This window comes from Ambystoma mexicanum, chromosome 12, assembly GCF_040938575.1.
Source record: "Ambystoma mexicanum isolate Mex_15411 chromosome 12, UKY_AmexF1_1, whole genome shotgun sequence".
In the NCBI taxonomy this organism is placed as follows: Eukaryota; Metazoa; Chordata; class Amphibia; order Caudata; family Ambystomatidae; genus Ambystoma; species Ambystoma mexicanum.
Genome location: NC_090936.1, coordinates 640,807,449 through 640,879,537, shown reverse-complemented (window position 1 = coordinate 640,879,537; position 72,089 = coordinate 640,807,449). Strand labels below are relative to the sequence as shown.

At 44.7% G+C, this 72,089-nt stretch overlaps 1 pseudogene; it reads right to left on the bottom strand.

The window, feature by feature from the left end:
- Nucleotides 1–14,720: 14,720 nt before the first annotated feature.
- Nucleotides 14,721–43,173, bottom strand: LOC138514647 (hyaluronidase PH-20-like; annotated as a pseudogene).
- Nucleotides 43,174–72,089: the final 28,916 nt, after the last annotated feature.

The following is a 72,089-nucleotide window of genomic DNA, read 5'->3' as shown; positions in this document are numbered from 1 at the left end:
GGGGAGAAGGACGATGAAAGCAGGGTAGCGACCCTCATGTATGTGGCTGGTCGTGCGGTTCATCAGATCTATAAGTCGCTGAAACCAGTCGATGATTCATGTGCTGTGACAAAATATTTACTAAGCGAACATTGAATGCCCCTTGCGAACATGGATTATGAGATATTCGTAATGTGTTATGCAAAGCAGAAGAACGATGAGCCGCTTGACAAGTTCTATGACCGCTCCGGCGTCTCTCAGCCACATGTGCATGGGACAATGAGGAAGTTATGATACAGAACCAATTGATCCAAGGGTGCACACCTGGCAAATTACGTTGGCAGGTACTGAGGGTGCCTGGCCTGACATTGGTTTGGATTCTTGAACTAGGTAGGTCATATTAGGTGGTGGAGACACAAGCTTCCAAGATGGACGTGGCGATACGCATGCTGAAAATATGAGGTATGTGCAGAGAGGGGCACGGAGGACCATGGCACAGAGACAAGGGAGGGGTGTAAAGTCACTTACTTTGTACCTCCATGGCGGTTATGACCTCCCACATTCATCGGAGTGTCCTGTGATGGGCAAGGTGTGGCAACTTTGACCACTGCGCACGGATGTGTCGCGCACCACTCCCAGTGATCGTTCAGAGGGATCCTGTCAGGGTAGGATCCTTCAGACAACAGCACCCCCAGAGTGTGGCCCTCGCGGACCAGGAAGAGGAGGTGGTGGAACTAGAGGTTGAAGAGGAAGAGGATGAAGAGAACATGTTCTTCATATCCAGCATGAGTGTGTTAAAGGCGAAGACAAGGAGACAGCCAAAGTGTACGGTGCAGGTTGACAGCTCAGCAATTCCGGTATTGGTGGACACAGGGGCCTCCATCAATGTCATGGCAAAAGTACACTATGAAGCAATGCAGGATCCTCTGGTGCTGAAACAACCAAGAGCATGCATATTTAAGTTCAGAGGTGATCAACCACTTTCCCCTTATGGGTACTTTTGTCTCACAAGTGGAACACGGATCCATATCAATCAAAGCCAGGTTCTTTGTCACGGATATTATTGGCAACACCCTGTTGAGTTGTGCTGTAGCTGAGGCACTTTTCACGTACAGTGTGTATGCCGAGGATGTACAGGCAGTGCTCGAGAGATTTGCTGGCATATTTGCTAGAATTGCACAGCTGTTGGAGAATCGATAAAACTGCATATAGATGAATCCATTCACCCAGTCGCCCTGGAACACCAGAGGGTGCCGTTTTACCTACGGGGGCTCGTGGACAAGGAGCTACAAAATTGAACCAAACTAGAAACCCAGTCACCCATTGTCATAGCAAGGAAGCCTAAACAACCTGGGTCAGTCACAATCTGTGTGGACATGAGGCTGCCGAACAAGGCGATAGAGGGAGAGGCATTTTACACTCACTATTGATGACATTATCACCAAATTACAAGGTGCCAGATTTTTCTCAAAGGTTGATCTGGGGGCCGGGTACCATCAGGTTGTATTACACCCCGAGTCCAGATATATAACCACCTTCACGACTCACCAAGGACTGTACCGGTATAAGCTTTGGTGTGCCCTCGGCTGCAGAAGTCTTCCAGAATATACTATGGGGTGCCCTAGCTGGCCTGCAGGCAGTGCTTTAAGTGGGCCGGGGCCTGCCGGGGCCGGGCCCCGGCAGTCTCCAAAAAGTGGGGCTGAGCCAGGGCCCTGCCGGGGCCCCCCGACCTCATCACGCCATGGCAGGACGCATTATCCCGCCGCGGCCGCAGCCGCGACGGGAGATGCGCCCACCACTTTAACGTCAGGCAAGCTGACAGAAAGCCCAGCCAGGCACACCGTTGCTGTGCCTGGCTGGCACTTCCGTCAGTCACTGTAACTTTCTCTGATGACCCCTCATCTGAGGGGCCATCAGAGGAAGCTAGAGTCCTTTAGTTTTCCCTCGCCAGGTCACTGACCCCAGCGAACCCGCGGGCTCCATGATCAAATATGCAGATTAGATCACGGAGCCCGCGGGTTCGCAGAGGGTGAAAGACGCCTCAGGGTCTGTGATCTCTGCTCAGAGCAGAGATCACTGAGCTCGAGGCGCCTTTCTCCTTTGGCAAGGCTTTATAAAAGATGCCTTCAACTGTGTACGTTTAAGCCATCTTTTATAAACGTAGAAATATGTCTATGTTTATAACAGACTGCTTGAATCGTACACAATTCAAGGCATCTTTTATAAAGCTTTGTCGACGGACAAAGCCACCTTGGGTTTTGTCCGTCCTCAACGCTTTATAAAAGATGCCTACTTTTCAAGCCGTCTTTTATAAACATAGACATATGTTACAAATGTCTGTTTATAAAAGGCAGCTTGAAAAGTACACAGACCATAGTAAGGTAAGCACACAAGTGTGCGTAATTTACTATGCTTTGTGCACTTACAAGCCACCTTTTATAAACATAGAAATATGTAACATTGCTATGTATATAAAAGAAGGCTTGAAAAGTCACAAACCATAGTAGGACGCAAACAAAGATATAAATGCTCAAATACATTTATATATTTGTTTGCGCACCTTACTATGATTTGTGCACTTTTAGGCCACTCCCACAATGGAAGCCACGCCCCCAAACGAGGGCCCCCCCTCAATTTCTTACCCCACTTAAAGCACTGCCTGCAGGGCGTCATAAACATTAGCATTGACATTCTGGTGTTTGCAGGGTCAGAGGTCCAGCACATGGTGAGACTGGTCATGACACTCGAATGGACACAGTCGCTGTGTCTCACCCTGCATGAGGAGAAATGTGAATTTCTCAAGACGAGCTTCAAGTTTTTTGGGTTAATCTTCAAGGAAGGTGAGTGTCATCAGACCCAAGGAAGGTGAAGGACATTATGGATACCAGGCCCCTGGAGACTTTAACAGAGGTGTGCTGTTTCTTGGGGATGGTGATGTACTCCAGGAGATTAATTAGGAATCTGGCCACGCTGTCGGAGCCGCTAAGGAGCCTGATGAGGAAAGACAACTTCTGGTAGTGGGGCCCACTGGAACAAGCAGCATTTGATGAAGTGAAAATGGCCCTGACGATGGATGACACTATGGTGTTCTTTGATTCATCCCTTCCATCTGAAATAGTAGTGGATGCAAGCCCATTTGGCCTTCGGCAGTATTGACGCAGCTTGATGCCAAGGGCGAGGTGGGAACGATAGCGTTTGCCAGCCATGCCCTTTCTGAAATGGTACAAAGGTATTTGCAGATTGAGCGAGAGGCTTTGGCGGTGTAGTGGGGGTGTCGGAATTTTCACCTGTACATGCTGGGAAGACCCGTAACAGTGGTGACGGACCACAAGCCCCTGCTGCTTATCATGGCGGGATCGTCCTCCAAGCCCCCGGCCATGATGGAGAGGTGGATGTTGGCCTTTCTAGAGTACAGAGTCTCTGTTGTACTGAACCGGCACCAATGCTGCGACGTACTACCTGTCAAGGCACTCGCAGAAGAAAGGGTGATGGGAAGGACATGGCCGAAGAAGCGGAGGAACGGGTACAGGTGGTGATCGAGTCCTCCGCTCTGAACTCCATGCCCGTTCAGGAATTAGCAAAGGCTTCGGAGGAAGATGTTTTGGCTTCATTCGAGGTGCACTGCAGAAAGGGGAAAGGAATACCATTCCGGGTGGCCTCAGCAAAAGAGCCAGGGAGGCCCGTGTTACCCTGGAACAACTGTGGAGGTTGAGGGACGAGCTGGCTTTTGCTGAGTCGGGCCTACTGCTGAGAGGGGACAGAATGGTTGTCCCGGCAAGCAAAAACCAACAAGTGATCTCATTGGCCCGCCAGGGACATCGGGGAATGGCAAAAACTAAGGCCTGTCTGAGGTTTAAGGTCTGGTTTCCGGACCTGGAAAAGAAGGTGGATGAGTTTGTAGAAGGATGCATTTGGTGTCAGGCGGCTTCCCCGGCACAAAGAGAGCCATCTATTGAGTCCATGCCCTGAAGTACACAACCGTGGGGCATGGTACATGTGGATTTTGGCTCAACGGGAAGAGACACAAACTTTCTGGTGGTTGTTGGCCAATGGACAAGATACCCCAAAGTGGATTTCTTGGAGTCTGTGGCGTTTGACGACATGGCAGTGGCTTTGGAAAAGGTGTTTGCCACTCATGGATTGGCCCATGTGGTGTGTTCCGACAATGGGGCGCTGTTTCTTGGAAAGAGCTTCAGCCAGCACATGATTGATTAAGGGATCCACCATCACAAGAGAACTCCTCTATGGCCGTGGGTGAACGGCGATGCAGAGCGTTTCATGAGGACCCTAAATAAGGTGTTCTGCATTGCTAATGGCCAAGGCACTGTCTCAAAGGGCCCTCTACCAATTCCTAAGAGAGTATCAGGTGACCCTACCCCCACTGTTCAACAGGGGTTGCACCGACAGAGGCCATGTTCAAAAGGTGCCTGAGGGGGCTACTGCCAGACACGGTGGACCGAGACCCGTCAGAGATGGACGATGACAGGGTGGCCCCGGCAAGGAGAATCAGGAATGAAGGGGAGAACATCCGAAGAGGACTCGCACCACATCAACTGGTGCCGGGAGATGAGGTGATGTTGAGATATAAGCAGACGCAAGGGAAGTTGTTGCTTCTGTATGAACTCAACCAAATGGACGTAGTGGCAGTGAAAGGATCAATGGTGGCCACGTCTGACGGAAACGCCAGTCACGGGGAATGCCAGTTTCTACAGGAGGATCGGGGAGAGCAGCGTGCCAAATGGGTCACCTGGAGAAGATGTGCAGAAGAGTCTGACAAAGGTGGAGGGGCGACCGCACTCCTATCTACCTGGACCAGGGGGACGCAGGTGAGGAGAGGCTGAGCTGGGAAGAGGGAGCTGGGGGTATACACAATGTAGTGGGTGGGGGGAGACCTGCTCACCTAAAATACTATGCGCTGGACACAGTTAACACTGAACGTTGCTCAGGATTAATAAGGAGTTTGTCATGTTATTGCCAGGGTTGTATTGTTGGAGAGTTGTACACGGTTTGTTATGAAAAGGGAGGAGTGTGGTGTGTTGCTTTAAGAACACATGTGACAGAGTGACGCAACTCTATTGCGTGCACTAAACAGGGCGGTCCTGGGATGCAGACAGTGCATGTGCGGTGCCCTGACAGTGAGCAGTGTGTCCTGTTTTGTCTGTGGGACCAGAGGGAGGGGAGGGTTTGGGGGAGAGAGTTATCTTGCTGCATGCTAGGCCCTGTGGTGTGCGTACTATAATGATGGTCAGTGGTATTTTGGACAGGCCTGCCTGCTCTTAAACGCCTGGGGGGGTTCTGCTGGAAGGGGCAGCATCGGCTTGCTTCCTCCTTCTGTCCCTCTGGCTCACTGCTTTACTTGGACCAGCGTTCTCCCTTATGACAAGGCGGTGTATGATCAATGAATCTGGCTGTATACACTAATTACATGAGTTTCCTAAGTTTGGTGTATCCCGAATACAGTGGAAATTGGAGGGGTGCTGCTATAGAAAGATTCTCCTTTATCTACAAGACGGCATATTTTTTAAAAAGCACATTTATTTATTTTATTTATTATCATACAATGACACAATATTGTGTCATTGTATGATATTTCCCAACGCAATATGGCCATTCGGCAGCTAAAGGCGCTTAGCACTGATTGTTGTGCTAAATATTACTTGTATTGTTTTTAGAATCCATAGTATTTATTCCAATGTAATTTGTCATGAAGGTGGTTTTTTTTAGCCCTAACAAGCCACTGTATCCTAGGTGTATGCGTTCAGGACAATGAACATTCTGGAACTGTTGCACACTCACCTTGCTCAATATCTCCACTGGGAACATTGCAGGTTCCATATTTCATGCAACTAATTCACTTTAATCTATTATCTGTGCACTGTCGCTTTCCAAAGATACAGTTTAGTTAGATGAGTTTATTAATTACAATGTCCAGCATATTTGAACGAATAGTTATGTGAACAATTAATCTGATTGCGATTCCTGATCCAGTTACATTATAAAGATGCCAACCTACAAACCATAAATACATTAAATAATACAGTTTAATTACACAATAAAATAAATAGTGACTCATTGAAACTAGCAGCTGATCAAGGGCATTACATTGAGGCTCTTGAATACCCTTTGTTACCCCCGCCCATCCCATACTATTAATTTCCTGTATTGTAGGAAACAGCCTGTTCCAAAGTTTAACCCATCTTGTCCTCAGACTTCTGTCGCCAAATCTGAGCCACAGAAAGTTGGAATAGAAAGGCCGGCCTTAAACAGTGAATTTCCATGTGTCCAATTTAAAATCCGGGAAGCACTTCCAAGTAGGTGCAAATGTTTTTTGGTGCCCTATAATTCAGTCCATAGGCGTTGTGTATAAGAGTCCGTTTTTTTTGTCCAGAAAAAAACCATAGATGGAGTGTTGGTCTGTGGGGAATTCGACCATCCACACGGTGGGTGTGCGCTCACCTGGGCGTTTTTGAAATTTTATATGAAATTGAATGCTGGTAGATCAACCTCTGGAAAATGTGGTGGGATGTGCCAGAGAGTCTTTGAACCAAACCAAGGACAATGCCGGTGCCTGCAATACTCTCCTCAGATTTGGGCCGTCGGCCTCAAAGGACGACACAAGCCCAGTGTAGAAGCTAGGAGTGTATCGACAACCATTAACCAGCATCCTCCTTGTCACGCTGCAGTCACTGACATCGTCCAAGATGCCTCGACCAGCGCTTCCGACCCACCAACCAGCACGGAGACAGTTATTCCTGACCCTGAGCCGTCGTGTAGGCCATCCTGAAGCCGTCCGTTCAGCCTCTCCTGCCTCCTGATACCCACAGCTGTCTCCCATCTTGGACTCTGTTGCAGGAACTGCAAAGCGCCCTGAAACCAAATCAGCCCTGTCGAGCACCAAGAACTTATACAAGCACAAGGTGCATTGTGGTTCTGTCCCCCTGGTCCTTCTCTGAAGGCCCCTGGTGACATTTTAGGACCCATTGCTCCCTTTGTGTTGAAACCAAGTATCCTTGAACTATTGTGATTAATTACTTTACCAACTAGCCTCCTGTCAGTATCCAGAATGCATCCCTTTTCCTTCTTGAAACTGTCCTGTGCATTTGTTTACTTGGTGGGTTGTATTTTGGAGAGTGCTATAACTGTCTGTTGTGATAATAATAAAGTAGATATTTGTATACAACCTTGACTAGATGGTCCCCTTTATCAATGGGTAATAATTGTATTTTCGCTGTGTTGCAAATCACCAACGATCCACAACCTTGCAGAGATGAGCCTGCCGTCCGTCCACATTACCAAAATTGGACAAGGAGGTTTATAATTTGATTGTTTCCAATCTGTTCGGATCCCTTTTGGTGTAGTAGGGGTGTGGGGTTGATTGATGGTTTATAAACAGATAGTCATCCCTGGACCACTGGTTCCCCAGAAGTTGATTCGTCACATGGTCTCTGTTTTTCCATCCTGTTAACTGAAAATGTACACTGCATCATGGCTGTAAAATTCCACGTGGAAGGGAAGCAAGGCATCCACTGTTGAATCCGCTTAGGAAATTGATACTTTACCTAGTAAAGAAAAAACAAGTTATGCATTTATTGGAAGGTGTATTATTGCAGATTTTTACAATCATTTTAGCAGTTTCACATTCAAAAGTTTTTTTTGCATGTACTTTAAAATTCAGAACATTTTGTAAATCTGGTTTAACAGAAGAATTTGCACTGATAATAACTATGAAAGGGGAAGTTCTCTCAAATTGTATGGTTTAAAAATATTAGCCATAATTGAACATTATGTAACTTATTTTTAAAAGAAATCCTATGAAAAATAACATGCATATGTGCCTCCAAGTCCTTCTTTTAAGGACTTGATGGCATCCATTTTGTATGCAGAAACAGTATCTGAAAAAGGACACTGACAAAGTGTTTCTTTGCTGTATTGGGATTGGCAATCATATGACTGCCTGTCCTGTGACCCCGTGCTTACATTCTCTCTGCTCTCGGGCAGTAACAAGCACGAGCTCCCAGTAAGTGGGGGGGAGAGATCCTGCTTGATTACTGCCACAAGAGCGTGGAATTAAAGAAACCAATTATACTGTTTCTGCATACAAAATAGACGCCTCCAATTCCTGACTTGGAGGCATATTTCCAGCTTATTGTCTAAAAACCTTTTTTGAAAATATATTTAATTATGACCAATATTTTTAAACCCTAACGTTTTTGAGAGATCTTCCCCTTTGGGAGGAATAAGAGAAACACTCAACCCATAAATCAGAACTAAAAAATGTGCAGCCTAATGTAATGAATGCAAATCAAGTGTAGAAATATCATTCAATATCCTTTTTAAAAATCAAAGGTATTCTGTTGCATTGGATGCAAGGTTTCTATCAGAAAATGCAATGCTTATCACTCAAAGGCTACTCTGAATGCTCATCACCCAGTCTAATGTTTGTAGACCATTGGAACAACATCTCCTGACTCTGTAAGGTCCAGGGAGACCGAGGATTGACATAACAAAATCATCAATAACAATATTCCGTGGTAACCTATTCTTCCTGGCTTTTTTGTTGACTTTAGTTTGGTATAGAAAGTTGGAAACCTCGTTCTATCCCTGCTGGGGAGCCATCTGCTACATCACGCCCACTTAGTGACCCTGGCTGACTTGTACATATCTTGAACCTCAATCGATTTGCTTTAGCATTGATTTGTTGTGTTTGGCTGCCATTGTAAATCCACTATAAACAGGTTTGTGATTATGCATCACTGTGATCTCACAGCTGTGAATAATCATTAGTTCCTGCCTCGCGCAGGTTTCCACCCCCGAGATGCGTTGGTACGGCTGTCTAAGCTCCCTCGTGCTGTCTGGGAGCACTGCCATTGGTCATAGGTCTCATGCTAAAGCTGTTTTCTGGCAGTGCATTTCTATTTTACAACCGAGTGCATGGACATTGAGCACCCCCACATTTACGGTACTCTCCATAGCCTTGGGTGCTGCCTGAAGTTGAGCTCTTTGTCACCACAATACAAAGAAATAGGGAAGAGTGCCAACATTCAATGAAGGTTGCGCAGTAATAAAAGGGTCGCAATTTTCAGGGTGAAATTTTAGTAGTGTTCCAGATTTAACAGCTATGTTTTCCTTTTCCCACTCTCATTGACTTTGTAAGTGGGTGGCATTTAGTCCGGGGCTGTAAAGAGGTCGAGTCTCTGCAGCCCGGACCTTTAAGCATCCCCCTAGGCCCGAGCCGATTCTGGCGAGCCCTGGGGTATGCCCTCTCCGCCTCCCTCTGGAGTGGTGAGGTGATTGCTCCCCGGTGGCAGAGGCCCCGCGGCTTGCTGGAGACAAGCCTGTCAAGTCTTTCACCTCCATTGGGCTGAGAGGCATGCCAGCTGCAAATCCCTTACAAGCCTGATAACTGGGCAAGACACATCTATGTTTGTTAGACATCTTTGAGAGGTAGCTGTCTTCGACTGGTAAAGCTACCTTTTAAAGAAAACCTGCTTTTAGGTTATACGAGTGTTTAAAGTTAGTTCTCTGAAACTTTTGTATATACTATATATACACAATGGGTTTTTCTAAGCGAACATTTTCATACCCCCATGTTGTGGATATTGTGGATTAAAGTGAATATTTTCAACTATTGAATGATCTGACAGTGGAACTGTAAAACGACCAAGCAAAAGGTGATACTTTTCTCACCCTTCGATAAATGAAATGGTGATTTTGAGAGCTAAGGAGTTTTCGGGAACTGTTGTAACCAGACTTGATTTCAGTTGTACGCCGGCATTATTGCACATATTGTAAACTAAATGATTTCTTGATGTTTGTAATAAGCACCAAGGATTTTTTTGGCTTGAAAAAAAGTGTTCCTGGAGATAATTTTAATTCCATCTCGGTTTGAAGCTTGTGCCATCCTTGACTGGTTTGAACGTACATCCTCCTGACCATACACTGATCTGTGCAGCAGGTGCATTACTTCACCGAGCTACGTTGCCAGCTTCATATGGTTGGCAATCACAGACTTTGCTGCCAGATTATTACGCCTAAAGGCCATTCAGAGGATGAGCTCTTTATAAGTGCCATTACACATGTTGCCTTTTAATGAGCGATGAGGAGTGGAGCAGCAATGATACACATACCAGGCAACCATGTGCAGCTTTCCAGCTTAAAACAATTACCACTGGTGCACTCCAGTGTAAAACCCTATTCAGAGCACTTAGCCAGTAGCTCAGTGCATTGAGTTTGTGCAGCAGAGATCAGTGCTTAACTTGCAGGTCACTTTGAGTCTCAGCAAGTCCAGCTCCGGCCATCACCCTTCCATATAGTACCATAGAGATGGTTAAAAAGAACACCTACCGTACTGCAGAAAGGGACAATTCAGTTTCTGTACGCTCGATAAATGGTCAATAAATAAAGATTTGTAGAGACTGTGGACTAGACCTCCCGAACGCATTTGTAGCGTACATGTCATTACAGTTAGTAATATTGTCTGTTTATGGACGATCAGAGACATAGATTATTTCTCTTGGCGCATTAATTATGGACTTTTTTTGCCAGGCTCTGTGATGATTATTTTGTGTAAACTCCCAAGGATAAATGTCCGGATTGGCCTTTATGACCTGCATGGTCATTGGTCTCTGCAAAGGGTGCTGTACTGTGGGTTCCAGGTGCACACACGCAGTGGCTTTGTGCTTGCGAACATAGATTTATTGAGAATTGCAAACAATGTCTTTCAGTCCATTAGGGCTAATTGTATCCATGGTGTAATTTTTTCCGTGCATGTCCTCACACACACACCCCTGTGTTTGTGTGTGTGTTGGGGGAGATCTGCTCAGTGTCGGTCTTGGACATGTTTCAGTGACTTTGTAGCAGGGCCCTGTGGGGCTGGAGGCGATATGGAGGTGATGGGCTGGAGTTAAGGGGTCTTTCAAGTGTCACAAGCAGAAAAGGTAACCCCTGGTATGATTTGAGATTAAAAGAGGGGGGAACTCCTTTGTCTGTGATGTTGTAATGCATCGACCTTGGAAGGTCTGGAACCGATGGAGGTACACCTAACATGGATGCTGGAAGGTTCGTGTGGCGGTCTATGCCTCATCCAAGATGGCCACCAGCACGTATTTACGCACAACGCACCAGTGCTCCGATGCATTGTATCAAAATACTTTTGTATCTTCCCAGCGCTACCTATTATTGCTTCCAGTTTATTATTCATCTCTCTTCTTCGACTTTCTTTACACCGCGGCTTACGTACCTTTTTCGGGTAGCTTTCCTTATAACGGTTGGATCCTTGTTAATCCCACTTTGAGGTAAGCTCTTTAACTCCTCAGTCTCTGTATCTATCCTTCCCTTCTACGTCTCTTGTTTACTTTCGCCTTGCCTTTCATTTCATACTGTTCCTACTTTTTTACTTGCTCTGTTTTCTTCCGCCTGGACTTTTTTCTCTTGTGGCAGTCTATCCTTTCTAGGCTGTTACTTACCGGGTTGTTGGTTCGCCCTCCTTGGCGCTCTTCGACCATCCGGCCATTATCCTGTGCTCCTGGTGTGCCTTATCTACAAATCCTTCACATCTGCAGTAGCGCACCTTCATTTCCTTCGGCACCACCTGCTACTTGGAACTGTCTTTTGGACAAGATCTCTCTGTTCTCTCTATGTACTCTTGCGGTCCCTACCATCTTACCCTTGCATTTGTGAGAGAACTACTGTATGGACATTCGATACCAGAGTGCATACTACACTGAAGAGAAGGCCGAATTTGCTTCTACTCTTCTATACAACCTGAAGAAGACCATTCACACAGGGTGTTTTCTGCTTACGGCTTTTCCCCTGGAATAGTGGGTTGACTCCAGGGAGGCTTCTGGGATTTGGTTTCTATCCGGTCACGGTGGCCTCTGGGGAGTCACGCCCGTATTTGCATCAAAAGAAGAGTAAAGATACCATAAAGACACGAAGGAAGAAGAAGACGGAACCCCAAGAAGACTCCGCCAGTGATTCAGGTGAGGAGGAGTTAGAAAGGAGGGGAACTAAGGATACAAGTTCTGACAGATGTTCAATGACATTTCAAGCGTGTGGGGGTAAGAACACTGAGAACATGCACAGAATGGATCCTCTGGCTGTAAGAACTATCCCGTGATTTCACCTGCTGTAATGTCCCTTCAGATTGCCTTGTTATTGCCCATTGCCTGCAACCCTATAATTTCCAACATTAGCTTCAGGTTTAATCATTCAATATTACCAGCATTGACAGCAAAACCTGGTGAGGAGACCCAGCTGTCTCCAGCTAGAGGCAGCCCCGAAACACAGAAAACTGTAATAAATAAATAAATAAATAAACCATGTAGCTTTTGTCCCTAAAGTTCATCATTGTGTAACTCTGGCCACTCTAGGTTCTGCCTCCATGACCCGCCCACCTGGGCCCCTCTGTCATTTTTGCTCACGGGGCTGTCACTGGCCAGAGCACAAATGTCCCTTTACACGGCTGGCCTTTTCAATGTTTTTAGCCTCAGTCAAACTCACGTCGAATAGTGTTTGGGCAGTAACATGTTTTGCTTGCATGCTGTTTGACGGCATTTATGCCCACTGCATACAATAGTGCATTTAGATTAAGTGCTGTGGAATCTACGCACTTGTGCCTAGTTTTACTGTGTTGGCTAAACCAACCACGGTCGCTCAATTTGCACAGGAGTGAACTGGCCACAAGTGTGTACACCGTCTCGAATCTCTACCATGCATGCACGTGCTGAGGGCATTGTTCATGAGGAGATGCGAGGAATTGCTGCTTGCATGCAGGAATAGATGGGCACAGTTCCAAAACATGACGGCTTACTACACACGAGATTACTCGCCAAAGTATCTTTGGGAACTGAAGTGTGCCTGGCGAGGTGCGGCAACACCCTAAGAATGAGGATGTTTTCATGCGCTTCAATTTTCCTACAACTGACAAATCAAAACGCCCACACATCACGTCCTTAAGAGGTAGTCAAACATGTGTCCACGTTGGCAAAAAAGCCAAATACTTCAATGTATAATCCCAAAGGTTTAGCAGCTCTACCGCAAAGCACAATCCCCTTGTTTTCTACTGTATGGATCCAATATCCCTGATCTCGGCATCGCAGACCTGCAAATAACTAGCCTGTGGGAGCTTGAAGTTGATGGGTGGTTCATATTAAAGTGATAGCAAAAGTGCAAGAAAGAAAACGAGGGAAAGAAACCAAAAGAAAGGGGCGCAAACAAGTTGTGAGCGGCGGAAAGGAAGCAGGAGAGAGAGAAGGAAAAGAGGAGATGAAGACAAACAGGAAGGAGGTGAAATAGCACCAAAAGAAGGAAGAAAGTAATATGTTATGTTATCGTATTTCGTATAGCGCTCATTTACCAGAAGGCACCTTGGCGCTAGGAGCACATAGAATGGCTGAGCCATACCTGGCCCAGAAGAGCAATGTCTTCAAAAGACGACTGAATTCCAGATGGTTCCAGGTACATCTGAAAGCGATGGGGAGTGCGTTCCAGAGCCTGCTATCCACAATAGAGCATGTTCGCCCCCCCCACCCTGGAAAGACGGAACCTAGGGACCAGGACCAAGTAAGCACAGCCAGAACGGAGAGCTCGACCTAGGAGGTAGGGGGAAAACTTATCGCAGATAAATCTGCCCCTTTCTGGTAGTAAGTCTGGTGTACTAGACAGAGAGCTTTCAACTCGACTCATCTGGACACTGGGAGCTAGAGGAGGGAAGGAAAAACAGGGGTAATTTGGGCGCCATAGAGTGAATTGGTAGGCACTCAGGCCGCCAGATTCTGCAGTACCTGCAGCCGATGGATGAGCCCCACTGGTTGAGCCAGGAACAGAGCATTGCAGTAATCTATGCGGCTCAAAACCAGTGAGGCCACTACCAAAGGTCGCAGGTGACTAGGTACAAATGGTAGACCCTTGTGCAATATCCTGAGATTGAAGTGGCCGGCCTTACAGACTGCACCAATCTGAGGGGACATTGAAAGTGTCAAAGACAGATCCTTAATGACGTCCCTGGGATAGGAAAGTCACCAAGTTCAGCAGGCCACAAAGATGGACTCCAAAGAGTAGGATTAAGCAGAGAGTCCACTACCAAGACCTCCATCTTGTCTCTATTCAACTTCAGCCAGTTGCTGTTCATTCAACCTCACATGGTAGTCGGGCACTGACACAAGCACAATGACATCTCCACCCGGTTGAGATCTAAACGAACCACGATTTGGGTGTCATCAGCATATGAGTAGCACGAAGGAGCGGATAAGTCCAACAAGAGGCTGAATGTAGATGTTAAAAAGCATGGGGGACAAGGCGTGTGCCTGTGAAACCCCACAAGACACAGGCTGGAGCAAAGAGGAAAATGGGGTGTGGGGGAAGTGATTGGCTCCTATCAGCCAGGAAGGAGTAATACCAGGCCTGACATGCCCAGAGAGACCTGCCAGGGACAGGCAGGTTAGGGTGGTTGACAGTGTCGAATGGCGCTGAAAGATCTAACAATATCAGGGCATCCACTCCTCAGCCGTCCACCAGCCTGGCCATGTCATCAACCACCGATACTAGGACACTCTCTGTGCCCCATCCCAGACACAAGCTTGACTGGAACGGGGTAAAGGACCCAGAGGTTTCAAAAAAAGAAGGGGAGACACCAGAGTTTCCAAATGTTTCATAAAGGGCAGAAGGGAAATGCAATGGAAATTAGCGAGAACCCAACGGTCCAGTGACAGATTCTTTAGAAAGGGATACCGATGGCCTGTTTAAGCTCTACTGGGATGCAGCTGGATTGGCATGAGGGATGGACTGCTTGGGAGACCCATGTAACAATGCCAGGCATGATGTCTGTCCTTGAGGATAGGTAATCGGAATGTATCAGAGGGAGCAGTCGATTTAAGCTCCATAACCGCTTCACCCACTGTGTCTTCGGAGAACGTGGGGAATTCTGACCACGCATGTTGGGAGCACACTCTAGCCTCAGTGAGGTCCATGCTGCCATCACCCTGGTGTGTCAGGTGGATGTCTGTGCATATATTGTCAATTTTGGTGAATATTGAGTCGCAAAGCAGCTGCGTCGGCGTAACCTGGGGCGTAGAGTTAGTAGTGGAGGACAGAGATTTGACCATGGAGAACAGCTCCTTGGGCTGGTTTAGAGCATTTTCAATTTGTTTCAGTAAAAAAAGCGTGCTTGGCTTCAAGAATGGCAGCATGATAATCTTTAATGAGTTGAGAGTAGACTGCCTCCTCGACCGCCCCATAGGTGCGACGCCGTTTGCGTTCGGCCTTTCTCGCCTTGAAGCAGGCTGCTTTGAGTTCAAAAGAGAACCATGGTTTCGAAGGGCTCCTGCAGAGTTGGGTGAGCTTTAAGGGCGTGACTACATTTGCCGCAGCTCTCAGCCTCTCGGTCAGTGAGGACAGGTTAACTATAGAGCTTGCTGATATTTTTTTTGGATGATGCACACTAGGGCTTTCTGCTCCTCAGAGCGCCAGTTCCACCGCGGTGCAGGGGGATTTTGGAGGAGGGAACAGGAAGCCTCAGCATAAAAAGGCACTAAGGTGGTGATCTGTCCAGACCACTGGTTCCACAGGGAGAACATGAATTCTATGCTTGCGTAAAACCTGGGTTGGATTCACATCTCTGCTTCTGCTGTTGAACCACCAGCTTGTTGGGATGTACTTGGGTAGATTTCACCCAGGACATACACATCACTGGTTGGTACTGGTGCAATGTCAGTTGTTTGGCATTTACAGCACACGTTGCCCCACCCCACCCTGCAAGAACAAAGGGTAGACTTGCACCATGATGTGGTTGTTTAAACGCACTACGTGCATTTACAGGCATAGGTTGTACCAAGATGTTGTGTGATTTTACGTGTTATGTTTTCTTGCAGCTACATGTCATAATCTGTTCCAGCCCACCTTTTGTGGATGTGGCATGTGCATGTGGGCAGTGTTGCACATCCTAACCTGAAAGTACCACCGTTGGACCATTTTAATACAAACCTTCTCTTCAATGACAGGAAAGACGGTCTCAATGTGCACTGTGGTGGTGCGATCGCAGGTTGTTGACGTCACATTATTATAACAAACCAACAATGAATAGATTCTTGTGACATCGCAGTAGCCAGCAGTTGTTTCGTACACTGGAAATTCCTCAGCATAACAGACTTACATCTGTTTGCATTAACATACTAGATGTCAACACCCCTGAAAGTGCTTGCGTTGTTACCTGGTCCTGCTTTCACACAGATGCCTGGCGATATGCAGATGTGGGCGTGGCTGGGTATGTGAATGCTGCCTCGGTGGTTGCAGTCCATATTGCCGGCATAACAGCTGCAATCAAATTTCTCTGCCAGCTGATGAAAGTCTTCCATGGTCGGGCGCCCAATGATTGAAATCTGCCCATGTCTTCCTGTCCTGATGGCGATGTTCTGCGGGTTCAGGTGCAGGTAATCGTTGGTATTCCAATGTTTCCGGGTGCAGGCCCCCTTACCCTGGCACAGGACTTCACTGCACATTTTTGCTGCCAATGTCACGTTCACCATGTACGGATTGAATACATGCCTCATGTATTCATCAAGGGTTCTACAACTTCTCTGTGAATATAAAAAGAAGAGAATCAAATGGGGAACCTCTTGTTAAAATTCAGTAAGCAAAGAGCTTGTGTTGCCAGAGTAACCCAGGATGACTATCAATGTGTATAGTCATTCCTAATTCTACAGTAAAACACAAGAGGTGGTGGCTGGAAGGTTTACAATGCATCTTAACATCTGCCATCACTATAGGCAACCCTCCAGACATCGTTCTGCACCTGCCAGGCCATTACAGAATGGGGAATACCATATGCAAATCAGGCTTGGTCCCTCCCCAAAAGGAGCCGTCTAGCCCGAAAGAAAGCAACAAAGAAAACAAGGACTGAGCAAACTATGACACATGGCAATTTAAGATGCCTGGCTCCTGTTCCTCTGGATATCAAGTTAGCATGTGCTCTAGAACGGTAATGGGGACCTATTCAATGCAAATTCTTAAACTTGAAAAAATAATTAGGCTACATCTGTAACGGTGCTCTGATGGAACAGTTCAGCTTCCAACTTGAACATGTGAGAGCTCTGCCAGTTGAGCACTGGCCTCTGGTGTCTGCTGGCGCAATCTGGAAACTCATCCCATCATCGCTTCAAACTTCAATTGAATATAATTACCTTGAGCACTAATTTACATTAGAAGAGCAGTACTTTGTCATTAAGTGCTAGACACAGTTATATTTTTAGGTAGCTAGGTCTGTGACATGTCAACTTTGTCATGTGTTTGGCGGTTTAGGAACCCTGTGTGCTCGGCTGCCAATGTACCATGAATTGAGGCACCACAGTTTAAGATAAAATGGGCTGGAAGTGGATATGAGGCCAGTACCTTAGCAAGTGGAGTGTGCTTAGCATACATTGGCATTTCGCCGGGCAGAGAAAGCTGTATCTTGCGTATGAGGTCTATCCCAGGCACGTGAGACTAGAACCCGCCGGCTGACTGCACATACTGATATGAGGATGTATTGGCATATAAAGGCAGTGGTCCTGGCTTTTGAAAGTTCTGCTGGGTATGCCCAGGGGATACCATTACTGCAACCCCTGGCATAACAAGGAACTAGCCTTGCTACTGTACGGCTGGTATTTAAAAGTTGTATTGTCTTTAAATATATTGTATTTTTATTGAATTGTTATTGCGCTTCACACCTAAGCACCTTCCAACACGAAGAATACGGTAGAAATTACGTTAAAACATAAAAATTCTAATGGATAGAAGAATGAGAATTAAGACTGGATTTAAAAAGAGGCAGAGAAGAAATAGAACAAAGATTGAAGGGAGGAGATTCCAGTGCTTAGGAGCAAGGAGTGAGTGAGTAAAAATGAGAGGATGCACAGGGAGGACGAGCAACAGACATAAGAAAAGTGAGAGCGAAGGGCACGAGGAGCAGAGTAAAATGAAATCAAAGATGGTGCTAAACCATGAAGACATTTAAAAACAAGACGATGAAAGTTGGAAATCAAGCGTGATTCAAAGGATAGTCAATGTGGGGAATGCAAGACAGCAGAAGTGGAACCGCGGGGTGGGGGTAAACCACAAATGCAAACCGAGGAATTATAGAGTGGAGAGGAGCAAGTTGGTAGGTGGGAGGCCAAGAAGAAGGAAAGAACAGACGAGACAAGAAAAGACTAAGAAATTAGATGTGTAGTAGCCTGGAAGGTGAGAAATGGACAAGCATTGCAGATATTAAAAAGATGCAAGTGACAGGAACGCGGTAGATGACATATGAGAGCAGAGTAAATAACGCTGAGATTACGCGCCAAAGAAGAAATGAAGATGACCGAGGGGGAAATGAAATCGATAAAGAACAATGGAGACATTGTAGAAGCAGGGAAGAAAAGGTCCTCGGTCTTAGAAGGATTGAAGTGAAAGCAATGTTTGGACATCCAACACTGGATGGAAAGCAACGGGTAGAACGAGAAGAATGAATAGTCAAACCAGGAAGAAAAGGAAAGCAGAATATGGGAATTAGCATATAGGTGATAATTGATGCCTAAGAAGTAGTGTAGAGAGAAAGAGGGCCCAAGACAGAGCCTTGGGGAACACCATACGAGAGGATAGATGATGAGCAGTTACCAGCCCAGGAGATGGGGAGAGTGCAATTGGTGCGAAACCAATCCACAGAACAGAGTCAAGAAAGCCAGGACGATAAAGAGAAGGATAGTGTGGTCAACCGTATCGAAGGCGGCCGACAAATCAAGGACACTGAGAAGATAGTTTAGAGCAGTGGGGAGAGAGCAGTGGGGAGAGAGAAGAGAATCAGAGACTGCCAAGAGAGCCGTTTCAGTAGAGTGATGTGAGCAGAAGCCGGATTGGAGTTTTTTCATTGCCGATACCGCATTCCATAAGGTCATTATGAGCAAAGGTCATGTGTCATCACTTGCTGTGATTTCATCAGACTGAAGAGGTCACTTCCACTACCCTTGGCCTTTTTGGTGAATTTTTGTCCTGGAGGGATCATGGGATTCATAGTCCCAGACATCTGAAGAGCTGCAGGTTACACAGCCGTGTGCCAGAAGGCGTACATTCCACTAACATGAGTAAATTCTAAATGATGCTTCTGAGCACAGTTCGGAGGACATTTTGGAGTTTCTGTGCTATGGAGAACCTCCTTTGAGATTCAAAACTCTTTTGTGGAAATTGGGGCATCAGGAGCATATTTACATGTTAGTTTTCTCTGGCTTGATTACAGTATTTGTGGCCTTGAGTCAGGTTTGCCTGCGTAGCTGTAATGTTATTGCTAGGCCGCCATTTTCTCTCCAGCTGGTAGTTAAAAAGCTTAGCTATGTATTTTTGCAGCCAACTGGGTATGCGTAGCTGGTTTGTTTTAATGATGCTTGAGACCCTAAACAATTGATCTGTCTTTTATGAAGCGAAGCCATTGCAAATAGGTGAGAACAAGTCTGGAGTTAGTTTATGATGTGTTGAAGGGACCACCGCTAATAAGATTCTGGTTTCTGTTGACCATAAGATATCTCCATTTGGGTAGATACTTCTGAGGTCTGTGTGGTTTGGAATGAAGATATAAAAGCAGCGTTGTCCAACGAGGGAATTGAGTAGTAGAGGACGGCCAAGTCCTTGCTCATCCAGCACAATAATATGTCAAGGCTATCTCTCATACAACACTTTTAGCCAATGCTTATTTTAACGAAACAAAGTGCCATGAGATTTTCTATAAGGTATTTTTTGTGGCTGCAACATCAGGCCCGTCTATCTAGAAGTTACCATCTCCTATCGGGAGATTAACTGCTAATTCAGAGACCACTCTGAAGAAGTGTTTGTAAATGTGGCGCAGGTGGACTATTATCAGTAAATTAATGCAGAGCAGCAAAATAAGTGAGTGATGCCACAATTCACTACATGTATAGATATGTTATCTTCTATTCAGAATTATTGTTTAAATAGCACATTTATTTGCAACTTCCATCAACTTTCATTTCTAAAGACTCCTTTCCTCTGTTAGTATTGAAGCGCTCGACGTTACCTCCAGACATTGGAGACAATATCCTTCCCTGCTGTAAATACAGTGAATGTCATTAACAGACGTCATGGCTTATTAGCAGAACAATTTGCGTTTACGTACATTAAGATTAAGGGGGCCTTGTCCCCAGACAGTGGTTATACAGTTTGTCATGTTCATAAAACCCAAGAAGAAGAACAAATCTGCCTTGTTTTTGTAGCAGGGCCACTTAATGCCCTACTAAGGCCATTCAGTCCAAATACTGTTTCTGGGCAATCTGCAAAGAAGGATGCTGCCATATAATTATGAGACAATGCCGCTCTAGCTTCCTGGCTGTTATCTCTGCCTTCCAATGGGCTTCTCACGCTGTGATGGCGACTTATCTGGCTGTCTGGGCTGATTGCTGGATTTATGTGCTTCTGGCTTGACTGAATAAGTCTGTTCTTATTTAAACACATTTATAGCTAGACAATATTACTCAATCTTTGAGGCCAGTTTTTCAAATGATGAAAAGACATTAGAAAGAAGCATTCCCAGTAATGATGACGTACCGCATTCTTTGCTAGTCCAAGATCGCCCCACATGATAATTCCGGAGACTCCCAGGGCAGCACTTTCTCCAATGGTGTTGACTAGATCGCCCTGGAAATACAGTTGTATCATCAAATGTGCAATGGACAGTGTAGCTTGGTCAAATGAAACATGCTAGATAAGAGAGTATGGTAATGGCATGACCCTGCAGCAAACAATGTAGACAGGCTATATAGTGCAAAGCATCAAGGTGTACAACTAGTGTCTGCTATGATACATGATCTCCAGATTGGAGCTTCGTGACTGCTTCTCCTCCAGTAGAGGCACTGTCTGCTATCCATTAACGGCGTTACACGCGACAGCATATGCACTATGATCTTTACAGCCCGTCGATACAGCACGTATTTATATTTAGTCAATCTTAGTACAGGAATCCGTAGAAAAAAAACGAATGCAAAAAAAGGGAAGGAGAAATGACCTTTTTTTAGACCGAAAAATGGTAGGTATTTTTGTATATGTATAGTAAATATTAGGTGGGGGGTGGAGTAAGGGTATAGGTTAGGGTGGGGTTGGTGCGGGAGGATTCCCGCCCCGCATTGTTAAAACAAAACAAGATATAAAAAAAAGCAACAAGAAATTTTCGTTTTTCGGTCAAAGAAATGAGGTCATTTCTCCATCGGTTTTTCTTTTCCGACATTTTCACAGATATCCCTTAGTACATGCTCTATCTACTCTCCTTTGGGATTTATTATGCTGGTGCTATGAGGCAAATCAGTTTAGTCTCAGTTCTTCAGAATACACCTCTTTCTCCCGTTTACCTTGAATGGGTGTGGGGCTAAAACATGAGCCATCACCTGTCAGCATGTACTGAAATCAAAACTGAATGCACATGACGCAATTGCGCCTTGAAATTTACGAGATTTAATGAGTGGATGGTCATTCGATTCTGCATTGAGTGTAACAATCATCCTATTTATAATTTACAGTGGATCCGAATATTTTCAATGTCTATGAAAGCCATACACGCTTCATGTGCATACAAGCACAAATACAACAATTGGATGTATGTGGGGGAGGGGCCAGAGCCACATCGATGGTGGAGGGCTCCTCTTACCTAGAGGATGGTGGGTCATCTCACATTGGCATAGAAATTCTATCATGTACTTTAGACTCTTGGGGGTTTTGGCCGAACTTTTAACCCCCAAACATGTAAACATCTGCTGCCCATTGAAATCCAGCTTGCCTTTTTACTTTAGACAAAACATCCAAATTAGCACTGATGCTAACAAGCTGTTGGACTTACCAGAGTGAGAAATGTTAGTGGGTCATCTGTGAACACTGGTCGCGTGTAAACATAAATTGGCAGAGGCGCGTCTTTACTTCGGACGGTGGAAACCCTCTTTGCTTCCTGGATCCGGTGCCGTGAGTAAAGTGCGGCATTTGGTGAGGATTTTAGTACACTCTCCAGGTAAATACTAGGGTAAAGTGCACTGCTCGCCTGCCAGAGCCACTGAAGTTCATCATTCCTCTTCTTTTCGACGTGTGGGCAATGTCCAGTATATCCTTTTGGGTCCTCTTTATAGTGATAATTGTAGCATTCGGGGAAGAGGAAGTATCCCCATTGCTGATGTGGCCTCACTAATTCAGCAATCAAGAGAGTTTCCTGCATGACTATCTTGGCTGCCTTCTCAAATTCAGCTCTGGCAATTGAATGAGCTTGCTTTGCTGTTAAAGTGTTGTTTTTTAATTGAGCAAATTGAACAGAGTGTTTTTTTGTACACAGTTTTTGATGCCCAGTTTCGAACCCAGGATGGTCTCCATTCCTCCCAGTCAATCACAGCCAGCCCGGCTACTTGTGCGGATGGTATGTAATGCCTTATGTCAGCAGCCGCTTTTCTCAAATGATGGGTGAAGGGAATGAACTGAGGGATCCCTCCATTGAAGGACTCTCCCGTGACCTCATCAATGTAAGGATAGTAGCCCAGTCTATCAAGGTAGAACAGAGAGATTGCCTGATTGGTGGCGGTTTTCTTTGGACTACCGACCAGATGGAACAGTTGGAGATTCAGGCTGGTCTTATGATGTGTCAGGCAATGTTCTGTGGGAGCGTTCCAAACTGAAAGAAATGGAGAATGTGGTACCAGAGGAGGTGCTCTCAGAGGTAGCGATGGGTAAATTGAGACAAATATCGTAGCAAATTGGTAAAACAAGGACGATCCTCTGAAGGCCAATATGTTGCGAAATGCTGCACAGGTATTCATGACTTCAGCTGTATTAGAACGTGTAACCTAGTTAAAAAGATCAAAGAAAATATATAGCTGTTTTGTGTAAAAGGCAGTAATGATCTCACGCATTAAAAACATTGATTTGGGACATCCTAGGAATGCAATCGTACTGTATTCTTCATAAATGGCTCCGTTCCTGCTTGCAGTTATTAAATTGATCATTTAAAATATGAAAATAACATTCCAATTTTTATTGAAAGCAAGAAATAAAAATGATATGAATGAAACACTCCAACAAACACATTAACACAAATCAAATGACTAATTACATAAACCAAACATCTAACCAAATCATATTTTTAATGTTATATTAACTAGTATACAGAGACAATACAAGTTTGTTTCCATGAATTAACAATATTAAAATCTTCTGGTCTGCCTGGATTTCTTGCACATTTTCATGATGGTTTAACGTTGTAACGACATCAGAAATAAACAAAGACCGTATACCCTCCAACACGTGACCAAAACAACTTGGAGAGAAGAAATCCTTTCCATCAATGTGGATAATGGTATACAAGTAAAAAAGCAAATGTCCACATCAAGGAGAATGTGCTAACATGTATTTTAGTGTGCTTCTCTTCACGTCTGAAACTTTTCTGAGTATTCCGGTAGAAATGTGTGTTCAATAATAGCAGGTCAATGCCACAAAGGCGTGTGTGCTTTCTTCAAGCAGGGGTCATGAGACATGACTTGGCAGTGGTGAAGTAGCTTCAATCTGAGAAATTAGCAAAGTTCATCCATACGGCACATAAAACTGCAAGCCATAGATTATAGTTTTAAATGTGAAGTCCTACTAGTATATCTATAGTGTTTTCCATTTAAAAATCTTTACAACAACTTAAAAAGGATGACACTGGAAACCGATGGAGCTAAATCCATAGACCCTTCGGGGGGCGGGGGGGGAGACAGTAACCATGTTAGAAATTCTAATTTGCATTGTGAAAGAATTACACATGCAATCCCTTCGAGGAACGTCCATGAAGCACTGAATGGTAGATACATCTACCATTCTGAGTTCACTTCTATTGTAAAATACATGTAAACCAGTGCAAACTACACGTTTGCACAGGTTTACATGCTTCAAACTATTTTGTGAAACTTTCGTTTAAATGATGGTTTACAAATGCGCAAACCATGTAGTTTTGCAAATCCATTTTGACTTCAAGTTGTAGAATTTGTTTACACATTAGGTTTACCTGGTTTACAAAACAGAAGGATTTTGCAAACTTCAGGTGCACTCATCAACATGTTTGCAAATGGTCTGCAACACTGTTCGAAACCTTGCTTTTTATGCTTTTCTAAACAGTTGCAAACTTTTAAAACCTCATGGTCTCTTTGGCTTATGAATATGCAAAGCATACTAAATGCAGAGTTCTCATAGGTTATATCCTTTAAAACACTTTGCAAACAGAATGTGCGCTCGTCAACATGTTGGGTGAACCCCAAACAAACATCAGGTTTGCAACACTGTTCGAAACCTTGCTTTTATGCTTTTCTAAACAGTTGCAAACTTTTAAAACCTCATGGTCTCTTTGGCTTATGAATTTGCAAAGCATACTAAATGCAGATTTCTCATAGGTTATATCCTTTAAAACACTTTGCAAACAAAATGTGCGCTCGTCAACATGTTGTGTGAACCCCATACAAACATCAGGTTTGCAAATGGTTTGCAACACTGCTGTAAACTGTGGTACATCTAGGGTTTTGCCATGGGTTACACATTCTGGTGAACACACACGTGACACGTTGTTTTCATGGGCGTAATTATAGGGGGGGGACAGGGGGTTTGGTCCCCCTAACTTCTGTGGCATGCCTTTTTGGAGGGACGGCAGGGGTGCCGCAATCATCAATTATGTAATTGGACAGCGCAAGCACGGCTGGGGTGCATAGCAGGACTTGCGCTGCCTCATTACATAATGCAAAGATGCCTAGAAGCCGTGCTGCAACCCATTCAGGGCTGGGATGCTCTGCTGGGCTCTGTCCCTCACCCTGGCTGGCCTGACTCAGTCAGCAGCCAGGGTGCTGAACTGGGTGTTGCAGGGCCTGGCGTCTGTGCTGTCACGCTAGCAGCAACACTTCCAGGGGACAGCGGCACAGGGCATCACTTTCCGGCTTCGCGTGACACACAGACGGGAACTAGGAAGCTCATTCAGCTTCCTGGTTTCTGTCTGGAGGCACGTGAATGCAAAGAGGTTAGGTCGGTGTAACATGAGACGTGGCCCGGGCAGCACTCGAAAGCAGAGCAGAGGTACTTCAAAAAAGAAAAATGTTTCAATCGTGTCTGTGTATGTTTGTTGGGGAGCTCTGCCCAAGCCCTCTGAGGCAAAATGCATGCAGACTTCCTAATTGGCATATGGATTGCACCAACAGAAGTGACTTCACAGAAAAGGATGTTGCAGTCTTTGATACTTGGAGGAACCATGGAAGTGACTTTAGAATAAATTGCCATAAATAAGCCAAGTGAGAAATAACTTTGTGGTGCAAAGTACCTAAATTGCACTACTGTTATATCTAGAGCAACTCTATAGTAATTAGGCTTTCCCATTATAATAGCATGATACAATAACATAAGCTTTGAAGTGAATCAGAATCACTTACAGAGCTGCAGATACGGCACAATATGATTAAATAATATGCTCAGGATCAAACACTTGGTTAAATGGTGAAAATGGGATGTGGGCAATTTAAGCAACCGTGCACATCTTTCCTGGCTTAGTTGATGTAGACATTTATTAAGGTTTTGCTTTACATTTCATGTGCTTATTATTTCTATAATACATATAACATAATGATTTATAGCAATGCATTGGAAGCAATCCACATTACATAATAAACTAGCCTTTCATAGTAAACTAACCATACACTATATACATTGTCATAGAAATATGTTGAGCAGTGGGAGTATGGCTTTAGTTTCATTCTCCCCATTCTGCATGCAAAGTCACAATAGCATGCAGATTAATGTGAGCCTAACAAATCCTCCTTGGGTTTTAAAGCCATGGTCATCATTTCATAAAGCATGCAACATTATTCTCACTTCTGATCACTCCCTCCCATTCCCATAGGAACAAAAGTCCCTGCTAATAGTACCCCCCTCCCTTCCATCAGGGCCTAATGGGTCACATTGTAATACTCTGTTGATACAGAGCAACGTGAGGACCCTCTGCTGCCCAGAGCTCCTTGGGACATTGTCCTGGCAGCGGGACACTGCTACCATTCGGAACTAGTAAAGTGTCCTGCTGCCAGGACAATGAGCATGTTGAGCAGGAATTGCTCAGCACACATTGACCTGCCAGCAGGACACTTTTGCCGTTGGGCACCCTCTTTGAGGTGCCGAATGGGAGAGGTGTCCCAATGACAAATATCCTGGTCTGGCTCTTAAAAGAGCTATGGGGGGGCAACTTGACCACCCCCTTGCGACTCTCCCACTTGGTACTCCATGGCTTGGAGCCATTTGAACACAGGAAAACATACCTTAATTTTAATCAGTCCGAATATTGTAGAAAAATATTCTATCAGTATGTAGACATATAAGGTGCTTGTAACGCTCACCTGACTCCCACGGAGGCGCTGGCCTGGTTTGGATTGCTGTGGCCTCTTCTAGGGTGATGCGCAGGACTCGGAAGATGGAATGGACCGGACCCCCAAATCTGGCTTGTCTGGCTCGTAGAAATATCCTTCTTAGGGTCTGAAAGGACGAGCTCTCCATCCTGCTTCTGATGCAGGGGCGCGTTGTTATCCAGTTACTTCACTGGATTTCGGATTGGTGAGAGTTCAGGTTCGCTTGACTTTTCCGGTAAGGTGTCGTAAGAATTCTGTTGCAAGTTCAAGCTTTAAATAACCATTGTCTGTTTTCTCTATTTCAGGTGCTGAATGAAGATTCCGAGTTAGGGAATGGAACCGTCGAAGGAAAATTCTGGTGAGTTTTTGATGAGTGGTTCCTCTAGTGTTCTGGCATTAATGCACTAATGCTTGTGTCTTTTTCCCCTTAGGGGCCGGGGTTCGGAAATGCCGAAGAAACGGCGCAGACCCGAAGTGAAGAGGGATTGACCCAACAGGTAAGTTTTATGGTGGAAATTAAGCCTTTCTTATTCTCTTCCCTAGCTCACCTTTGTTCTTGTCTTTTTCTCCTTTAGGTGCTGAAATGCGGCAGAAGATCCAGATGTTCGCTGATGGGCAAGAAGGCGCCTAGTAAAGGTGAGTGGAATGCTGCGCTGCAGCGAGCTATGCGATGTGCTTTTAAAAATGAATGTCTTCCCTTTACGATTGTCGGCGAGATGACTCTGGAATGCGGATTAAGCAGGTAATGTCTCTTCTTTCTCCTGTTCTCCTCTCTTCTCCCTTTACAGGTGTTCCAGGATGCTGTCGGGCGTGGCTGGAGTCCGGATGCAGGAGCAGACACGGTGAGCGTCCAGCTGCTAGGTGCAGAACAATGTGAAGCGTGAGTTGCTGCTTGGGCGTGGCTTAAATAGCCTTCAAAGTAGTTCCAGGTATGTATTCTTCCTCTAAGGTATGTATTCTTCCTCCGGCCACACCCGTGTGGTAAAGTAGTCCCATAGGTAAAATAGTCCCATTCAGGCCTCTAGGTGGCCTAGATGTTGCAGCACGGTCTGCATCAGGTAAGTTCACACCAAGCACTTTTTAACACAAAGTCATCCTTTATGAGCCTGGCGCCTATGGCGCCTGGACTGTTGGCCAACATGAGCCTGGCGCCAGAGGCGCGAGGACTGAGCCCAAAGGGCCCCTACCTGGGGCCGCTGGGACTTCTCTCGGCAACATGATGTCTGCCTCTGGGGTTGCTGGGCCCGGTCTGGCTCCTTGAGGGTAGGCATCATGACAGTGCTGTGTGAAACCCACGTTTGGAGATAAATGGCATTTAAAAATCTATACCAATTATACTTGGTCATCCACTGCTCTGCATTAACCAATGGTTTCTGCCTTAGAATGAAAGGGAAAAATCAGGCTAATTGCTGACATTCCATTGAATCTGGTCCTTCGGCCATGGCTTTATAGTTCAGCTAGGTCAAGTCAATTTAGCCCAAAATTTCAGGTATCACAGGGTGATAAAGTCTGGTGTGCTCAATGGAAATTGTGCCACTGTTTCCATGTGTTATTGTAAATGTACATATAAATGTTGTGTGCACACAGTGTATGTCAGTGGAGGTGCTGGGTGCATCTGTGTGTGAGTGAGAGTGTGCGCAAGCATATGTTTGTTGACTTTTGTGTCTGAATGAATAATAAATAATGTATTGTTGTTCTAGCGGAATTAAAGGGGTAGTCCAGCTAAAAGTTTTATTTAAAAAATAGATAGGCAACATTAAAAAAAAAATAGCACTTTTTTTTTTTTTAAACTTCCTATGTAAAATTTTGAGCTATTCAAGCTCAAAATTCACAAAAGCAAGCACATGGGCGCATCCATTTTGTGAAATGGATGCCCGCCTGTGCTGGCTTTTGCGGCACTAATGAAGGAAAAGCCAGCCAGCTGTAGTAAACAAAAGCTACCGCTGGCTGGCTTTTCCTTCATTGGTGCTGTACGCGGAGGACGGGGACCGGAGACCAGAGCAGGAAAGCTGCAGCTAAATCTCCGTACGTGCTATTTATTTTTTTTAAAAAAGGAGGAGCCCGGAAAACTTAGAAATAAAACCGCAGCGTTTTCAAACACAATAACGTTGTATTTATGTGTGCGGTAGCTTCAAAAGCGACTGCAAACATAAATACGTTTTTAAAGCTGCAGTTTTATTTCAGCCCAGAAAACTTTGGAAAAAAAACACAGCTAGTGCTTATTTTTTTATTTTTTAAATAAATAGCACTTACCGAGATTCAGCTGCAGCATTCCTGCTCTGGTCTCCGGTCCCCGTCCTCCACGTACAGCACCAATGAAGGAAAAGCCACCCAGCGGTAGCTTTTGTTTACTACAGCTGGCTGGCTTTTCCTTCATTAGTGCCGCAAAAGCCAGCACAGGCGGGCATCCATTTCACAAAATGGATGCACCCATGTGCTTGCTTTTGCGAATTTTGAGCTTGAATAGCTCCAAATTTTACATAGGAAGTTTAAAAAAAAAAGTGCTAGTATTTTTTTAATGTTGCCCATCTATTTTTTAAATACAATTTTTAGCTGGACTACCCCTTTAAGTTTGTGAATGTTATGTTGTGTCACTGGGTGCATGGCAGGCCGGCTGAAGATGTGTGGGGGCCCAATTGAATTTTAAAGATACGCCACCAGTTTTATGAAAGTTATACATGAGCTTCAGCAATGGACTTTTGAGGTGTAGTAGTTTAGTATTGTCCCTCAGGGATTTAGGTTGTTTGACCGATGTACATAATCACAGCGAATTAACCTTGGTCATTTTCGCTGCAAATACGTTTTTACTTCGGTACAAAAAAACAAGCCCATGTCTCCTCAAACCGCCAGTACACCCATAACCCCCCCCCACTTACCTTTTCTCCATCCACTGCCTCTCCTGTAACCAGCAGCGTCAGATCCATCCCTTTAACGCGGGTCAGATCTGACGCTGCAGCGTCCCTTTTCTTTTTTTTCTGTTGGGTTCCTCCCTGCCACCAATGCTGAGGAAGCATGGGACACCCCTGCAACCGCCAACCCAAAAATACTGAATATGTGCTGAGGGGCCCACCCCTGCAACCACTGCTCTTCATGTTCGGTATCGTCAGCTTCGAACTAATGGTGGTGACCGAATTCAGTCAAATCTACCATTCGACCAATTTATTTTTTACAATTTGGCAAAACGATCCCTCAGAGTCACCATACGCCCTCCCTTCAGCCCACCCCTTTCCTTCAGTTGTCATGTCCCTCAACGTTTTCAGCAAAGTTACTCCACTGGTTGTTTTCATGCGTACTGCGAGTGATCGGCACACTAACGACTTGCGCAGGATCAGACAGCCCATATTGCTCAAATGGAAATGCTGACCCATTGCGTAAAAATAGGAAAATACACACAGTAGGCACGCTGGCTCCAAAGTGCGCAATTGAGACACTTGACAACGTGTCTTCTCATTTATTTAGTGCAGCCAAAAGGGAAAGCTAAAGGTGCAAGGAGGGAAAGGTGGCATTCTCAGATGGATACACCTTCGCCAATGCTGATGCCGTGCTTCCGCCTTCGCCACACTCATGCTGTGCAGGCACTGGCGGCCCTTGCCACAATTGGGTTTGTGATTGGGTTGCCTATGCTGCCTTTCAGTTTTAGCAAGTAGTTTGGGCGAGATCCACGCACAATTCTGACATGAATATGTGATGGCTGTCCATTAAATCTCGTTGTACTTGGATGATGGGCCGTAGATCTGTTAAAAGTGGAGCTTCTATAGTGAAATATATCCGTATTGCTTCTCCAAGGATGTTTAACTATACTGTCCTTTACGCATAACAAAACGTGCATATTGATAGATCTCGTCTTTGCCCACGAAATGCGGCCTTTTGCTGGAGGAACAATTAATGCACACAGAAGAAAGTGTTTCAGAATAATTATTGCATTAATTAACAATTCATATTCTATATTTAAATGCCATGTGATACATTTGCTTATTTAGATGCCAGGAAATAAGTGATCAGGTTGTGTTAACATTTTAAATAAACATTTCAACTGTATGTTCTTGCTATTCGGCTAACGCGAAGGACACCTCTTGGAATTTTACTGGATCCAGTTGCTCACGTGTGGTTTGTTAGTACATCTCTGGAAGTGCTATGAAGGACGCTCCTTTTCGATGGTCCGTTGTCTAAAAATCGAAATGTTGCAACTGTTTTTAGTAGAAGACAAAAGATAGCGCACCCTTAATGTAATTGACCTCTGCCGTCTAAAGATGGGGGGGGGGAGCAGCATTTGACTGTTTCCGAATCATTTGGACTAGCTTCACTTGCTCTCATCCGGGCTTTGTCCATCTCCTGAATTGCTATTCAGGAGGCTCTAAGGATGAAGTCACATTGTCATGTCTGCAGATCTTGGCAGGATAGAACACGTGTTAAGGGTTCGCCTCTGACGTGTGCCCCATCAGTGGTAGGCGTGTAGCAAAAAAGTCGTGGACCTGTGACCCCCAGCAGGGACACGATAGGCAGAAGGGGAGCAACGTCCAATACATTTTTCAGGAGTTGCAGCCATGCTAGTTGAGTCAATTGCTTTGAAACGGTGCTTTAACTTCACCAAGAGCAGTTCCAGAATTGTGAATGTAGTTGGAAAAAGTAGTGGACCTGTTAACAGTAAAACATGAAATTAGTGGAACCCCCACTCCCGACCGTTCCCGCTCACTTCGACCACTGGTGGCTAGTTCAAATTCCACATGGGATGACTCGGCCCTCCACCATTCAGAGGTCAATAAACGGAGTACAAATGTGGGTAATAAAAGATAGTACAGTGCTTAGAAAAGGGGTGGGGGAATCCAGAACAAAGTGCTACATAAAACCTATTATATGCACATACACATCGATATCAAAAAGGATACCACATAAAATGCTAAACATTTTCAGTGGACCACCGTGAGTTGGCGCCATTTTATTGGAGAAGACATTAGGACTAATTTGTCAGCAGAGGCATTGGCCCTCTTTGAACAACGGTGAAACATTTGGGGTTTCACCATTTAGCAAGGGAAGTCAAGGCACAGCCCTTGGCTCTCGGAGCCTAGACGCCGCTCCACCTCACTGATGTGCACCAAGACCATATCCTGGCCCGGGGTGGTTATTGGTAGAGTTTCTTGGAATTGTTGGCGAGTACTGTTTTGGGGGGCAGGACCAAAGTAAAATGCCAATAGATTTCTCTTCTGAGAAACTGTGACCATAGTAAACGTCTGTGAGCTGGCACCATGCCATAAAAGGCTTTGTGGCCCTGATCAGAAGAGGGGCTCTCACATTTTTCAAAAAGTATCTGCTGCTTCTGTTTTTTTTAAAACATAAAGTTAGTCTATCCTGATGTAAATTCCATTTGACCGCTACTGGATCCAGTTGCTGGCAAGAGTTTGTGTATTTCTCCTGATCAACTATGAAGAAAATGTCCCTGGTGATTTGAGGGGCATGGAATGGTCAACCGCCTAGGCTGTGTGTCGGGCATCTTGATTTCACTACAGGCCTGTGTAGTCCCGGACGCTGGCAGGGGGCTGGGACTGGGTATATCAAGTCACCAGACTTGGTGTTGGCATTACTTAGGCCGTACTGGCCTTCGGGTTGTCGCCCTGCGAGGAAATATCCCTATTATGGGACCCCCTCTGTCTCGGAAAACTCACTCCTAAGATCTTGGCAGCAATGAAGTTTCTATAAGAAAACATTCTGAACCTTGAAACTATCGCGATAACCGCAGATGGTCCAAGAAAGCCTGATTGAAACTAGCAATACCCAGGAATCTGCCGCTGACCCTTAAGAAGTGGTGCCTCAAAGTGCTTTATAGTAAGGTCTGTTACAAACCAATCAATAACACAAATTCAAAAAAATGTCTAAAGTGAACGCCCCCTTCCTCTCCCGGAACAATATCCCCATAAAGGCCCTAAAGCTTAATATGTTAAGAACGCTGCAGTTAAATCTGGCGCCGCGCCAGAGACCATCCCAATACTAGCAGCCAGGCCACACTACTATCCACGACACGGTTCATCGACATCCTTCTCGAAAACATGAGAACCTGAATAATTACCGAATGAATGAAAGCGTCAGACACAGGAGGGATGCCTTCCGACGAGCTGTGTGTGATTGGCGGGCGGGGGGGGGAGGGGGGTATTGGGTCGGGATATACCAATGTCGCCTATCCATTTACAAACTCACGAAGCCAATTTATACAAAGTAAACATGGGAAACGCAGAAGTGCAGCCAATTGAACGCATATCCGTGCTCGAGTACCTGCAGCAGGCCGCGCTCTGCATGTGTACAGCATCACCCTCTGTGAGTGCACGCCACCCGAGGACCGTGCGTGTGAGCGCAAATCTCCACAGAAGGCGGCGCATGCGTCACTACTGGGTGTGAGGCTGAAGCTCGGACCACGCCCAGATGTAGGCGCCTCTAGGGAGCGGTAGGGCTGGGGCAGGGTCCCGCACCTGTCGGGTAATCTATGGACACTCTCCCAGCTATCTCAGCTTTTCACATCCACTCCACAGATATGAATACCCCTTTCATCCTCGTCCCTGTCTACCTCTGACAAAAGCAAAACAATTTGAGACGCAACCATGAGTACTATTTTGCAGCATATCCTGTACCACGCTATAACACTTACAAATGCACGCAAAGAAGTTAACTATTTGCACCACATGGACGTCATTTCACCAAAATGCCAGGGGTAGCAGAAGTGACATCACCTGACCCTTGACCTCTGGTAACACCACAGGAGGTGATGCCATTTGACCCCACCCCAAGTGACATCACAAGAAACAATGAAACACGACCTTTCACCCCTTGACAAAGCAGGGAGTGGCATCACATAGCATTGTTCCTAAGTACACTGTGAAGAATATGGTTACATATCTCTAATGGGATATACATTTTATACAAGAATGGATCACCATATGTATGGTTAGTATCAGTGTGTATAGGCCCATATTAACTAATTACTGTGAATGCAAGCAGATGTCCAAGGCCAAATGATAATGATGTGTTATTAAATAGCACTTGCCCTTAAGCGCTTTATTTAGAAACATACACATAGAATATCACATAACCTGTGTTGGTTATCATTTATCGACCTCAGAAGGATGAAAGGCTGAGTTGGCCTTGCCGGGTACAAACCTGCAGATCACACAGACATCAGAGCAGTGAGCACACAATCCTCTGAGCTATCTTACCGACTATAGTAAAATGAGCAATTACATGTCTGAATGTTCTCAAAGTCAGAAAACAAATTACGCTCTGTAGTGGATACCATTAAACTGGTAACTGAGATTTAACAGCAGACCAGTTCATCTGCAGGTCTGGTGCAACGTTGGCCACATGTCAAGCCTGCCTGGATATACTTTACAGGCTTCAGAGGTTGGCAAAATAGGGAAAGCAGCGCACTCACACGACATCCCATACTCTGGGCACTCTTTAACTCATACATGCAAACAAGCATCCTAAACAGCATGCCAGGGGTATGGGAAAGATAGACATATTACAACAAAGCATTAATTGTGGCACACGAAATCAAGGGTTAATTATGTGCTATGGTCAAATATTTGTACAATGTGCACAAGCTCTTAGGCATAAGGATTTTGTCAAGTGGCCAGGACACCGAGAAGGAATGTCTCATGATGATAGTAACAGAGACAACCGCAGAAAACACATGCTAAAACATGCTAAAACTGCATTGTGAATTTAAGGTGTTTAAGGACAGACTAAATCAGTGACTCACTCCCTGAAGTGTGCCTGAAATAAACCTTTAATGAGTCTAGCAATTATCGTGTGGAATTCGAGAAAGACAAATTATTTGTTATTCCTATTCTTTCTTATTTAGGGTCACTGCTCAAAGTGGTACACTTGTGGAACCCCCGGTTTTTTAAGAGGCCTGAACAAGAATGCCAGCCACTCCAGAGACAAAGAGCAACATGCCGCTGGCCACACCCATGCGCTTCCATTTAAAAAAACAAAACGGAACAAAAAATACTTTTTTTTAAGGGGTAGCAAGGGAGACCTCGGTTGTTGCAGTTACGACCCCTGGTGGTGAACCCCAAATGACGTACCTGTTGCACCAGTTTACATTCAGAAGTGGGGCGGGGAATAGCAGTTTCTTTCCAAAGGTCATGGTTGAGGGGGTCGATTTACCATAAACATGTTTGATCTGGCGCTTACCTGCGTCTGTTAATGCTGGCAACTCGGAAGTGCGCGTCAGAAATGTTTGTTGCGTGGGCTATGCAAAGCGCGCTCTCTCAAACGTGGTCCACGAGTGAAGTCCACTGGGGTTGAGCGGGCCTGGGCCTGCTTTTAACTGTTGATCACAGAAGCCCTGGAGCCAGTCAGCCAATGGTCTTTAGGCAGTCCCTGGCGGTTTCACCATGTTTAGCCAAGACTTACTTTTAAGTTAGTCATTTATTTGCTGGGACGTGCGGATGGACAGCAAACCCCTCGCGCCCCCCCCCCCCCCCATCACGTTTATAATACTGGGGTTTAGAGGAAATCTCTGTTAATGGTTCAGATCTCATTGACTCCGAGATTTGTGATTAAACAAACTGTTAAGGTATCCTGAAAGATGTTTGCTCTAGACTATGGATGGGTTTGCGTTTACATAAACAAGGCATGACCGGACTGACGAAAACGTGGAATTCGGTTTAGCCCACTGGTGGTTGTGCATGGACAAGTGACGCACTAAAAAGGGCTCGAAGTATGTCGGCTTTTTACCCATAGGTCTGTAAACTGTGTGGGTTTTCCTGGCAGGGGGATTTTGTACAGGAAGAACGTTCAACATGGCAGTGGTGAAGTACTAGGTCTGTGAAGGGATAGAGTGCGCATGGCGTGTAATCTCTAAAGACCACCTATGCCATGCTTCAAATGGTGGTGGCTGTCTTCACATACTTGGTTGGGGGTGGGGTACTATTTGCATGGGCCCCTTCTCATTCTCCCCAAGGAATGTTTGTGGGAACTGGTGTCCAATTAGCAGAACGTGGGGCAACAGGACAGAATTTAAAGGCATAAAGCATGTTTTTACTGGTAACTGCCAGTAGGATAATGCTGTAGTGCGTGGTTGGCGTTGTCACTTTCTACAAGGTGCTACAATTGGGGTGTTCCTGAGGTGTCAGCAGGCAGTCAGAAGGGTGGTCCTGGGCAACCGACTAGCAATTATCGACGCTGAATTTGTGCCACTTGATGTTGCATCACTTAGCCCAATGTCACATAATAGGGCATAACAAGGCATCAAAGCTGGAGAAAGGATGTTTTGCATGGATATAAACCAATAAATGCAACCAACTGTGGTGCTTCCAAAGTGAAAGGGGTGATCATCAGTTGACTGGTCTGTTGGGCAAGGTATAGTGACAAGAAACCACCCCACTCATTGTACCTTCCATCTCAACCTGATATAAAAAGGAAAAAGGAAATCGGTCCTCTTTGAGGCTGAAAGCTGCTGATGCAGGATTAGAGGATGCTGGCAAGAAGCCATCAAGGCTGCCAGGGCTGCAAAATGGCACCCCTAAGCCCTTCACTGGACACCCTGGGGCAGGAGTCCTCTAGGAGTTGCTCAAGAAACCTTGTCGAGCGAGCAGCCCGTAGGACGATCCTGGATGCTCCGTGTAGGACCTCTGACCTGACCTCTGACCTGACCTCTGCAGGCAGATGGAATGAGTGCCTCTGGTGGTGTTGTGGTGATCTCTGTGTTGCTCCCAGCCCAGTTGAAGACCCTGCCTTATATTTACAGTTTAACTTGCCACCAGCACAACATCCTTTTAGGTATAATTTTTGGAACAGGGTTGCAAACCTCAAATGCAGCCCCTCTGCTGCAGATACTTGGTTGTCGCTGCAGCTGTCAAGAGGGCACCTGTGACCGCTGAACCTGCTCTGTGCCACTGGTAGAGCAGGCGCTGCAGGTCGGAATACTGAGGCAGCATGGCACAGGTGTACACTATGTGCTTTTGGTATGGAGTTATGAATGGGGAATCTGATCAGCAGATTTCCCTTTCAGAGATTAAATTACCTTCATCATTTTATTAGTTAATTGAAGTAAAACAAAGCCTGGGCTTCTACACCTTTGGCAGATGGCAATTCCTCACAATGCTGTGTTGCCTGACCCACCAAAGTTGACTTTATTACATTATTCTCAATACTGTTTGAAACAGTTTTGCTAATTGTATAAACGCCTAATAAGTGACTAATAAATAAAATAAATAATAAATGTGCAAAGCGTCCACAGGGCAAACAGGGTGGGGGATAGGGGACAATTAATTACAGAAGGATAAATAATTGCATTAATAGTACAAACAATAAGAGTAAAGGGAAGACAAACCTACTATGTTTTGTGAGTGCTCAGAACGTGCAAGAGCAGAGGGGAAGGGGTGAGGGATAAGGTGCGTTGATGCTCACGAAGAAGTGCTCAGGGTAAGTGCTAAGAGGAGAAGAACGTAAGTGCAATCACTGAGGATTGGGTGAGCCAACTAGGTGCAGTAGAAAGACAGCAGCTGGGATGAGAGATGTGGTGGGATCAGGGCCCCAAGGACACAGAAGGGCCCTGCACATCAGTCACACTGCTCCAAGATTATCAGCAAAAACAGAGGAGGAGAAGGAGATAAAGTGAAAGGTCTTGGGTTTTTTTCGGAACTTAAGGAGGTCTTGCTCAAGACGCAGAGGGAGAGGGAGGCTGCTCCACAGGAGGGAGCCAGCTGAGGAAAGTGATCGGCCACCAGCTCTCTGTTTAGCAAAGCATTTAACACATAGAGAGTTGGTGCCGGAGGAACAGAGGAGGCGAGAAGGAGAGCATTTGGTCAGGAAGCATTGAAGATAGAGTGGTCCCTTGCCCCAGATAGCATTCTATATGATACAGAGGGATTTGAATTTAATCCGTGCTGAGACCGGGGGCCAGTGAAGGCTTTGCAGGGCAGGAGAGATGCAGTACCTGGGCCAATAATACATCTCACTGCTTTATTGTGGGTTAGCTGGAGGGGTTGCAGGGTGGAGGAAGGAAGATTAAGGAGGTGGCTATTGCAGTAGTCTATCCTGGAGAGAACCCAGAGCAAGGGTAACATTGAGTCTCTGGGGGAAGATGAGAAAGGGTAAGGTCCCGTTGAGAAGGAAGAGCTGAAGCTGGGACTTCTTGACAATGTCCTGAATATAAGGGATGAATGAAAGGAAGGAGTCGATGATTATTCAGGGATTCCTAGCTACAGTGGAGGGAGCAGGGGAGCCATGCATGAGGCCAGAGTGCAGGGAAGAAGTATGGTGAAGGGGACCCAATAGGGAGAATCTCTATTTTGCTGGCATTGAGGCAGAGGTCATTGGCAGTGCACCAGGCCTGGATGGCAGAGAAGCAGTCTGGGATGAAGGAGGGTGTAAGGACATCAGTGGGAAGTTTGAAGAAAGGTTGTGTATCGTCAGTGTAGCACTGGAAGTTGGGGGAGAAGGAGGAAATGAGTCGTGCCAGCAGAGTTCAGGAAGCGTCCAGCGATATCAGACGCCAGCCGATGGAACTGTGCTGTAATGAGAAAAAGCAAGTAAATTTGCAAAAGCAAGTAGCTTTGCATGCCAACATCAAGCTGTGTGTGCAGGGGCATAGAAGAGATTTGTAAAGAAAGATTAACCTACAGTGTACTGGGCCCTGTGCATGAAATACAGCATTAAGGAGAAGGTGGGAGAAAGGGGGGAGAGTGCAGTGGAGCGTGCAGGATCAGAAATATCCTGAAGAGAGAAGAGGTAAGCAGGAAGGACATAGGGCCTCATTACAACTCAGGCGGTAAGGGGTTTACGGCGCCGTAAACAGCGCCGACCCTTACCGCCTGAGTACGAGGTCCCTTAGCGCCATGGCGGATTTAACACCTGCTTTTAGCAGGTGTTAAAATCCATGGCGCTAAGGGACCATGGAGTTAATTACGCCACCGTAATTTACGGTGGCGTAATTAACGCCTTCCCCACTCCCATTATGCCCTATGGGGCAAAAATGGGAATGGGGAAGGGTAAATGGGGATTGGGGACTTACCGCCCCGCCAAACTCGGAATGGGGCGGTAAGTCCACCAACCACCATGGCGTAAACGTAGTTTACGCCATGGTGGTAAAGTCACGGCCCAGGCGGTAACTTACCGCCTGGGTCGTAATGAGGCCCATAGTCATTAAAATTGAAGAGAGTAACATGGAATATTCATACAAAAGCAGATTCTAAGAGAATGGAGTAAGAAGGTTCAATGGGTGTCACTATTACTATTTTATGAATCGGAAGATTGGATGAGAGATTCACTAAAAATCTCTGCAATGTTATGGTGAATTTATGAAGTGCCTGTTTTATTAGCTGCAGAATGATATGAAAGCTCCTTTTGAATGTTTAATCCGATACTGCAGGGCTTTATGATTTTATGTTGATGATTTTAGATTTGAAGACTTATTTTATCCTATGCTGAGGAACATTTTGTCTGTTCTCTTATGAGATCTATATATTCAAAGTAATGCTGTTTACATTTTATATATATTATTGTGTATTATGTGTAAAGTTTGTACGTTTGTACTAAACTATATCACATTAATAATAATAAATAAAAAGCGTAATGTAGTTCTGGAACATTTCAACTTTTACAAAAAAAAAAAAAACAGTTACCAGGAGAAGGCATCAAGCGTATTGAGGGGTTTGGCCTCAAATTGTGAGTTTTAAAGCATCAGGCCAGAGCAGGTGCTGAGGGATCAGACTCTAATGAACACTTATGACAAAAGGATAAGAGACTTTGGATGGGAGCAAATGTGGACTGAAGAATACCACTGAGAAAGCAAGAAGTATCGGGACATCGGAGCAGAGTATGAGGACTTTAGAAGGAGAAAAGAAAGATGAGCTGAATACAATTGGTGTAAACAAGAAGGAAGGACAAAGAGGAAGAAGAGTTACTAGGACATTTTGGGAGCCCTGCAAGAGGGGGAAGAAATTGTTTCAGATGCGGCAAGCCAGATCATCTGGTGAATAGTAGATTATGTCAAGCAGTTGAGAAGGATTGTTCCAATAGTGGAAAAAAGGGCATTTTGCAAGAATGTGTTATGTAAAGAACAAGAGTAGAGTGAGTTACATAGAGGAGTACATGGATATGAGAAAAGAAGAATGAGGATTTTGCTCTAATGGTAGATGTCAGGGGTGTAGAGGATGAATGAGACAGACCTTGCTTTGTTAGTTTTAACGATAATATGAAAAGCGTTATGGCTGATTAGTGCTCCAACTACACAATACTGGATCTAGATGATTTTAAGGAAGTATTTGGAGAATGTGGGATTGCACAAATCGGATAACCTTCCCGGAGGATATGGTGGAGGAGGGTTTGAGATTTTAGGTGATGTAATGTGCACCAAAACTCCTAAAGATTGTGACAATCACCCAAACGTTTTTAGGAAGAGATTGGGGACACTAAGGTGTTTTGTTAACAAGATAGTTTTGAATGAGAGAGCGATGCCAGTGAAAAGTAAAGTATGAAGAGTTCCGATAAGTGTGAGGAGTGATTTGGAGTAGTTACTAAAAGGGATGGTGGATCAGGAAGTAGTGGAGCTTATAGAAAGTACAGAATGGGTATCACCTATAGTGATAACAAAAAAGGAGATGGAAGGATAGGAGTGTGTGTGGGCGTGTGAGGACTGAATGAGTTTGTGGTGGCAGATTGGCATCCATTGCTGAACTTGCAGGAAATGTTGGCTTTGTTGGGTTAAGAATTTTTTTTTAGCACCATGGACATGGCGACCGCATGTCACCAGATTAGAGTTCACAAGGAATCAAAACCATTGATGGCATTTATCATGCTATATGCTCTTTACCTATTCAAAAGAATGCTGTTTCATATAGTGAGTGCATCAGCAATCTTTCAAAGAATTGTGCACAATTTGCTTAAGGGCATTGAATGAACTATAGCGTTCTAAGATGACATACTAGTGTATGGAAGCACATAGGAACCTGATGTGGCTCTGGAAGGGGCTCTGAAAGTGTTAGATGATAGTGAGATGACACTCAAGTTTGAAAAGTGCAAGGTGTGTGTTGAAGTTCTGTATTTTAGGCACAGAATACCAGGGGAGGGTGGCAAGCCAAAAGTTTGGCATGTGGATGCTATACAGGAAGCACCTAGTCCAAGGAATGCAGAGCAGGTACAATTTTCTTTAAATCTGTTTGTTTAGGATTAGCAAACATTTATGCCCAGTTCATAGATACATTTGGACACAAAACTGACTGTTAAGAAGATTAAGAAGGAAAGGTGAAATATATAGATACAGAAAATGAGGGAAAGTGTTTTCAGGACATCAAGATAGAAATTGGACAGGCAATGTTTTGAGTGTGGTAAGGAGTGTGTATTGAAGTTAGATGTGAGTAATTATGGTCTAGGAACAACTGCATCACAGAGGGAGAAAGGGCAACTATGGGTAGTTGTGCATGTGTCAAGAACATCATCAGAAATTGAAAGAACATATTCGGTGATAGAACAAAAGACTTCTGCTTGTGTGTGGGCAAAAGCACATTTCAAGATGTCCATTTGGGGGAATGTATTTTACATTAAGAACAGACCACAAACTTTTGGTTGATATTTTAGCCCCAGGAGGTGGCAAGAATTTAACGGCCACATAACAGACATTGGTGGCAAAGTTACAATCATATAAATTTAAGATTGCCTATATTCCCGGCAAATGCAGTGTGGATGCAGATTATCAAGATTGCCATTGCAAGTGGAGAGGGAACAAGCAGAGTCAGAGTGAGGTTGCTTGGATAGAATATTTGGATGGAATATACAGCTAAGTGGCGTTATTTGAGGAAGAATGCATTGCAATAAAAGAATGGAGACTGGCTGAACAAGGAGATGAGGTGTTTTCAAAGAGTAATGGAGTATTGTGTGCCGGTTTGGTCATCGGAGAGGTCACTATGGGGTGATCTGAGTGCTATGTGGAACGTGTCCGATGAGGTAAGTGTGAAGGGAGGATGTGCAATGAGATGGTATTGCCTTTGCAGTTGAGAACTAAGTTGATAAAATTAGCTCTTGGAGGGCACCTTGGAATAAGTGGTGTAAGTGGTGTAAGGGGATTGAGGGCTGATTGGTGGCCAGGAATGGATGTGGGCATAGAAAGCAAATTGAAAGGATGTGTACCATGTCAGATAAGTGACAAGGGTATGGTGAGCTTACCAGAGGGATCATGGCAGAAGGTAGCAATTGACACAACTGGACCCTTCTAAGTTTTGCAAGAGGGCTATAGGTATCTAATAGAAGTAATGGATTATTATTAAAAATGTCCAATTGTTCAACCTATGCGAGAGGTGAACACTGTGATGAATCCTCCCGAATTCTCACAGAATCCCTACCTAAAGTCTCCTCCCGGGTGGCCAGGGGAAGGAAGCTGCTACCTGATCATGACCTTGGGTTCCGCTAGGAGAGATGCAGTATTTTTTAAATATTTTTATTTGACTTTTATTCAAGGGACACCTGAATTTTATCAAACATTCGATTTCGTTTGGGTTGTCCCAATCTCAAGTGTCATAAAAAAGGTCTTCCTACAGATCTACCGATCCTTCAGAGCTGGTCAGAGAAAGCCCTGTTTATGGATCTCTAGGTAGACGGTGGGATGGATGATGCCTCATTGATCTGCTGTAAAGTTAGGTTGATTACGTTTGCCATGGCCACCGTCCATCTGTTAGTTTCTCCAGATATAAGTCTGTTCCATAGGTCGTCTTCTTGCATCATCCATGGATTCGAAATCAGAGGTAAGAAATAGGTAGATCTGTTTTGTTTGTTGTTGGGGCAGGCTATTACCAGGTGTTTTAAGGTTTCAGCCACCATCAACTTTTTGCATAGACGGCATTCCTGTTTGCCTGTTGAGCCATGGATGGTTAGGATTTCCTGTGTAAGCAGTAGATTCAGTCTTGCTTTCATGACACACTATAACTGTTCTCATACCAACATTCCGCCGCTTACTCCACATCATTCTATGTAATCACTGCTGGTTCCACACCCCAGCCAGGCGTTTTCCTCAGGCCTAATGCAGCCACATCCGTTCCGGATAAATCCTGCCAGAACGAACACATTCTCCTGATCTCTCAACCACCACACCTACCGCTAAGAAGCAGCTATTACACGAGTACCGCACGAGCTGCACACATACCCGGTGCTCACACGCACCTTCTGACTCTCCCTACTCTCTACTGATCTGAACTTCGGTTCCCAAGGGCGTTCAACCTACAAGCGCCTTCAGACCATACCAATGGTATATAAGGCGCTATACAAGTGCAAAATAACATAACATAACAGTGCTATGCATTTACCAATGCTATGCATTTACCAATTTCCAGTTCCTCTTTGATGATGTTGTATGCGGGTAGCGAGTCCGCCAGGATTATTTTTCTGTAAAATCTCATGGCGCTTTGGTCAACCATGGATGCAAGGGATACCAGACTCAGTTCTCTTCGAATGGCCGTTATTGATGTTGACTTTGGTACGCCGAGGACGGCCTTCCAGGCCAGACCCTGCAACTTGTTCCAAATTGGTGGAGTGATACAGTGAAGCTTCCATTCCATACGCCAACGCGGGAACCACTTTTGTAGAAGTTGATGGCCGGAATTAGTGAAAACTTCCCGAACTTCTTGTCAACAGTTCTCATTTGGGATGTTAGTCTTTTGGCTTTTTCCCAGAGCATGTCTTTCATTGCCATATCAGTTCTTGAACTGTCGATTTGGACTCCGAGGTATCTGATGTTCGTTACCGTTTCAATCTTGATGTCGTTGAGGAACCAGGACTGCTGTTTTGATTGGTTCTTCGGCAATTTCTCGATTGTCATAACTTTTGTTTTTTTTTTTGTTTATTTCAAGGTGGTTTTCGTCAATATATTTTGCCAGGCTGGTTAATTTATGCTGCAATCCAATTTTTGTCTGATCAACCAGGATCACGTCATCCGCGTACAGAAGTCGCGGGATGATGGTGTTTCGTCTGGCGGAAAGGTACTGATATTCATTTTGGAGTGTTGGAAGTCTCCCAAGAACGCAATAAATAGGGCTGGTGTCAGGGGGCAAACCTGCTTAACCCCTCTGTTGACCTTGATTTCTTCTGACAATGTTCCTTGTTGGTTTAGGTTGATTCTTATTGTCGTTTGCGAGTGTAGCGCTTTAATTGGTTCGAGTACCGCTTCAGGGCAGTTCCAGGCATCCAGTTTCGACCATAACATGTTCCGGTCTATTTTATCGAAAGCTTTCGACAGATCAACAAAGGCTAAATAGACCTTGGCTGCCCCTTCCTTAACTTTGGCTTTCAGGATGTTGATTATCATGATGTTGATTAATGTAGTGCCATTTGTTTGGAAGCCCGTTTGTAGATGGTCGTTTCTTGGTCCACATTTTTCCCAGGTTCTGAAATGATCCAGCAGGAGTGAGGCAAAGATTTTTCCTATGATGTCAAGGAGCGTGATCGGCCTATAGCTTTCGGGGTCGTCCCGACTGCCCTTCTTGTATATCGAGACGATGACCGCTTTCTGCCATGTCACTGGGATTTGGTGTTTTCTTTCACATTCCCCGAAGATCTTGCCGATCACTTCCGACCATTCTTCGGGGAATTGTTTGAGATTGATGTTTGTTAGACCATCAGGCCCTGGATGATTTCAGGTTCCTGTTTTTTGTTTCGATGTCTTCGGGGTTGGACACGTCCGCCCAGGTTGAATTTGGATTGCGCTCTGTTACGTGAGGAGTTTCCTTTGGCTGTTCAAATTCAGTCGTTAAGTACTTTGTCCATTTTTCTTCCGATACTGCATTGCTTGGTATCGTACTCGGTGTGTTGTTACTGCTTTTTATCAGCGACCAGAATTTGCTCGATTTGTTGGTTGCCAGTCTTTTCATCATTTCTTTGGCGTCTTGTTGGTATTGTGCTGCTCTTTGATGTTTCCGCCAGCCGTTGTACCTTTTTTTTCAAGTTTCCAATTCACCCAGTCTTCCTTGGCATTTGTTTTCTTTGCCCTTCTTCTTAATTGATGCCCCACTTTCCTTTGATCCACCAAAGCTTTGTTATATGCGTGGGTGGGCAGGTCTTGTCCAACCCGTCTTCCCGTCGATGGCTTTTGGTACACCAGCAAAAGCGGGAGGTAGTTGGGTCTTTCGTCAGCCATGCTTGACTGGTTGTCCAGAATTTTCTGGTCCCAGGACATTTTGATTTTCTGAATGTCCGCTTCTGTCAGGCGCAGACGAGTTTGTTGGCAGTTGACGTCAATGGCGGCAAGGTAGGTTGCTTTCTCCGGTCTCCTTCCTTGCCAGGTACAAGACAGCAGATTGTGGTTGCTGTTGACCATTCTTACAACATTGAAGCTCACAATACTGGATATCAGACCAGCTGTAATAAATATGTAGTCTAATGTCGGTTTAGAAAAACTACGTTCCCAGGTAGGGATGTTAACTTGATTGGGAAAGAGTGAGACTATGTTTTGGATGTTTCTTGAGCTGATGAGATCTGTCCATGCTTTCCCACGTTCTGTTGTTGCGTCTGTAGGCTCGGGGTGTTGGTTGACAAAAGAAAGCCCCTGTAGTTCTTCATTGCAGTTTGCGTTGAAATCTCCGCATGTGATGATTTCGATCTCCTCGAACTCTTGATATAGTTGGTCGATGGTTGCTCCCATGTTAGAGCAAAAAGCTTTTGTGGTCATGTGTTGCGGATTCCAATAGCAGTTTATTACTGCTAGAAGATTCAACCGACCTCATCGGTTTTTGGAGTTGGGTTGGGACCATGATGTCAGGATCACCAGCATTTCATAGGTTTCTTTCCATTTCCGTGGTTTCGCCAGGACGAGGCCTGTTTTTACTGCTGTTAATAGGCCCGATGACTGTCTTCCTAGGGGGCCCTTGACTGCTGGCGAAATTTCCACAGAGAATACGTCGAGCGATGGTTTATCCATCAACCATGTCTCTTGCAGGCAGAGTATGTCATATAGGCCTAGGGTCACGTCTCCTGTTGTTGTTAGATGTACGTGGCCTCTCGTGTTCCAGGAACCCAGCTTGAATTTATCGTTTTCGGACCACTCCTCTCCTCTTATTGTGACGGTGGAATTCTTGAGGGCCGGCACTGGTCGCTGCTATTTGTCACTTTTCTTGCTCCAGGTCGATGTAAACCAGTTCCAAGGGCCCTTAGGTTGGGTTGAGTTGAGAGCTTTTACTTTGGGCTTTTGCTCAAGGGCTTTCGGGGCAAAGTCACTTCTTGGTCGGGCTTCCTTGTCTTCCATTCTTCTGGTTCTTGCTGGTCTGATGCCCTGATTAGTTGTTGTTTTCTGTGACATGTCATTGCCTGATAAAGACCTCTTCATCTTTCCGATTCCAATCATTTTGTCGTTTGCCATTTCTTTGGCCGTAAGGGGTCTTTCCCCATGTTGCTTCGTCGGCCCTTGGACTTTTCCATCGATTATGACGATAAAGGTCCTCTGTTCTTGATTGGTAGTGAAATTCATGCTTTCTTGGTCGTTTCGTTTCTATGTCTCGCTCGTTTCTTCCATGCCCAATGTGTGAGATTCCCGTTGTTTTTACATGCAGGTATGTTTTGGCTCTTTTGTCGCTGTGGTAAGGCTTCATTAACTTGAGATCTTCGGTTCTTATATACCTTAGTGATTAAGCTCTCTTCATTATCTGCAAAACTATTGGCCGATTTAGTATTAGATATTCTTTTTTTTTTGGCTCTAATTGCTCAAGCTTAAATAGGCGGGTCTCGTCATATCTTTTGGGTTCCCTTTTTTCCACTTCTCTTGAGTTCTGGTACCCAGGGCTAATTCTGATTCTTGTCCTTGCGCTTGGAGCTGTCTGATGGTCTTCTTTCAGATTGCCACGCTTGCTGTGGTGGATATCCACCTTTTTTGTCACTGGCAAGGTGCGATGCACAGTGTCAAGTTGTTCTTTCTCTTTGCTGGGTTTTTTTGCTTCTCCAGCGTCTTTATTTTTTGGGAGTTCAGTTAGTTTTTTTTGTGATTTGTTATGTCAACTTCCTTTAACTCTGTATTTTTTTTTCCCAGTGTTGTGATAGATTCATTAGGGCAGAGTCGGTCATAAAATCCTCCACTGTTTTTGGAGATCCTATTGTGTGAGTGTCAGCTGGAAGTTCCACATCGAGGACTTGGATCACCTCTGTATGAGACCCTGTTTTCTTAAGTTTTAAAACAGGTTGTTACATTGGCATCTTGGGTCCATCGGGTGAGTTTTTGCTTGTGATATTTAACATGTCTTTTTTTTTGTTTTGAGGTAGGTTGTCGTACTTTGCCTCTGGAGCCCTAGCCAGTGTTGAGGTTATTTCCCTGTTCACCATCTGAGGCCACAATTCATACGGTTTGTGAGGCGGCACTATCTGAAGTGTTGTAATTTTTCTGGTCAATTGCTCCATGCTTTCGATCTTTCTTTCTAGGGCTTCAATTTTACTTTCCCAGGTTTTTTGGTGCAAGCTTTTCTGATCCTCCACAGCTGTTATGTAGCTTTCCACGTGAGACATTTTTGTTATCATATTTGTGAGAATTGCCGTGTTATCTTGGATCTCCTCTTTAATCGCTTCGTATAGTTTGCAAAATGGAGCTAATACGATGGACATTGCGGACATGATTGCTATCATGTCCGGCTTTTTGTTTGGAGACTCTTTTTGCATGGCTGCGGCTATGTCGCTCAAGCGGTGGTTTTTTGGGAAGGATTGGCTCTTCTTGGGTCTCCTTGAAATAGCTGGAATGTCCGTTGCGGGAAGCTCCTTTAGAGAGCTTCTGTCGTGGTCTGTCAATGATCGACCAGCAGAGGGTCTTTGGGTCATTTGAGGGTAGTCGCGCTGGTGACCGTCCCCGTCCAGGGTCTTTGGAGGGGGCGTTCTTAGCGGACAGGTCGCCAGATGAGGCTTCGTCCAGGCGAACCGATGCTTTTTTTTCACCAGCGGCAATATCACACTGTTGGGCCTCCTGCTGCATTTGAGTAGAAAGCGTCTGATCTCCCCTTGCCTCCACCCCGCTAGCTCTTGTATCGGGTGGGTTTGCCTGCAAGGCCTTTTTGGTTATTTTAGGTATTACATTGGGTGCTGTGGCCTCGGGGACGATGGTGTTTTCTGTTGGGCCGGAGGCCAGCTGCTCGCCCCCCTTTTGATTTTGGGGGTTGTGTTTACTTCCATACAACTTTTGTTCACGTTAGCTGGCTGTGAGGGCTCTTCATCCACCAATTTTGGAGTTAGTACCCAGATTGAGTCCTTTTTCCTCAGTTTTGGCCCCGGTGGAGATTCTTGTGTCACTTCCGGCATCTCTGCATCCGAAACTTCGGTCTCTGCCGTCAGCTTTCTTTTGAGTTGCTGGGTAAAAAAAGCCTTTAGGGGGCACGATAGTAGTGGGTTTGGCAGGTTTTTAAGCGTGGTTCCTCTCCTTTTGATCACCTTCACTCCATCATTGCCTTTCTCTTTTAACTCTTTTGACATTTTGTTTATTGGATTCAGTTTGGGCTTTGATGTGTTCAGCCCCTTTTTTGTTTTAGTTCTTTTCTTTATTTGTTTGTTAGCAGCTGACTTTAGTTGTTCCCCCTCTGTTTCTTTGTTGGAGTCTTCTGGTTCACTGGCTGTGTTGCACACTGAAATTAAATCTCCATCTTCCGACGCGCCTTCGTTCTCACTTTCCGAGTTTGAGTCACTTGTGGAGATTTCAATTATCTTTTTGTTGCCTTTGTCGGGCTTTCTCTTGCCAGCTGTTAATTTGGCCCCGTTTGATACATTGGGGTCTTGGCATTTGTTGGTGGAGTGTACCAGCGCCTTGATTTTTAAAATCTTCTGCACGCAATCCGTGTTGTTTGTTGCGGCGAGGGTCATCATTGTTGAATTGTTTGCATTATTTTGGGACTGCTGGCTTTCCATGATGTCCGAGGCTTCACTGCCTTTTCTGCCCCTTCGGTACCCCTCCTCACACGGACCCAGCAACTGTGGGTTCTCTACAGGGCTCTTTTCTATGACCATGGTAATCAGTTTGGTGGAGGAGGCTGACTGGCACAGGGCTTCGTTTTCCGTTCCCACACGCGGGGATGTACTATTAGCAGCGCTGTCCCCGTTCAGTGCCTCTCAGGGTTCTTCTTCCATAGTCCCACCCCTCAACACCTCCCCGCCACCAAAGGCCCGCTTGGGTCCCTTTCGAGAGCCGTCCTCCGACAGCTTTCACGCAGGATACACTCGCCTTGTAGGCGGATGGCTGAGTACCCTCGGCAACGGGGGAGAGAGGGGCGCGGTCTTCTTTCCTCTGCGGCGCTGCTCTCCCTGTGCTCGCGGTCAGGGCTCCAGGTCTCGGAACATGCAGCGTTTCCCTCCGGCGGCGCTGGAGACTCGGGGGGGAGGGGGGTGTAACGCTCACCTGATTCTCGCAGAGGCACCGGTCTTGACTGGGCGACTACCGTATCTTCAAAGGTGATGTGTAGCACCCGGTTGGCTCTTTGGGCTGGACCTCTGTGCACTGTATGCCTGACATGTAGAGTAAGATGTCTGCAGATAGAAATATGGGGTTAATGAACTGGGGTTATTGGGGTGTCCCTATCTCTTTCCTCTTCTCCTCTCCTGTAGACCCCAAAGGTTAACGCTCTCACCTTAGGTAAGTGAATGCCGAGCTCTCCATCTGCCTCGGGGCAGGGTGCTGTAACCAGTTTCTTCACTGGATAGGTAGCGCAGGCCTCTTGACTTCAGAGGACTGCTGTCCGTCGTTTACTGCACGAACTGTAAGTTTCGAGTCATTCAAATGTCTTTAAAGTCTTTAGTAATGATGTCTCTTGTTTTGCAGGGTTCCGGCGATGGCGGATGACGGGCTGAAGTGAGTTGAAGATGGAGCCCGTGTGATGAATAGAAGCGCCTGGAAGCACGTAAGTAAGCGCTTGTTGCCTGCTTCACTATGCGCTCTAACTGTCTTTTTATTTTGCAGGTACGAGTTCGGAGCGGCTGCAGGGTGCCGGAATACCCACTGGATTAGATGTGGAAAGGAGTAATGGCACGTGAGTATTAAAGTTCCCCAATGTCTTTAAACGCACCTTGTTTTGTCTTTCAGATGCGGGATGCAGCGCCGAAGGCCTCCGGAGCGTGCGAAGAGTTGGTAAACTTTTGTCTTTCAGATGCCGGAATGCAGTGTGAAGACCTCCGGAGCGCACGAAGAGTAGGTAAGCCTTTGCCTTTCAGATGCCGGAATGCTAACCTGTTCTTTCTTGTCTTAATAGGTGTTGCTGAAGACTGGATTCAGGATGGTAAGCCTTTTTCCTTAGGCCCAGGACCGGATGCAGAAGACACGATGAGCGTTCTGCTGCAGAGGTTGCAGAATAACGCAAAGCAAGATTCATCCACCGGGTGTGGTTTAAATAGCCTCCTGTAGTGCTTAGGTGTCTCCTTCCACAGCCACGCCTAAGTAAGAAAAGAGTTCCTGGTAAGAAAAGAGTTCCTGCCTTCCAGAAGAGTTCCAGTGTTCTGAATCTAGGGAGTGGCTCCAGCCCCACCCAACAGGAAAAGTAGTTCCAAACAGAAGAGGATCAGAGGCTCAACTGGCAGGCAAGTAAGCAGCATGGTCTGCTGAAGGTAAGTCCACCCAAGCATTATGAGCCCAGCGCTTCCAGCGCTGGGACTGGGCATATACTCCCTACTGATGAGGTCCAACCAGACCGAAACACGTGTCTTGGGATGCTGTTGGTACTCTTGTTCAGAGGAGAATTGCCTAGCATTTCGGTGCTGGACTGCCCCAGGGCAGGACAAAGACTGATATGTTTGGGATATTTCTTCTCTGTGAAAGATAGTGAGCTAAAGACTCTGGGTAAGTCTCTTGCAACCAGGACTAATGTCTGGCAGAGGGACTCCCAGGACCCCCTTGTTAATTTGCATATTTGAGTAACTTTGGGTCTCACCCTAAGTTACTAGGGGAATCCAGACGTGGACCCCTTGCTCACTATTCTTAGAGAGGCACAGCTCCTCCCTACTGATGAGGTCCAACCAGACCAAAACACGTGTCTGGGGATGCTGTTGGTACTCTTGTTCAGAGGAGAATTGCCTAGCATTTCGGTGCTGGACTGCCCCGGGGCAGGACAAAGACTGATATGTTTGGGATATTTCTTCTCTGTGAAAGATAGTGAGCTAAAGACTCTGGGTAAGTCTCTCGCAACCAGGACTAATGTCTGGCAGAGGGACTCCCAGGACCCCCTTGTTAATTTGCATATTTGAGTAACTTTGGGTCTCACCCTAAGTTACTAGGGGAATCCAGACGTGGACCCCTTGCTCACTATTCTTAGAGAGGCACAGCTCCTCCCTACTGATGAGGTCCAACCAGACCGAAACACGTGTCTGGGGATGCTGTTGGTACTCTTGTTCAGAGGGGAATTGCCTAGCATTTCGGTGCTGGACTGCCCCGGGGCAGGACAAAGACTGATATGTTTGGGATATTTCTTCTCTGTGAAAGATAGTGAGCTAAAGACTCTGGGTAAGTCTCTCGCAACCAGGACTAATGTCTGGCAGAGGGACTCCCAGGACCCCCTTGTTAATTTGCATATTTGAGTAACTTTGGGTCTCACCCTAAGTTACTAGGGGAATCCAGACGTGGACCCCTTGCTCACTATTCTTAGAGAGGCACAGCTCCTCCCTACTGATGAGGTCCAACCAGACCGAAACACGTGTCTGGGGATGCTGTTGGTACTCTTGTTCAGAGGAGAATTGCCTAGCATTTCGGTGCTGGACTGCCCCAGGGCAGGACAAAGACTGATATGTTTGGGATATTTCTTCTCTGTGAAAGATAGTGAGCTAAAGACTCTGGGTAAGTCTCTCGCAACCAGGACTAATGTCTGGCAGAGGGACTCCCAGGACCCCCTTGTTAATTTGCATATTTGAGTAACTTTGGGTCTCACCCTAAGTTACTAGGGGAATCCAGACGTGGACCCCTTGCTCACTATTCTTAGAGAGGCACAGCTCCTCCCTACTGATGAGGTCCAACCAGACCGAAACACGTGTCTGGGGATGCTGTTGGTACTCTTGTTCAGAGGAGAATTGCCTAGCATTTCGGTGCTGGACTGCCCCAGGGCAGGACAAAGACTGATATGTTTGGGATATTTCTTCTCTGTGAAAGATAGTGAGCTAAAGACTCTGGGTAAGTCTCTAGCAACCAGGACTAATGTCTGGCAGAGGGACTCCCAGGACCCCCTTGTTAATTTGCATATTTGAGTAACTTTGGGTCTCACCCTAAGTTACATGGGGAATCCAGACGTGGACCCCTTGCTCACTATTCTTAGAGAGGCACAGCTCCTCCCTACTGATGAGGTCCAACCAGACCGAAACACGTGTCTGGGGATGTTGTTGGTACTCTTGTTCAGAGGAGAATTGCCTAGCATTTCGGTGCTGGACTGCCCCGGAGCAGGACAAAGACTGATATGTTTGGGATATTTCTTCTCTGTGAAAGATAGTGAGCTAAAGACTCTGGGTAAGTCTCTCGCAACCAGGACTAATGTCTGGCAGAGGGACTCCCAGGACCCCCTTGTTAATTTGCATATTTGAGTAACTTTGGGTCTCACCCTAAGTTACTAGGGGAATCCAGACGTGGACCCCTTGCTCACTATTCTTAGAGAGGCACAGCTCCTCCCTACTGATGAGGTCCAACCAGACCGAAACACGTGTCTGGGGATGCTGTTGGTACTCTTGTTCAGAGGAGAATTGCCTAGCATTTCGGTGCTGGACTGCCCCAGGGCAGGACAAAGACTGATATGTTTGGGATATTTCTTCTCTGTGAAAGATAGTGAGCTAAAGACTCTGGGTAAGTCTCTCGCAACCAGGACTAATGTCTAGCAGAGGGACTCCCAGGACCCCCTTGTTAATTTGCATATTTGAGTAACTTTGGGTCTCACCCTAAGTTACTAGGGGAATCCAGACGTGGACCCCTTGCTCACTATTCTTAGAGAGGCACAGCTCCTCCCTACTGATGAGGTCCAACCAGACCGAAACACGTGTCTGGGGATGCTGTTGGTACTCTTGTTCAGAGGAGAATTGCCTAGCATTTCGGTGCTGGACTGCCCCAGGGAGGGACAAAGACTGATATGTTTGGGATATTTCTTCTCTGTGAAAGATAGTGAGCTAAAGACTCTGGGTAAGTCTCTCGCAACCAGGACTAATGTCTGGCAGAGGGACTCCCAGGACCCCCTTGTTAATTTGCATATTTATGAGCCTGGTGCCTCTGGCGCCAGGACTGGGTCCAAAAGGTCCCAATTGGGACTGGTTGGCACTCGGAACCTGGGTTATGGATCTGCTTCCAAGGGAGTTGGGAAAACCCTGACCTTTTGGAAGCAGAGATCATGACAGTGGGGACCACACACAGGATTTTCTCTGATGGGGGCCGTGCAGGTAAGAGAGCGTAAGAGAGCTAGTACTTGTTTCATACCCTTGACTCCACGGAGCAGTTTGTTTCGAATGTCCGCTCCTTCCATGGGACCTTCGTGGTCCGTTCCTTCGATTGAACTTTTGCTGGAGTGTGAGCTGATGGTCGATCTCTCCTGGTTTTTTTCGTTACTGCCTTTCGTGGTGGACTTTGGGGCTGGCTTTGGCAAGACTTTCCCTTTGGCCGCACTTCCGGCTCCATTGAGGTCTTGCCTCGCACTGCTGCAGACTGGCTCTTCACCTCGGCTCACCATCTCCGCGGTGGGTTAGGTCAAATATAGGCGCTTCCTGTACAAAGAAGTGGATAGGCTGCACACTGCTGCAGACTGGCTCTTCACCTCGGCTCACCAGCTCTTATTAACAGTGTACAAAATCACCTAGTGAACGGAGGTGCCTTAGTCAATAGGCACAGGTTTTCATCATTTATCTTCAGAAGAATCCATGGTGCCAGAATCACTAATGGCTTGCTGTCAAAGTAAGGTCTCTCTCCCCAAAACTATCCATCCTCTCAGTAATGAAAACCATGATGACCAATTTTGGAATAATAAACCTATGAATTCCAGCAGTAATTCTTTGGTGTTGGTTGGATACTTTATAATTCTCCCTTAGGTTTGCGTTATGAAGACAAAAATAAAATCTTACCTCGTTTAACAATCTTCCCTAAAGATGTACTCAGTAAACAAAGGGAATTACGTAGAGTGGAAATTGAGGTTTTTAATGGAAAATCAGGACATTGGTGACTTCAAGTCCCACAATGCCCTAAGTACTGGTACGACGAAGAGGGACTCAGAGGTCCAAAACTGTACAGCTCAGTCTAGTGGTTCTAATAACCCACACCTGAGTGGGACTTTTGAATATATGACGCCTCCTCCGGTGCAGGCCATTAGAAAAAGAAAGTGGAGCGGTAGAAGATGTTGCAGGCTGCAGTTACAGCAGCAAGAATGGAAAAACTAATACGCCGGAGCCGCCGCTCTATCTGAAGTGGGTGCCGGCCCTAAGAGGTCTCTGTATTTTCAGATCGAAAGTGCAGAAGTAGCACAGTCGGAAGCGCTGTTTCGGAAAGCCTTTCTGTGTGGAGAGAGAGAGACTCTCCTAATTTGCATCTTGCTCTGGTGGCTGGTGAGCACTGAAGCACATTAGTAGCAAGAAGAGCTCCTTTCTTGAACGGCACAAGCCACAGGGAAATGACCAAAGCAGTCGGTCATCCAGAAAACAGCAGAAGAAGCAGAGTTGGATGCAGCAGCAGATCGAGTGGACATGTGTGAGTTTAGCGCTGCTAGGTAATCTCGGAATGCTTTCTGGTCCACCGCTTGCTGATTTTCCTTATTTTGAATTCCAAACTAATGAAAGAGAAGCACATTTGTATTATAACAATGTTTACAAAGAACAAGGAAGGAAAGGTTACGGTTATAATTATCCGAGAATATTGGCAAGCCAGAGTAAAAATTATATTGAACCAAATTAGAAAAACACATTTCCAAAGCCAAGAGAGGGCAATACTGTAGCCAGCTTATTGTAACCATTATTGCCAGAGTAAGAAAGAGGCAATAGGTGAGGAAGATATCAACAAGAATTGCGTAAGCCACAGAGCGGCAAGTGTTATACAGAAGCATTGTCCGCAGTTATGTGATTTTAAAAGTGGAAAAACAAAATTGGCAGGAGAGAAAACCTCCAGGTAGAAGTAATAAGGATAAGAGGAAAATAACCTGCAGTGTCTGTAGCAAATACAACAGTGAAACAAACAGCACCGATGTGTCTGATGTTTCCTCAGAAGAAGTTGCAAATTTTGATGTTAATAGTTGGATACTTTTCAAAAGGTTTGAAGTAAACCTTAACACAAAGTACTTTTAGAAGTGTTAGGAGCTTTCGTCCTAGCATATACCAGAATAGGGACCTTGTAGTGATAGTCCTGGCAGGTTAGTGGGCCAGGAAGAAATCATTGAAGTACTGCATTGTGGTTGAAGGTTGTGTGAAGAAGTGGCAAGGTCACTAAAGTGTTTCATAAACTGTTGTGCAAATCATCTTGACAAAACGCTGTTGATACAGAAGAATTATGAAAGTATTTTGTTTTTTTTAAGGAGAAGATGAAGTGGCAAGACCACTAAAGTGTTTGCTGAAAGGTTGTGGAAGTATCCTGACAAAACCTTATTGTTGATTCAGAAGAACTGTGGAAGTATTTTTGTTTCCTTAAGAAGAAGTTGCTATAAGTGGAGAGTTAAAGACTTGTTGTCTAGTTGAACTGTTGTTTGAAAACCAAGTGAAAGACTTTTGGGATAAGAAGAACTTTATTATCAAAACCTAGTTACTAAAAGGAACTTTATTATTTGAATGTTTGATTGCAATTCCTGTTCTGAACCTGGGTGAGGTGATCCAACCCAGATGACAAGAATACACAGTTATTAGGTTTGAGTTGAATATAACTGTTATTTCTGTTACATTTGAATTGCCATTGATTACCTTATTGCTGATATATGTACAAGCATGAGGGATAGATCTCTTTTTAGAGTGTTTCCTTTAGTTATTTTGATAGGTAGGGAAATTCGCTTGAGGTTAGGGATAGTGTGTCACACCCTTTGAAGTTAATAAAAAGGCTAATTGTGAAAAACCTTTATCAACTTGTCCACCTCACATTTCCGACCCCCGCCCCCAACACACAAAGCATTACGTTTTTAGAGAACAATTTCACGAGCGAAGGACTACCTGGTGAAACGATCTCCAATGGCTTACAATTCAAATCACTTGAAATGCAGGAACTATAACATAAAACACAGATGCACAACATTAGATCACCCACAATCCAATGGGATGATGTAGAGATTCAACAGAAGATTAAACGAAGTAGTGCAGATGTGCATGCAGAATGAGTGGTATTTTAAAAAGGAATTGACCAGCTTTCTTTTCTCGTACCCGGCACACCTCACAGTATGACAGAGGTTTCTCCTTTTGAGCTAGTGCAAGGGTGGTTGCTGTGTACATCACTGAGTCAAGGATGGATGAGAGTAGAAGGGAGAAGGTTTAAGTGCGATGAAATCATGAAAGGAAAGATGGAAGATGGAGTAAGAGAGAAAGAAAGGTAGCTAAAATGATACAGGGATTTAAGATGCAGAGTGAAATGGTCTACAATAACAGATAATTATATGATACATGTGAGGTTACCAGGAAGCATAACAAAAGGAATGTCAACATTTTCAAGCCTAAAAAGAGCAAAGGATTGCAGAGGGAGTTGGGTGTTGCAAAATGGAGAAAAGTGGAATATGGGGCAAGTCCTAGTACGCAGATTGAATGAGAAAAAGGGGACAAGGAGCTTGTGTGGACTTTGGCAGGACATAGTGAGGGATGATGGTGCAAATGAACGATCAACACAAGGAACAGTGATGACAGTAGGATGGAACATGAGGAGTGTGTCAAACAATGAGGAGAAAGGGTGCAATACAAAAGTGGGTTGGAGATCAGCAAGATGAGTACTTCCCATAAAGTACAAAGACTATGTCCTATATTGAGCTGCAACAATTTGTTAAAGTAAAAAAAGAGAAGGGGGAGAGATTTTATGTCTGCGTTTCCAGTGCTCACCTGTGCGTGAGACTCACCTGTGCGTGAGACTCGCATGGAACATAGTGAGATGAAGTGATGGTTGTAGAGGCAGTTGCCATCCATACCACGGTACTGGCACTCATCCAGCTCCCATCCCCTATTAATTTGAATGAATTTAAGGACTTACCCCAGTTAGTCAGAGTCATCTTTTCTCTCCACGCCCTCACAACTCTAACATCATAATAGCTCCTCCAAAATCCCCCTAAATTCTAAACCCTCTCAAGCTGCACAGGGATTCACAAACAATTAACAATACCTTTCAAACAAAGTCTACCAAGGCCTACCCAAGTACAACATTGACCAAGCTGCTTCCACCCATTTTTCAACCACATACAACCCTCCTGAATGGACACCTGCTGCATCATTTTCTCACTACTTAACACCTATGATTCCTGCATGATGCAGTATTGTGAATTTTACTCTTGCTCTCCCTCATTCTCTGACACAATTGTCACATGCACTTCCCACACTAAAAACCTCTCAGGAGGAGGACAAATGTTCTTCCAATCCCAGCCTGCATCTTACACCACTCTTAGCCAAGCACTGAAATATCTCCCCTCCCAATAACACCACCCCCACCCCAGGTGCAAACCTGCTGCCATCCCCACCTCTCACTTACGGGATAGGGTATGACTGCTCAATATGCTTACAGCAGATTCCACTAAGGAGAGCTCCCTTCTGACAAAGAAAGACAGATTAAAATCATTCAAGCATCAGCTCTGGGTCCAAGGAGCCCGCCCAATATTATCTGCACTCTGCCCCACCTTGTCGCCCCCTCCCAACACTTACGAGTCCCCTGGCACCACCCACCAGTGCCCTTTCAAACCAAATATAGTGCACAAACTGATCACACCATGTTCCCTTACAATTCACTATGCAGGACAAAATGACTACACACACAACACTGGCTTTTTAGTGCACTCCAGCACCGGTGGGACAATGATGATAACTTCTGGACACCACTTGAAGTCCAGTTTATTCTCAGAGTCCAAACACTGGGCAGACAATAATTACCTCTTTATATGGCAATAATGACCTACTCTACATCACAAACTAGGCTGGTGAATGACTATAAAATATCTCATAGTAACAGACTAGGTTATTGAACAAGGGGGACAGATCACAATGCCTTTTCAACAATCTGGTGTAAATATGTTCCCATACATTGCACCATATCTCACAGCCCCACTTCCTTCTCATACACACCTTAATCTATCCACAATAAATGTGCATGGACTGGAGCCTAGTGAACATCATTCTGAAATGCCCTCACATAACTATAGAAAACCTTTATATCTGTTTTGACGTTCCCAAAATCCCACAACGTGTCTAACTCCCAGCTTAGAGCACACCACCAAAAGGAGATGGTGAAAGGGTGCATCCATATACTGTTGCCTAACACACAAATTGATTTTATTTCCATGGATTCTTATCACACTGCATAGATTGATTGCATGCCCGGCTTTGATGTTGCACCCACAGATTGTTTCTACTGCAACTATGAGTGTGCATTAGGTCCATAGATAGCTCTGCATCTGTAGACTGCTATTGTAATCAAATTGTTTTGCTACTTTCATAACTTGCCTTGTTCCATAGACACGTGCGTTGAGTCTGTCAGTGCATGTTTGATTTGGAATTAGAATAGCACATATCCTTTCGGAGCCAAGCAGGAGACCTGCATCTAGGCGCAGCTGTTCCATCCCTAGATAATCAGTTTAAGCCCTTTCAGCACGAAAGTTTTATTGAAACAAGTAAGTCTTCAATTTATTGTGAAAAAGAGTAATGGAGGATGTTTTCTGAAGATCTGCACGCAGGGCATTCCAGAGACAGGTGAAGGGGTCCCTGATTGAAAAACATTGGTCACCCCAGAAGACATAATGGGATGGTGGCACCGCCAGCTGATTTTGTTCCATCGAAAGGAGAGAGCAAGATAGGTGATAGTGCCTAATTTTAGAAACCAGGTCGGTAGGGGCCACACCCTGAACACATTTATGTATTAAACATAAAGATCTAAATTTGATTTGTTTCTGAACAAGCAAGCAATGCAGCTTCCTCCGATACACAGAGGCAGATACCGTTTTAGACAGATTGTATATCAATCTAACTTCAGCATTTTGAGCTCCTTGAAGATGATGTACCTGGCTCACTGCTCCTCCTACGAGAAGAGGGCCACATAAGTGAAGTCTAGAATTGACCATTGTCTCCACCACAAAAGAACGGTGCAGTTCAGGGATAAATGGCAGAACAGGTTTGAAAAGCCTGAGTTGGCGATAAACAGATCTGATAACTTCTGTAACATGAGCATAACAGTCCATAGATGCCTGCCGTATACAACTCAAGTTTTTTACCTTTGCAGAGAAGGTGATTGTAACACCAAAGATATCAGGACAGGCGGTTTTAGCAAGAAAGTCTATTAGTGGAAAATTGCCTAGAAACAATAACCTCAGTTTTAGATGGATTAAGTTGGAGCTTGCTCTCAAGCATCCAACTTTTTATTTCACTGGCACACGCCAAGATCCATTCAATGGCTTTGGGTGAGAATTTTAGTTAAACAAAGTATCGTCGGCATAGGAATGATGTCTCAAACCTTGCAAAGATGTCCATTCATGGCCTAAAATAAATATTGAACAGTATAAAGAGGACCCCTGAGGCACGCTGCATAAAACTGGGAGATTGTCAGCGTAGAATGTTCCCAGTTTAACTGCTTGAGTTTGATCTGGCAGGAAAGAGGAGAACACTTCAGCGTGTACTCTGGGACCCGGAAAACTCGGTAAGTCTGGTCAACAGCTGTCCAAAGTCAACCATATTAAAGGCCACTGATAGACCGAGCATGATTAACATGCTCATATTTCCTTCATCAGTGGCCCTAAGACTATCATCCTACACAGCCACCAGGGCTGTCTCAGTTCAGTTATCGAGAATGGAGTTCTCCTCCAAATAGCTTTGAAGCTGTATGGTAACGACCTTCTCCAGAATCTTCGAGGGCCAGTGCAGACCGGCAATTGGACAGTAGTTCACAAGGACTTGATGCTCTAAAGAGGGTTTCTTCAATAATGGAGTTAGAACAGATTTTTTAGTTCTCATGGCACACTGTCCTGAAATAGTTCCGCTTTCACAAACTCTGTAAAAAAGTCTTTGATAGATGAAGCATGTTGCCTTGCCAAATAAAACCAGCAAATCATGATTTTGATCCCATTCCAGCTTAATTACTAAATCATGTTTTCAGTATTGTCTGATTTTACTAAAGAAAACACAAAATCAGATGATGGCGGGGGAGAGCTGTATGCAATTAAAGATCTGATTTTTTAAAATCTGAATTTGTTGATCAGACATTTGTGTGTCAATATTCAAATGAATATAATTGACCTTCTCATGAAAAAAAAGAGTTAAACTCATTTGCCAAGGTAAAGGTGGAGATAACTTAAGTGAGGCACATTCAGGTGATCCTAAGATCTTTATTATGACAAAGACTTCCTTGAATCGATTCTTTGAAGAATCAATCTGTTTTTGACAAAACTGCGACTTTGCTATTACGATTCTCTCTTTATATACACTCAATGCCAGTTTGGCATTTTGGCGATCACTGACTTCCCTAGTTTTAAGACTGATGTTTTCTTTCCTACGATAGATTTGCTTTAGTGTTTTTAGGAAGTCTGAGAACCAAGGGTTATTTCTATTCCTACTTTGCTTTTTGGCTTTCAGAGGTGCTCATGCATCACAACAATTCTTTAGATGTGACATATTGATCTTATAATAATGATCACTGTTAGTATAAGTGTCAAAGGGTATTAGTTCTGCCATTAGTTGGGATCATATGATAGTATCAAGTTTTATTTTGCTGCGTGAAAGAGAAACAGTCGTCAAGCAAATCTTAGAAAACCCCACATAATCAGTATGAATGCATTCACCCATTGTTTTGATTCAGACTGGTTTACTACAGACTGATCTTGCACTCACATTGACTACACTCATGAGTAGATTTTGCTTTTGCATTAAGATATATTTCTGCTTCTGTATCCATACACTGTGACCCGATTCAAAGATCAATGGCCACAGCCATTCCTATCTGACTCTATTTTTATTTTCTCTTTATACACTACTGCTGCACCTATACATTGATTGCACCCATAGATTCATATCCAGAAACTTTGAACCTTACTCTCCCATACTTGGATCAGGTCAAAGTATCACATAGTTTCTCACCCGTCTGATTTTCAGAACCATTCTAAAGTCCTACCAGGCCAGCCTACAATATCACAACAGAGCTGTAAGGACAACAGAACCACAGCAGTGGAGTGGCTCAGTAAGACAACCATGCTAATGCTCCAAAGGAACAGAGACTCTCTAAGAGAAACCAACCTAAGTAACATCAGCCCTGATATTTGTGATGCTCCTTTCACACAGCCAACATCGTATATCCACAAAAACCTTGCGATGTCAGAAAAGAAATTATGAACTTCATTTGTCTTCGAACCCCGGCTGTCAGCTTAGTCCAGGAACACAATACCCAAACTGATACTGGCAGCCAACCACCAAAAGGTCACACTCCATGATTTACATTCCTTATTTCCAATCACCTTGGAATACACAATCACCAAACATGTGTTTTCCAACCAATGCCTGAGTCAGAAAGACCACCTCAATTTCAAGACAAATCTACTTGGACCCTATTAAGAGAATTCTGATGCATTACACCACCCACAGCATCCTACCAGATACCAAACAAGCCCAAATTCCCCCAAAACTACAACAGGGCACAAATTAGCCACATAACTAACTGCCTCTTCATCAATGCCTGATCCATAGCGAAGCAGAGAGACATCTGTGACTTGCTCTTTGGGGGCTACATACAATTACTCTCAATCACCCAAACTTGGATAACAGACAATCCACTCTGCAGTATTCGACCATACACTTTGTTAGAAGATTAAATTCATCAACCTCACCAGCAGAAGAGATCCTGCACTCCCATTGACACTACATTGATGCAAAAGTACTACCCTCAGGCAGCAACCCGGACTCTCCCTCCTTTTCCATTGCACCATATTACACACATTCCTGCTTTCTTTGCATTTAATCTATAGACCTTTTTCATTTGCAGACATCTTCATATATGATGGGTAACCTCATTGGAGATTTCAGCTTATAGCTGAAGGAAAAAGGAAGGACACCCAGTCAGCAAACCTTGGATATCCTCCACTTGAAGTATTTTAGTCATGGGTGCCACTCACATTTATACATATCCTGGATGAAATGATCTACATGAATCTTACAATAGAACCCCTTTTCTCATCCCTTGTGGTGCCCATCCAGCTATTTTGTTCAACATAATCAACCAGGTGTCATCAGTAACAAAAGTGCAAAGGGCCCACTAATAACTTGATTTGATTTTTGAATATTTATTTTGCGCTCGTGACGGACTAAAACGTATAGCGGCGCAGCTGAAAGTTAAAACCGTTGACCAAGCAGACTGTAGCTAGGAACGAATTCAAAGCAAAAGTTCTTATCATAACATGATGACATACAATTATCTGAACAGGAATGTTTTTAGTGCCCTACGGAATTGGTAAAGTGTCCTAGGCCCTGATCTCTCTCTAGGAATACTATTCCACAGTTTTGGGCCAGAAACAGCAAATCTTCTGTCACCCCTTTACACAAAGACAGCAATAGCAGCTGGTCTTTTGATCGTAAGCACCTAGAAGGTTGGTAACGGCTAATCTTGTCCCTCTGGCAGGCTGGTGCCGATCCGTTTAGGCATTTAAAGATGAGGGATGCTACTTTAAAGTTTGTACACTCTTCCACTGCCAGCAAATGAAGTGCTCGGCGAGAAGGAGATACATGGACTGAGTTTACTCACCCTGCAGACCAGTCTAACAGCCGCATACTGTGCCTTTTGAAGTCTCTAAAGTTCTTTGCTGGAATGACCATCAGCAGGCTATTGCAATAATCCAGATTGGCCTTGGTTAAGGCCCCCACCACTGTTGCATGATCTTCTTCTGGGATGGATGGCAACACGTGCTGTAGCAGTCTCAACAAATAGAATATTGCCTGTCCCTTTGCTCCAACTTGGCCTTCTCTACCAAGATTATCTTGCCAAATACATCCCAGATTCTTTAACTTGGAGGCAAAGCCTAACTTTACGCCCAAGCGATTGGGGACTGACTTTTCTTTGAAGGCTGTGAGTAGATGCCTGGGTCCGAACAGGATAAACTCTGTTTTGGATGCATTCAGTTGAAGCTGATTGGTAGACATCCACTCGCAACTAAATGTTTCTTCAAAGTCACCAATTTTGATGAGGATCTGGGTATGGTCAGCATAGGAAGGATAACTCATCCTGTGACGCCTCAAGATTGCCATCAATGGTTGAAGGTATAGATCAAAGAGCAGTGGTGTCCATGAGGACGCCTGGGGTACACCACACCCCATAGTGATGGGATCTGAGGTGAAACCTCCAAGTTTGACATGTTGTTGTTTGATTCACCAGGAATGATTTAAACCCATTTGATGGCATGCTCTGATACTCTGCCAACTGTCTTCAGCCAGTCAAGCAAGGTGTTATGGTTGACCGTATTGTAGGCGGCAGACAGGTCTAAGAATACTAGCAGTGAGAGTTCACCCCGGTCAGCGACTTCCAAAAGCTCATCCTGGACCTCTAGCAATGCTGGCTCTGTGCCAAACGTGGGTTGAAAACCCGATTGAAAGGGGTCAAGGAGTGACTTTTCTTCCACAAAATCCTTCAACTGACTGGTAACCACTTTCTCCAAGAGTTTTCCCAGCTATGGGAGTTCTGCAATTGGTCAGTAGTTCTGGAGAACCATAGGATCCAGATTGGATTTTTTTTAGTAGGGGTGTTAGAATTGTCTATTTTGGTCTTTGAGACACTAGGCTCTGATTCAAGGATTTGTTGTAGGGCTGTACCGAATAGCATATTTAGTATTCGGTCGAATATTAAATAGTTTGTCAAATATTCGGCTGAAGCCGAATAGTTGCTTTATTTAATAAATCATGTTGCAAACTTCAAAAAACACACTTACTAAAAAAATAAAGCACCATTTTAAATGCATTATATACTTTTATTTCTCTTCATTGTAATTAATGTAGCATCTTTATTTAAAGTATAAAAGGCAGAAATAAAGCAGATTTAACCAAAATGAAGGGACCAAATGTAAAGAAGATGGTTGCATATTCAGCTCCAGTTAAAGTAGGAGGCTTCACAAATGCAAAAGGACTTCCTTTGTGAATCAGATGCAATGCATTCTCTATCCAGTTGCAAAGTCGATGCAGTCGAGTTTTGAAACTACTTTTCGGCTCACATAGAAATGTATTAAATGGTTCATGTCAGCTCATGCAGGACACAAGTCAAGAGGAAATCTGAAATGCGTAAACTCCATCTCATAACTATTCACCCCACCCAAACAAATGCTGCTCACTTTTCACTTATCCTAGCCACTCTTTCTCGCCATTACACAAACATATGCAACTTATAATTCCTGATAAAATATCAGATAATGTTAAACTCAGCACTCAAGTCCTTAAAAAAAGAGAAGGGGGGACTATCCCGTACGCATTGGAAAGTGACATGACAGGAACAGAAAGTATCTATGCACATTTCTTTCAGTTTGTTTTTTCCAACTGAAAAAAGTGCAAATTGCATATAAACATTTGCCAAAAAAAAGATATTCCTGTATTGTTGCAGGCTAAATATAAAAGATGAACACCTTTTTTGTCTAAGACTCTAACAAAATATGCCCTAAAGAGCAGATTACAATATAAGCTATTTTTTAGCTGTGTGGTAGCAATTTGTCTGGTCTAATTCTATTCAGTTTTGCAAACTGAAGTCTATATTTGCCTTGCTGAGTTCATAATGCATTGTATTCAAATGAGAATGTCAAAGTATTCAGCAAGAGCCGAATAGTAAAACTATTTGCCCAGAGCCGAATAGCTTTTTTTCAGCCCATATTCGGCCGAATACTTATTCAAAGCCGAAGTTCGGTACACCCCTAATTTGTTGATAAACCTGGTCAAAAATTGTGTAATTTCCTGGGCCATACGCTTTGCTGCATAAGCAGGCAGTGGAAATAAAGTCATTTGTAGGTTCCAGGGCTTTACCTAGGGAACATATATAGTTCTCTGATATGGGGTGAAAATCAAAACGGACCGACCGGTGGGTCCGCAACCCCTGGCTGCACTATAACTGGTCAGTCATCTGTCCTGGGGGATTTTCAGCTGGGGTCTGGGCTTTAACTGCAATATTGTTCTTTATGTGTTTGACTTTCTCCTCAAAGAATTTATTGAAAATGTTGGCCTGTGCCAATGATGGTGTTATGGTGGAGACCTTATAAATAGGTTGGCAGAACTTGGATAGAATAGAAAACAATTCTCTTGATTGCCACTATTTCTTTGTGTAAGACGTCTCTCTTGGCTTCAAAAGTGGCTTTTTTGTAATGAGTCAGTGCCATTCTTGCTCTGCCGGCCCCCTCTGGAGTTTGATTCTCTCACCATTTTCACCCTGTTAGACCAACTAGTTTATGCAGAGGTGTTATATTTTGCATAAACCAGGGTTTTGAAACCCTCCTTCTCTTGGGTTTCATGTGTGCCATGTTGGACCATATGGCATCCATGAACTCAGTCCCAGCAGTAAGAAATTCTGCACTTAGTAAGGTAGTGGCAACAGAGGCTAATAATTCCTTAACCTCTGAGGCAGAGATTTTGTCTAGATTTTTAAGTTTCTGGACTAGTACAGGAGAATTGTCTTTGGACCCTTGATTATACCCCGTGGAGGGAGTCGGTGTAAAACATTGAACAAAGCAGTCTGATAATTTCTTCTTCAAACTGTTTCATTAGGTTTTGTGTTTTAAATGAGTATCTTGTAATATTAAGATGTGCTCCGCCTTCCCTCTTCCGTCCCAGGTCCTCTGCAATGCACTGGCCACACACTTCACCACTAAAACTCTGGACATCCTGAGCACCCTTGACACTCTCCCGCCCAACCCGTCCCTCATTGTCTTGCCTCCTATGGCTTCTTACCCTCCTTCTTCCGCTCTCTCCTCCTTCTCCTCTGTTCCACCTGAAGAAGTCACAAGAGTTCTCTGCTCCATGAAGGTCTCTTCCAAACAGGTTTCCCCTTGCTCCTCCAGAACCATCAAGGACAACATTGGCTCTCTTGCCCCTGTGCTCACTGTTCTCTGCAACCACTCTTTTGCCACTGGATCCTTCCCATCCGCCCTCAAGCACTCCCTTGTGCACGCCTTACTGAAAAAACATTCAGCAGACACCACCTGTCCAGCCAACTACCACCCTATTTTTATCACCCCCTTCCTTGGGAAACTGCTGGAGAAGCTGTCCTTTCCACAACTTACTTCACACACTGAACTTGTTGGTGGTCTCCACAATCATCAGTCTAGATTTCGAGCATCCACAGGCACTGACACTGCTCTTAGGAACACCTATGAAGAACTGCTTGCATCTCTGCACTCTAACTCTCCTGCTGTCGTCCTCCTCCTCGATCTCTCCTCTGCCTTCGATACAGTTAACCATTCTATCCTCATAAAATAGCTCCATGACAACTTGGGTATCTCGGAGCGGGCACTGGACTGGCTGACCTCCTTCCTAACTAACCGTTTGTCCCAAGTCATCACCTTCTCCTCACCTACTTCCTTCTCCACCTGTGGTGTCTCCCAAGGCTCAAACCTTTCCCCCTGGCTTATCAACACTTACCTTGCTCAGCTGGCACTCCTCATTTCCTCCTTCTCTGCAAACTACTAGTGCTACGCAGATGACACACACCTCCTTTTCAAACATCCTGCTGACCCCCTTGCATCTTCCATCATCCCTGACTGGCTATCTGCCATCCAGTCCTGGATTACTTCCAACAATATCTGTCTCAATGCCAGCAAGACTGAGATAATTCCCATTGGGACCCCTGGTCCCTCTTTTCTCCCCTCACTCTGACCATCTACTATGGGCTCTCCACCTGCTCCTTCATCTGAAGGCAGAAACCTTGGAGTCATCTTCGACTCCTCTCTCCTTCCTCCCTCACACTCAGGACATTGCCAAGAAGTCCCACTTTCCACTCATCCTTCTCAAAGGAATTCTCCCCTTTCTCACTTTCCCCCAGAAGCTCAATGTTACCCCAGCCCTGGTTCTCTCTAGGCTTGACTACTGCAATAGCCTTCTCCTGAATCTACCTTCTTCCACTTTAAGAACCATCAAGCTAATCCAGAACAGGACAGCAAGACTTATCCTTGGCCTTAAGCCCAAGGACCACATCTCTCCTGCCCTAAAAACTCTTCACTGGCTCCCGGTTGCGGCACGGATTACATTCAAATCCCTCTGCATGATCCACAAGGCTGTCTGGGGCCTGGGACCATGATATCTGCAACTTTCTCTTATTAAATACTCTCTCTCTATGGTCCTCTGACACTAACTTTCTGTGTGTTAAGCGTTTCACTAAACAGAGGGCCAGAGGCTGATCACTTCCTTCAGCTGGCTCCTTCTTTTGGAAAAGCCTCTCCCTTGCGCTTTGACTTGAGCAGGACTTACTCAAATTACCGAAGCTCCTTAAGACTTTCCTCTTCACCTCCTTTTTCCCTTCATCCCTCCTCTGCTAATCTCACTGTCGCTGTGATTGGTGACTAGGGCCCTTATGTATCCTTCAGGGTCCTGGCCTCCCACACCCTCGCACCAGCCTGTGCCTACCTTGTAGCACTTGCCTCAGCACCCACGGGCCTCCATCTTGTAGGCTTGTACTTTCTGCTCAATGCGGCTCTTGGCCGCATAGCACTTAGCACACTATGCACTTCATCTGTTGGTCACCCATGAGCATGGACATTCCAGCACTTGCCTCCACCTTCCCTCTTCTTGCTGCACTTGCACGTTTAGAATACTCACAAGGCATAGTAGATTTCCCTTTATCTTCCATTGTATTAATTATTTTCAGTCCCATGATCCCTCCCTGTTGCCGTGTGGGTGCTTTGAAACAGAATGGACTTCCTGTTTAAGTGCCTAACAAAGGCACAATAAATAAATATATAAAATACCCAGAATGTGCATGGATTACAAAAAAAATCCCTTTCGTTTTCAGTATTAAGGCCATTTGTACTGTTCTCATCACACATATTAATCTGGTGTGAGAAACCTGAAGGCGTCTCACTTACTAGTCCCCGGGGATCTGTCATCCAGGTGGCCAGGACACGGCCATCACTATTGTATTCAGTTCCTGGCGGTGGACCACTGGGGGAGGATCACCTGGATGGGTGGAGGTCTTCAGGGAGTTGAAGTGGGACACTGAGGCTCAGTGTCCCCTTTCTTGTAACACCTTTTCCCCATCTGACCCTATAGGATATTTAGAAGCTCTACCCCCCCTTTTCCAACATGAACACTTTCTTACACCGTAACAGACAACAGACTAACACCAGATCTGTTTACCTGACATGTCTCAACACCAGGGTCAGGCAGAGTCAGGAAATTGACAATAATCACACACACACACCTGATGGCCCTTTACCTTCCCCACAGGGATAAAAGGCAGAGCACGAGAGCACACTATGAGCAAGGCCGAACGCACGAGGAAACAGCTACGCAAACCGGCAGTTCAAATGGAGGAGAAAGGCTTTGAGACCTGGAGGGACGACAAAGGGGAAACCCCCTTGCCCTTTGCAACTTGGACCTGCGAAGCCTCCGAAAGGGAAATCATAAGACCGGGAGTTACAGATTGCATGTGGAGGAACAGATGTCAACGGTTCATGGGGGCCTCCTGCATTGATAACACAGGCGGAGAGGCACATTGGCTACCGTGGTACCTTCCTTGAGTCAAGAAGCAAGCCAAGCTTGCAGACCCGACACAATTGGTGAGTCGGAGGCAGCTGATAGCATCCCGAATTGCATTAAGCCCAAGGTTGCAAGTGACAACGTTAGATGAACGCAAGAACTTAAGAACAAAGAACTTGTGTGTGTTTGAACTTTTGGGAAAACTTGAGAGGGGCTAGCTGCAGAGTGGTCAGGCAACGCAGGAGTACTCATTGAAAGGACTTGCACTGGCCCCTTTTTTTCATTGAAAATGCAAGTACCAGAAGGCCCTAGTAAAGGGCGGCATGAGGTATCGGAGTGGTCCTACAAGGGTCATGTCAAATCCCTTGTACACTCGAAAGTCTCTGATCCATTGCCAAGACAAAGCGAAGGGAAATAAATCCTGCATTGTGAGAAAGTAAAGTGAACTGTATATTTGGCTAACGTGAACATTGTGTAGAATAAGACAAGTGTGAACCCGACAGAGGCATACTGAAAGAAAGCTAGGAAAAGGGAATTTGCGCTTTCTGTTGAGACGAAGGAAATCATGAACTGTGTTGAAGGTTCTTGAATATTACAAGCTGCCTTTTGAAAGGCAGTAGTGAACCCGACAGAGGGAGGCCCCAATTACAAGAAGGATCTGAGCCCGGCAGAGGGCGATCCAAAGGGGCGAAGAACAATCGCCCAAGGTACAAGATTACCGAAATAACTTTTATTTGTTTGCTGTTTACGAGTAGGGGTGAAGAATAACACACCTGGGAACAGTGTGTCGATGAGTGAACCTGGTTGAGGATTGTCCACAGTTTTGTTTGTTTTAAAGTACATTAAAGTTCCTGAAGGTCACAAGCATTATCTGAGAGGCTGTAGTGAACCCGACGGAGGGAGGCCCATTTTGTAAACTGGATTCGTGCCCGGCAGAGCGATGTCCTAGGGGTGAAGAGCAATTACCTAAAGGTACACGATTACCAAAGGGCCTTTTGTTTGTTTGTTGTTTTGATCCGTCAAGCCTTCTAAGGCAAGAGAATTTGCAGAGAAGAGTCTTGGCCCCTGTAGGTTCTGGTCTTGTTGTACTGGAATTGTGAGCCTTGTGCTGGAGAGGTCCAGGAGTGTGCTGTGCTTAGAAGAGCCACCTGGTCCCATGCTAAAACGCGGGGCAGGGAGACCCAGCCATACCATCCTGACTTATCATTTTGAGAACATTTCTTTCTTTTCTGGTGCACATTATCCCACACTCTTTTGTAACTTAGTGGTAAGGATCGGCAATAGTTTTATTTAGTATAGGCCCTTTTTATTTGGCAAGACGCTACTAGGAATGCCTTATTATTTGATGGTTGTAGCTTGCTCCCATCTTAGATTTAGGTTTAGATTAGGTGTTTTTCAAAACCATGCATAAAGTTTAACAAACACCCTTGAACTGTGGTCACTTGTGTCGGTCTTTACTGTTGCCACCATGAGTTCCTTACAGTGGCCTACATTTGTCTTACCTTGAGTTCTTGTTCAAACTGATGTTCTTATTGCCAACATAGTGCTAATGGTTATCCTGGCTCCCTAACAAACAAATATATTCTTGGATTCTAATCTTTAGTTCCCTTATTGTGCTTCCTATGTATGTTTCACCAAAGCCACATATTATGATATATACCACAAATGTCTTGCAGTTAATACATTCTTTGATACAGTCCTCTTTTGCCATTAATGGTTAGTTTGTCTTTTCCATTCGTTGCATAATGGCACATGGAGCAGTCACCACATTTGTAAAAGTAATTTCTTGGTTTCTGCTTCCACCATTGACTTGTCTCTTTATTATTGTCTTTCCCTGTCAAAAGCGAGGAGCATAGTTTGTAAGTGATGGTTGAGGCCTTTGTATAAATTACATTCGGTTTTACACCTACGAATGGGTTAAGATCATTGTCCATGTTTCAGAGATGCCAATGTTTAATCAGAATATTATACAATAGATTACTGTTAGTGCAATATCTAGTAACCAAACAAGTTTCTTCTAACTTATTTGACAATGTTTTTTAGGTAATAGTAATTATCTTCTATCCATAGATGCAGTTTTATTAATGGCTTTGTTTAGTGTATTAGCATTGTAGTCCCGTTCCTCAAACCTATGTGTAAGGATGCTACATCCTTCATTGAATGTTGTTGTTGAGCTGCAGTACCAATGGGCTCTGATTTATGCACACATGGGTATGTTGTCTATTGTGATTTCCCTATGGCACTGGTGACATGCAGGGTTGAGTTGATCTTGCTGTCTTTTTAAAAGTTCTTGGTGTCCAGATGGTCGTTAGTACCAATATTTGTAAGTCCGGGAAATTGATTTGTCTTTTGCTCACAGAGCTGGTTAATTGTATAACATATTCATTATGGTTGATAAATGTGACATAATCCTGTAACTGGTGAAGCGTACCATTCCATATCCTGAGAATGTATTCCATATATTTCAGCCAAATAATGACATTCAATTTATATGTGTTATTGTTGAGACCATGCGTCTGTTCATATTGTCCCATAAACAGATTCAGATGGGGAAGGTATATATTTGGCTGCCATGGAGACTCCTTTGATCGGTCGATAGTATTTGTTGTCCAAGATAAATGTTATTTCCTAATGTAAATTGCAGCATTTGCTTTATAATGTCTGTGTGTCAAATATGTTGCAGGTGTATTCGTGAATATTTACTCCAATGTTTTCATGGCTGAGTGATACACAATGTAACGTCACTAAAAGGTAGTCTTTCTTCCAGATAAAGTTGTATAGAGTCTGTAAGTTACGCATTGAATCTCTGGCGTGTTAGGGTAATTCATGCACTTTGATTTTGGTGGCTGTATCTATATATTTGGACAGGTTTTCTGTTGTCCATGCTATGCCACTTATAATGGATCTTACTTCATGCAGTTTCTCAAATGGCTTATGTATTTTCAGCAAAAAGTAAATAACCAGTGTAACAGGGTGCTCCATTATCAGGAATGCGTCTGTATGTAATAGATATCCTCTTCTGTACCATTTGGTAATGATTGTTTTTGCCTGTATTGTGATCTATTTGTCGGATTGCATGTGAGTTCTACATAGCATCCTGGAGTTTGTAGTTGTAGTAGGCCCATGTTAATATAATCTTCCTTATTAAGGATCACTATATTCCCTCCCTTGTATGCTTCCTTAAAAACTATGCTGTTGTCATTTGTACGGTAATTTAGTGCTTGCAGTTCTTCTTTACTAAGACTTTTTGGTCTGTTGCCACTATTCGCTTTCTTTCTGTCCATAGATTTATGAATGTCCACTATCACAGCCTGTAGAAAGGTGTCAATAAGAATGCCCTGTGTCGTTATCGGCTTCAATTTGGAATTCCCTTTCAGTTCAGGAATAACCACGTTAGCTGGGAAGATATTATGTTTTTCAAGTAATTTGATTTCAATTGTCTGTCATCTAGTGCAATTAACAACAAGTGTTGCTATTGTCCTTAATCGTGAGTTCACTTATCGGTGCAACTGGACCAGTGCTGCCTACTGTATTTTGTTTATGTAGGAAATATTTTCAAAGTTTGAGTTTCCTTACAAATTTAAAGAGATCGATCTGCATGTCAACAAAGTTGCCCTTGATTGAAGGCACAAATGATAGTCCTTTGTTAAATAACGAGATCTCCATGGGTGTCAGTGCTCTATCTGAGAGATTGTAAGTTACATTTCTCCCTTATCGCTGTTGTTTCCTGTAACCTGATCATGTAATGATTCTTGGTGTTTGTTTCCTTTCTTCTGTAGTTATGCTTTCCTCCTCTCTTGCCTTTTGATCTTGTCTTCTTGTTGGCATATCTTTTTTTTATGGTTCCTGAAATCTGACATGTTTGGTATTTACTCTCTAGTTTCCCTTTCTGTTCCTTTTTATTTGGTCTAAATAAGTTTCTTAATAACTTACCAATAGCTCTACCAATTCTACTTCCATTAACCTTCTTTAAAGACCGCCAGGACTCATAGGCAC